Here is a 69,712-nt window from a genome sequence, read left to right as displayed (position 1 = left end):
CGCACCAACTACTATTGTCTATCGCCACTAAATTATTCGATTGTTTGTTTAATTAAGGATTAATTATCTTAATCACATGATTAATACGAAAACACAAACGTCAAACAATCTGAAATATATCTGATTCCTATACAAAATTAATTTTGGCTGCTTAGATTTTATGTTTGTGACTTGTGTGTGTGTGTGTGAGAGAGAGAGAGAGAGGGAGAGAGAGAGACTTGTGTTTTCTTATGGCAAATCTATATATCTATATATTATATAAAAGAGTATAACGACTACTTTTTTCCATAAAAAATTCTCTCTCCTCATTTTTTTTTTTTGATTCTTTTATAAAAATCGCCAACTTTGATTAATAAAAAATATTCAACATGGATGTTAAATTAAAGATAACGAAAAGATCTTTAATTTGATATAAAAATTATAAAAAATAAATTTAAAACGAATAAGTTATTATTATCAATTAAAGTTACAAAATTATTTTTTTTTCTCTCTCATCTTTTGTCTCTCCTTTCTCTTTTATAATTTCTTTTAATTATCAATAAAAACCAATTAATTGTTAATTGAAAATACAAAATTGAAAATTTATATATTTTCAAATTCGTGTTTTTTATTGAAATTATATCGTGGATAATTTAAATTTTTTATTTAGATTTATATTTATATTTAAATTATAGTATATATTTAATATGCATATTTATTTATTTAAAATATCGTTCAGTTTCGATATTGATCGTGCATCGCACGAGTGGGCGTGTGCTAGTAATTATACAATTAGCAATCATCTAACAATTAAACTATTTCATCCGTCCCACTCCAATGGACTCATTTTCCTTTTTGGATAAAAAAGTTGTACTTAATTGGTGTGTATCACACCACTTTACTACCACTTTCCTAATAAAAAGTAAATTTTCTTAATCTTCGTGTAAAAAAAAAATGAGCCTATTGAAGTGAGACGGAGGAGTAGTAATATTATGCAAAGGGTATATTGTCGTACTAATACGTATGCATGAATAGATTCTTAGTAAAAGCTAAACTATTGTTTTTAATTTGAATATTTGGCTTACGATATTTTGAGGCATCTATATAATATAATAAAAGAGGAGTTTTTTTTCCTCAAGTTTTTTCCTCTCTTATTCTCTCTCTTCTCCCACCAATTTTCACTATTTTTTTTATATTTTAATTATTTTCTAAAAATCATCAAATTTGGTTCATGAACAAAAATTCAATATGTATATTAAATTAATATAATATAAATTTTTTTAGAAATAAATTTAAAATAAATAAGTTATGAAAAATTTAAAATAATTTATTTTCTATCTCTTCATTAAAATTTTACAAATTTTTATTATATTTGTGCATGGAAATATTTATTTATTTATTTATTTATTTATTATGACGTATAATACTACATAATAATTGCCTAATGCTAATTTTTATTATCGAATAATTTTAAAATTTATTTCATAATTATAATTATCATCACACTTTATAGAAAGTTGAATATTTACATTTCCAAATTAAGGATTTTATTGAGTAATTGATGTGGATTATTAGATTTTATTTTTAAAATATATTTTGTATTTGTTTAATATTTATATTTATTTATTTATTTATTTAAATATGTCGTTTAATTTCGATATCTGTTGTGCAGAGCATGAATGAGCATAGTTTGATATGGATAATTAGATATAATTAATAAAATAATTCAATTCAATTAAATATTTGGTTCACAAGATTTAGCCATGGACTACATAGCCTATACTCTAATCATTCAAATAAATTACTCCCTATGTCTACAAAGATTGTGTGTTTATTACTATTTTCGTCCATCCACAAAGATTGTGTGTTTTCCTTTTTTAGAAATCTCATTTATACTGCAAACTCATTCACACTCAATATTTACAAAATATCCACACTTTATTTTTACAATTTGGTGGGCCCAATACTATCCTTTAACACTGAAATCACATCTTTCAACTTTTTTATTAAAACTCGTGTCTTCCACTCCACCGCACTCTTCGTGGACAAATGAAGTATTATTTATCATCTCAAAATTGAATTAATTGTTTAATCATCATCCAATTTATATGCCAAATTCTAAAAATGTCCTCACTAAAATTTTATTAAATTTTGTTTCTCCTCAATTTTTTGCATTATTCTAATACTTGTCTTCAAATATTTATTTTACATGTTAAACAAATTATTTGGAAGACCAAACCATCACTATGCTCTTGCCTTCCTTTCACTAACAGTTCTTTTTAGAATCACTTCTAATTATAGTGCAGTTTCGTTATTCAACATGAAACTAATAATAATAATAATAATAATAATAATAATAATAATAATAATAATAATAATAATAAGTACCAAATTCCCCCTATCGATGGCGTCTCTATCGCGTACAGGACCCTATAGTCAGGGTTAGAGTTGTTTACTATCTCAACGTGGCAAAATCGCATCAAATTCCCCCGCCACTTAACGGACATTAACACCGTTAGAATAAATAAAAAAAATTTAATCAAGGGTGGCCCCAGCTCTCTCTCTCTCTCTTTAAGTTACCTTAGTTCAGTTTTCCGACGAGGCCGCCACCATCTCTGGTTGTATCTGTTGCCGCTGCCGTTATTTTTGCCTGCTGCTGCCATCTCGTCGTTGTCCGCATCAAATTGCTTACTTCATTTTGAGTTTTACAGTATGGTTAGAGCCGTGAGACTGAGGAAAGAAGCCAGTCGAATTCCTCACACTATACTCTCACAGTAATTTTATCAAACACATTGAAGACGTTCAAGCGAAACGTTTTGTGTTCCTGCCCACAACAAATTATACGCTGGTAAGTTTTTGTATCAGTAATTTCGCGAATTTTGTGAAGTATAAGTACAGAAAATTTCAATCGGCTGCCCACAAATTCTTGATTCGTGATGGAATGCTTAAATTTTGCAAGGAGTGAATGCCTGATAGTTAAAATCATGTGTGGAATTGTAGTCAAGGGCTATTGGGATAAACTCTTGAAACCAAAGATAAGTGCACACAGAGAAATATTGCAGCGGAAATAAAAATGGATGGGAAGACACAAGGAGATACAAAAATTCTTCAAGTTATAAAATATATAACTTGAAGATGCCTCATGGCAAAAGACAAAATCGAGAATGAACAACTCACGTTCAATACCTTTACAAGACTCTAGGTATTTAACACATGACACTCTTACTAAAAAAATAAAACTCGGTTCAAGAGTAATACTCTGAAACCTTACAAAATAAAACAACGAGTGTTGACTCTGATGTTATCCTAACATACGGAATCACACTCGTGCACAATTGCCCTACATGGCTTGATTTCTCTCTGTAAGCTCTGGACAGATTGAGAGAACTTCCTCAGCTTTTATAGACAACTCCAATCTTGCTCTTCAAGGCTGAAAACGTGGTTGCAAGAAGTGGAGTAGTGGAGGTTAAGGTAATTTAGGGTTTTATCCATGATTTTAGGAACTAACTCCCTCAACCCCTTCTCTTCATTTCTCCATGTTTCCTATCTTGTAGGAACTGACTTTGACTTTATTTTAAGGCCTGCAAAAACGTGATGAAAGGCAAAACAAAATAATATTGGAGTTAAAAATTAACTCCAACAGAGTCGAAACAATCCCACACAACAAGCATTCGTTGCAATCTTATTGGACTATGATTTGTACTCTCACTAAACAGAAACATTCTATGGCTGCGAGAAAGAGATAAACTTCTCAAAATAACTACACTCTAAGGAAGAAGAGGACAACGACGACACGACGTCGGCGGCAGATGCCACCGGAGATGGTGGCGGCCTCGTCGAAAAATTGAACTAAGGTAACTTAAAGAGAGAGAGAGAGAGAGTTGGGGCCCACCTTGATTAAAAATAAAAATAAAAATTATTTATTCTAACGGTATTAACGTCCGTTAAGTGGCCGGAGGGAATTTGGTGCGATTTTGCCACGTTGAGGTAGTAAACAGTTCTAACCCTGACTATAGTGTCCTGTACGCGATAGGGACGCCATCGATAGGGGGAATTTGGTACTTAACCCTTATAATAATAATAATAATAATAATAATAATAATAATAATAATAATAATAATAATAATAATAATAATAATAATAATAATAATAATAATTTAATTATGCTCTCATGAACTTGCAAATTGAAGAAAAATATATTAAAAGGACAATCACTACAAGAAAAACACTTATAGATGACGGTTAATGACTGTCATGTATACCCTGTAATCAAATATAGTAATATAGTGTATAGTCCCTAACCTATTATATATGGCGGTTACAAACCATCATATATATAAGGTATAAATAATGGTTGTACAAGTATACTTGACGATGTATAATCGTCAAGTATAATATAATACATGACGTTACTAAAATAATATTTGACGGTTTTTGACCGTCATGTATAGCTGAAAACACGATGTTTTTGTAATTATATTTGACACATAGTAACTATCATGTATTTCGGCATTCATGACGTTTAAATTTATATACTTGACACATTAATTTGTAATATCATATATGTGGCTATACATTATGGTTTGTTATACTTGATACTTAATAGGGAAAAGGTGCAAATTGGCCCCCGAAGTGGTAGCCCCTATAACGTATAACCCCTCTTACTCACTGTGTATGCAATTAAACCCCTGAACTCCGAGAAAAGGGTGCAAATTCCCCCCTCTGACTAACGGTTGTTAACAACGTTAGGTCAGAGGGGGGAATTTGCACCCTTTTCTCGGAGTTCAGGGGTTTAGTTGCACACACAGTGACTAAAGGGGATTTTACGCTATAGGGGCTATTACTTCAGGGGCTAATCTGCACCTTTTCCCAATATTTTTTTAATCTTTATTATTAAAAATAATTACATTCACTATTAATCTTACAATCTTCACTTTTTATAATATTTATTTTCTACTCATCAAATACACAATTAATTTTTATTAAAATTCGTGTCACCCTCCTTTAGAAAGATGTTTGGGGGACGGAAGGAGTATCAGTACATTATAAGTACAATTCAAATATATATGAATATCGAATGATAATGATAGATTGAAACAAATAGGGACATATAAAAACGTTCAAATTAATGGTTGAAATACTCCATATAACCATCATTTTACTCAATATAGCCCCTTATTTTAAATAATATAAAAAATAATTATAAATTTACTATTTTATTCTCTAACTTATAACCTTAAAAATTTGAATATAAATGGATCATTCTATATAAACATTATAATAAATAATTTAGAATTTCAACGAGAAAAGGGAAATCGTTCCTTTATCTTTCTTCATGAACTTCTTATTCTTTAAGAAGATGCATTCCTCACTATTTTATCTGATGATCAACAATACTATTTTTAATTGCATTGTTACTCGAATTAGGCGAAGAATTTACTGATGTGATGACACAATTATGTTAATCCTTCAATACATATTACTCAAAATTTCCATTAGGCGTAATTTAACCTCTTCCGTCACGCGTTGCTGGTTAAATTCGTTGGATTCCGACGACGACATATTGAGATAGTAAAAAATCTGCTGCTGCTCTGTGTTATTCATAAATTCAACATTGTTCATCTTTATGCACCGGATATTCATAGCTTCCTGGTTTTGGCTTGGAATGCTAAGTTCAGTTCTCAAGTGAACTCCTTTTGGAAGTTAGGTGTTTTGTCGATTCTTTGGCGTATCTGGGAGGGGAGGAACCGAGCTATTTTCAATGATGAGAGTTTCGATCCAAGGGCTGTGATGAGCTTCGTTAAAGTGGCGTTTAAGGAGCTCGATGCGTCATCGTTTAAAATCGGTTCGGTTTCGAATTCTTGGCAGGATTATTTGATCACCCGTAGTCTTGGTGTTGTTTCTCGTGCGTCTCCGCCTCCGTTAATGATTGAGGTGTATTGGTGGCCTCCTGTTGGCCAGTGGATCAAGGTCAATACTGATGGTTCGGCTGCGGGTTCGCCAGGTGCTATTGCAGCTGGTGCGGTTTTTCGGGATAAGTTTGGCTGGGTCCGTGGTTGCTTTCACTTGAAAGGTGGTCGTGGTTATGCGTTTGAGGCTGAATTACATGCGGTTATTACTGCGATTGCGATTGCGATTGCTCATGCTCGGGGTTGGATGTTTCTTTGGATTGAGGCGGATTCGATGTATGTGGTAAATCTGTTAAGCTCTCGTGCCCGGGATGTTCCTTGGAGATTTGTGGCGTCTTGGAACCGCACGCTGCATCTTCTTACGGATATGCAGATTATGGTTTCTCACATTTACCGGGAAGGTAATGCTGCGGCTGATATTATGGCTAATCCTGATAGGTCGGAAGGATGGTGGCCTCATGCGATTGATGATGTCAGGAAGGCTGTTGCTTTGGATATGGCCACTCACAGTTTTGTTCGTGTTCGTGGTTGATGGCTGTGGGGGCTTGTTTTAGCTGCCTGATGGGATGGTTTTGGCTGTTGAGATAGGGCGTTTCCTGGCCTTTTTTCAGCTGCTGGGTGTGCTCGGCGCTGGGGTTTGGGGAGTCGGGTCCTGTTGGTTGCTCCGCGATGGCGTTTGGCTATCGGCGTTGAGAGTTTGGAGATGTGGTTGTCTCTGCGCGTTTCGCTAGTTTTCTTTGGCCTCTTTCAGCTCGTTCTTTCAGGTTAGTTGCGGTGTTTTCAGCTCGGTCTGTGCTTGTGCTTGTTTTGGGGTTGCAGAGCCGAATTGCCTAGGGACAATGGTTCGGCCGGAGTTTCTGAGGCAGTCCTTCCCGCTCTTCAACTACTCTGGGACGTTTGTTTTTGTTTTTTTATGAGTACTCTTTTTCCTCCTTAGAGGTTTTCCCTTGCGGGTTTTCTCTATGGAGGTTTTATCGAGGCTCGGCCCTTAGTCTGCTCTCTTTTGTGCTTTCAAGGGATCCTTTTTTGGCTGTTTTTTTTTCTCTTTCTCTTTTTAATATAACCTTATTAAATCAAATGAGCAGATGAAATTGCAGCAACCCCATTATAAACTTGCCTTCATAAAAACCTTCAGTCAAACCATTTGTAGCAAAGGCCATCGGTGGACCCATTGCACCCTTTCATAGTGATAGCATATGTCGTGTTTGTGTGCCAAGTTAGTGCAGATGCCCTGTTTCCGAATCGTTGTAGCCTGCGAGGCTTCAACCATTTTTTTAATTTTAAGCTCTATTATGTATTAAAACTTAATTTAAAGTTAGAGGAGCAAAATAGTAAATTTTTTAATATTTTTATTATTTTAAATATAAAGACTATGACGAGTAAAATGGTGGCTATGAATAGAAATGCCCCTAGCTAAATGAAATGTCCTATTAGTATTTAAGCCATTACAAAAGAAAAATGAGAAGTTATTATAGGTCCTCCCTAAATCCAATTGCGTTCTTCTATTTACCGAAATAAAATAGGCAAACAGTTGATGAAAAGGTGGATAAACATGAATTGGAAGAAGCAAAATAAAAAATAGACTACATTGATTCACAAAATGCAAGAATGAAAAGTCTTATGAGTGAGATGCTCAATAGAATATGGAATATTGAATCTGCATTAAAAACACGAGACAAGTTTTTTGTGTAAAAAGACAAGTTGAAGACGAAAATAATGAGGATGTGGTCTATATGTTGATAGTGCATACATATGATATGGAGAAGTTTGTGCTTGATGATATTGTCTTTTGAAAGCTTTTTTGAAATTTTATGATGTGTAATTGGTATTGCAGGTAGGATTTTCATTTGAAAGATGCTATATTTTGTAGAATATAGTTCTTTGGATATTCATTATGAATGTTGGTGATGTTGTAAAATGTTGGATCTTATTTGTAGATGTTGGATGGTTAATTAATATATCAATGTTTAAATGAGCATCTTCAATATGTGTAAATTATACATTTATTGATTTTTATAAATTTAAAAATAGGAAATAGGAAATACTATTATAAATTCTGGAAAGAGCATAGATGACAGCTCTTTAACCGTCATATATATGGTATCTAAATATGACGAAAGTTTGCCCAGACATGACAGTTTTCAAACTATAAATGACGGTGAAAAACCATCATATATTACACTCTCCGTCCCTCAAACATCTTCTTTTATTTCCATTTTGGTATGTCCTTAAAACATCTTCCTAACCTATTTTTTGAAACTATTCCATGCACTAACAATTACTCTTAATTACAATCTTCACTTTTTGTGGGACTCATTCTCCACTCATCAAATACGCAACTAACTTTTATTAAAACATGTGTCACCCTCTCTTAGAAAGATGTTCGAGGGATTGATTGAGTATATTTTAAAATGACGCGCGGTTAGAAAGTGTCAAATATATATATAAAAAATACTATCATGTATTCCATAATACACAACGATTATTAAGTAGGGAAAAGGTGCAGATTGACCCCCGAAGTAGTAGCCTCTATAGCGTATAACCCCTCTTACTCACTGTGTGTGCAATTAAACCCCTGAACTCCAAGAAAAGGGTGCAAATTCCCCCCTCTGACTAACGGCTGTTAACGACGTTAGGTCAGAGGGGGGAATTTGCACCCTTTTCTCGGAGTTCAGGGGTTTAGTTGCACACACAGTGACTAAGGGAGGTTTTACGCTACAGGGGCTACTACTTCAAGGGCTAATCTGCACATTTTCCTAAAAATATTTTGGGGACGATTCAAAATAGGAAGAGAAGAATGTGTTTGAGGGATGAAGGGAGTATTTAAATTCGAAAATAGAAATGACGGAAGCAAACATGATTTTGAAAAATCAAAAGTTGAGAGAAGAACATCCTTAGCTAGTTCCGACTGAATTTGGGTTTTGAATTAAGGGAAAAGTATCAAATAAGCCCCTGTCGTGGTAGCCCTTTTCACGTCTGGCCCCCTATAGTCGAAGGGCTATCAACTAAACCCCTGAACTAATTAAAATCGAATAATTTACCCCTCTGACCTAACGCCGTTAAGTGTCCGTTAACGTTTGGGTTTAATTGCACCCTCTACTTCAGGGGTGGATCTGCACCTTTTTTTTTGTTTTTTTTTTGTTTTTTTTTTTGTTTTTTTTTTTTTGTTTTTTTTTTTTTTTTTAATTTCAGCAACCCACCTCCGACATCAACTTAACCGCCCCCCGTACTCATAGGCTCCAACTTACACTTTGTCAGCTCGCACGCGCTCAATCTCTTGATCGTCGAGTGCTTACCGCCGACATGCAGCAGCATCACCAACTCCAGATGTGGACCTGGATCGAATCCTGCTTGGTCCAAATTCATATCCGTATTTTTTTACTTAGGTCAGGATCCGATCCAAATCCATTAGGTCCAAAAAAACGAGATTCATGTCCAGATCCATTAGATTCACAGGTTCTCGAGTCCTGACCCGAAAAAGAGAAAAAATAATGGATTCCGGTTAGGACTCGAGAACCTGTGAATCTAATGGATCTGGACATGAATCTCATTTTTTGGACCTAATGGATTTGGACCGGATCCTGACCTAAGTAAAAAAATACGGATATGGATTTGGACCAAGCAGGATTCGATCCAGGTCCACATCTGGAGTTGGTGATGCTGCTGCATGTCGGCGGTAAGCACTCGACGATCAAGAGATTGAGCGCGTGCGAGCTGACAAAGTGTAAGTTGGAGCCGATGAGTACGGGGCGGTTAAGTTGATGTCGGGGGTGGGTTGCTGAAATTATAAAAAAAATAAAAATAATAAAATAAGGTACAGATCCACCCCTGAAATAGTGGATGCAATTAAATCCAAACGTTAACGGACACTTAACGGCGTTAGGTCAGAGGGGGGAAATTATTCGATTTTAATTAGTTTAGGGGTTTAGTTGATACCCCTTCGACTATAGGGGGTCAGACGTGAAAAGGGCCACCACGACCGGAACTTATTTGATACTTTTCCCTTGAATTAATTGATATGGGCCTGACGCAAAAAGGAGCTACGTAACTGTTTCCATGTGATTGGTTGGATTAATTAATTCTAAATTGGGTAAATGAGTCGGATCTGATAGGGAGTAAAAAGCGGGTCCTACCACGTTGGATCCATTTAACATAACTGGATCGGATTAGATCCGCCGCAGATATTCCAAAACTCTACACATCGGATTCAATTTCCTTTTCGGAATCTCCCATGTGACATGCATCACACCTAACTAGCACAATTTTTATTTTTCCTATTCAAATTAAAATACACAACTTTGCCTTTTCCTTCCAAATTCAGAACTCATAATTTATTAAATTTGTTTGCTTACACACATATATTTTTTGAATTTTGATTATCGTTTAATTTGTCTTTACGTTCCTATTATTATATTTTGCATTTTTCATCTTCGGATAATTATTCATAATCGTCAAAACTCGTATATCAAAAAAATGAATAATTGTATATCTAGTTACATTGATGATAAGGGGTTAATAGAAAGTTTGAGAGTATTTTATCAAAAAGGTTCCGAATACGATATTTACTCCAAGATAAATTAAATTTATCTCCAAATAAAATACTAGGGGTATATAATTTAATTAGTTAAATATTTCGAGGTTTAGCCATGTAATCATCATATGTACAACCCTTAGATTTATCATTTATATAGAGACTGAGCTTCATATTGTTTTTTGAGTTTGAGCTTCATATTGTTGATCATGTGTAGTATTTTAGGCCTATTTATAAAAACTCAACCGTCAAATCTCATGTAATATACAATTAATTTAAAAATTCTTTGATGATTATACAATAATGATCCATTAAGAATTTGTCATAATTTTCACCATTTGCAGCGTACACAAATGTACTTTGATAAGATAAAATTAAAAGACTCTACTCTCCAAAGAGAGTGTTAATTACATTTAATGGCAAGTCTATGTTTATGGTAATTAAGCAAAATATTAAGTATTATTATGATATATATAATGTATGTTAATCATTATGGTAGTGTTGGGCAAAGTTTGGCCTGGTTTCATCTTTCATTATTGAACTGCATGCCCGGCCCCACATCCATTTCTTTTATTTAATTTACTATCTTTTTTTTTTTTTTACAATGCATAATGTTATATAAACTAGAAATGGGTCGAATAGGTTGGTCCATTAGCTAGAATCTTGAGAAGATGTTGGTGAGACAAGTATGTGTTAATTTTAAGTTGGACATACTTAACCGAAATCGCTCAATTAATGATTTAATGTCATTTATAGGCCTATCAAATGACAGTTTTAGGATTATTTGGTGCTTCTTTATTTATTCAAGAAAATACATATTTTGACTATATTTACAATTCTGCCATTTCTGTAGCTCTAGATTCTATGCATATAAGATCCGTGGAGGCCACCTACCACTACTTTGTAAATTTCTTTTTAGTAACGTACGTGGCTAATCCGCAATTGCGTATTAAATACATGCATTTTCTTTCTTATGAATTTACTATTTTTAGTCACATGGAGCAAAGTGTTGGTTTAATTATCGCAATTGCTCCACTAAAATCCACGTATACTTCTCATGCATAAATATACATTGCCGATCGCATTTAAGATAGAAAATTCTGCACTAATATCTTATTATAACAAAAACGCAAATAAGATACCCATACAGAATCATTATATATAAAAACATTTTTTTTTCCCCTCATCACATAATAAAACATGCATTAGGATTTTCGTCGGAGAAAAGCTGCGGCGCCGGCGGGATTCTTTCAACCACATAAATTGGCTGATAATTATGATACATCATTTTGTACATGCCTGGCTCCTCCATACTCTTGTCCTCCTCCTCCTCCTCCTCCGCCGCAGTGCCACCCTCTTCCTCCTTTTTGTCGCCCTCCTCTTTCTTCTCCTCCTCCGCCGGCTTTGCATCAGCCGGTTTCTCTTCGGGCTTGGGGCTCTCCTCCGGGGGCTTCTCCGGCTCGGGCTGCGGCACCACTTTGGCTTGCTTTTTAGTTCGCCGGTAGACGTAGTCCACGAGGCGGTCCGCGTCCATGGTGCCCGTCACCGTCACTTTGCCGGAGCTCAGCTCCGTCTCCGCCGTTCTAACTCCTGCACTTGTGTTTTGTTCCTTAACTATTAGGCCAAATTTAACTTTTCTAAACCCGAATTTACGATTATTGGACTTTTTTTTTTTTTTGAAAGCATATATTGGACTTTATTTTATGAATACATGCAATGATGACAAGTCTACCTTTCATTTTGAGTATCTTCTTCTTGAGTTGTTCCGCACAAGCCTCGCAATGCATGTTCACATTGAGTTCGATTGTAGCCAATCCACTAACCTGCACTCACCACGGAACATAATTAGTTGCATGCGCACAATATTTTATTATTACATCAAATTATTATAGGTATTTTCATACAAGGTTAACGGTATACAGTCACATTATACACGCGACACTATTAATAAAGTAAAACTATTTACTTCTGCAGACAAGGATCTATTTTTATTTTAATTTTTTAATCTTACGCCACCATAATTTTTTTAATTTTAACTGCCTTAAATTATTTTTTGCCGTTTGGGCTGTATACAAGTGATGGGGGGGCTGAAGCCCCCCAAGACCCAAACGATTCCTATGCATGAAAATTTTGGCCCCTCGTAAATTTAATTTTTCTAGTTCCGTGCATAAGCAAAAGCACCTGTGAAGCAACAATTTCCGGCATGGGTTGACCTTCAGCTTGGGGCAATGGTGATAATACTTTAGCTCTTCTCTTTGTCTTCTTCATGATTCTGCTGCACACCGCTTGAGGCTCAATCACTCCTTTTATCGTCACCTCATTCTTCGCCATGTCCATCGCCACTCCCTCAACTCCTGCAATTAATTCTTTAAATATTAGTATTGTTTTACAAAATGTAATTAATTTATAAAACTAATTGTTGAAAACAAGAGACCTCTAATCTTGAGAATAAAGCGCTCAATCTTCTTGGCACATCCCACACAATGCAAGTCCACAAACAGCACAAATGGCAATGGCGGCTTCGTCGCTTCCTCTTCTTCTTTCTTGGGCTCTTCTTCCTCTTTCTTCTCCTCTACATTTCCCTCAACCTTCGCCTCTTCCTTCTTCTCCTCGGCCTTCACTTCTTCTTCCTGTTAAAGTAGGGGAAAAAATTAATTGAGTTTACAGGCTATATTACATCAGAATCCATGCAACAAAAGACTAACCTGAACTTTGGCTTCTTCGCCCATTGTGACGATCACTAAATGTTTATTTTAATTAAATAAAAAGGATTAGCAGAATAGAGCGAGAGAGAGAGAGAGGAGGGAGAATTGGAGAGAATGAGGAGAAGAATTTATATGGGAAACAAAAACAAAAAAATGAGGGGCGGGATTTGTAAAGAAATGGACGGTGTGGATTGTAGTGCTTTAAAGTAGGTTGTGTGATGGCAAAGCACATGCGGAGTTACAAACCACACAAGGATACCTCTATTGTTTTTGTAATGTTTAGCTCATTAATTACTTCAAGAAAATATTGTTGGTAAATCTCGACAAATATAACTTGCACCATCCACATTAGCAATTTAGCATCATTAATCCTTTTTTTTTTTGATTCTAGTAAATTAGAATCAAATTTTTATTGACATAAACTATTTTACAAATTAAGCTTGATTTGTTCTTTTATTCATTCATTTGATGTTAAAGAAAAAAAGAACAAATTGAGCTAACGTATAATTTATAAAATTAATTACACCAATAACAATTCTAAGTTCGAATTTTGAAGGAAGCAAATTTTTTATTTTATTCGAGTGCATTAATTTTAATAGTAAATGCATTATTAATTATAATGATTCTCACGAAAAATACAATTCTCACTGTAACCACGTATTCTATATATATGATAAAAGTTGTGCATGTGTGATTTGGAATGGTGGAAGTTGGAAGGAAGGAGTGGCCTAGGTTTGTAGAAAGTTTGGTTTGTGTTCCCTATTGAAATCTCTTAATCACATACCTAAAAAAGGTTTACTGTAGCATCAATTAGGTAATTACAAGACTTTACAGTAAAGGGTCTAAATCCGATGTGTGGTGCATATATATACTTAACACATTTAATGTTAGGTATGAATATAGTCGATCTACTATTTTTCCATTTGGTAGATTTCGGTTATAATTTTCCATGCGGTGGCCCTAAGCGAGGGATACTTAAGACATTTTAGCATGAGATACATATTTATTTGGACGTTAATTAAATACTCCCTCCGTCCCCAAAATAGGAACTTATTTTGGGGACGGCACGAGTTTTAAGAAAAAAATGGTAAAGTGTATTGATAGTGAAAAAAAATATGTTATAATTAGTATTGGGAGTGGTGAAAATGTGAAAAAATGTTATAATTAGTATTGGGAGTGATGAAAAAGTGAAAAGTAAGAATAAATAAAGTATTATTAGTGTGGGGTAGTTGTCTAAAATGGAAAGAAAGAAAGAGGAACTTATTTGGGGGACGTCCTAAAAAGGAAAAAGATGAACTTATTTCAGGGACGGAGAGAATACTACATATTGGATGGATTACTTTGTATTAGCATTGAAAGCATATTTATTTTATAAAAAAATATTGAATATTTTAATTAGAAATATAAAACTAAGACACTAGTTTCCTAGAGGTTTATTTAGGGGTCTTTGGTTGAACTTATAAGTCCCTCAAAATAACTTATAATTTTTTATTTTTTTTTGGACTTGGGGGAGGAGGAGCGGTTTTATAAATAATTTAAAATCTTATAAGTTTTTGAAAAGTGTTTGATAAAATAAATTTTCAAACACACTACTAAAAAAACAACATTAACGATCGTAAAATCGATCACTAAAATAAAATTTCAGTTGTTAAAATGATTAACAACTGAATTAACGATCGATTTGAGGGGTCGTTATTTGAATGGACGTTTCGTCTTTTAATGATCGAATTTTCAATCGTTAATTTTAATGATCAATTAATTACTGAAAATTCGATCATTATATTTACCAGTTTTGATCTTAAATTTTCACCATTTACACTTTTTAATGACCAAAAATTCAATCGTAAAAACGATATATATATATATATATATTATATATATATATATTTAAAAGTCCTTTTCAATTGTAACAATCCGACTCGGCTTGTCCCACGAGTCTTCTAACGTATTTTGTCCTCAATATCACACGTCTCGATAAATTTTTCAATGTGTTACACATCATAAAACTTCTCTATGTGAGATATTTAAAGTCATAAATTTGTTTTATACATCCCTCATTTTCCTATGATAAATTTATCAATCAAATAGAATACACCCTTAGTTAGAAAAAACTACGTACTTTTATCAGCAAGTAATGAGTAGCTTTATATGAAGAACTTAAGTTAATAAAGCCGTTGGAGATAGCAATAGAAAACTGAGCTCATAAGCTGCTTCATGATCGGTTATAACTGAATCTTCCATGCACTTGCAGTAATACCCTCCAACAAACTGATATTGCATATAAGTCCCTCATTCATACCTAATTGCAATTTAGATGCATTTTTTATAATTCTCCACCTTGTCTGAATAGTAGTTCTTCTTCCGTTCCTCTTCAATCAAGCACCATTTCTATGGTAACATCAATATGCTCTCGTCAAGAGAGCCCATACCAATCAGTACACAACACTTCTTCTATTTTGCAACAGGTGAGCATATCGAAAGCATTCTCTTCAGTTGAGATCTTAATAACTTTTACAACACCCTTTTCATAAAATCCAACCTAACATCTATATGCTTGGATCGTTCATGAAAAACTTGATGTTTAACAAGATGAATGACACTTCGATCAGGGTCGTCCCTATGTCACATGGGGCCCTACGCGAGAATTTTAAAATAGGTTTCTATATATAGTGTAACAACTTTTTTTTCATGGTATCAATTAAGATAGTAGTATTAATTTGATATTTAGCAAAACATAAAAGCCACCAACTTTTAGTATAAATATAATTAGATGAATCCTTGTAAAAATATAATATATAATTCTTATTTTAAAACAAATACAATACGTCTTGCAATTTAAAGGTAAAAGTTTCTTACTTTTATCCAGTTCAATAACCATACTCTTTAAATTCATCAAACAATTAGATGAATCCTTGTAAAAATATAATATATAATTCAATTAATATATATATATATACATTAAAAAAATGGGCCCCAAAAAATTTGAGGCCCTAGGCAATAGCTTGTTGTGCCTATGCTTAGGTACGGGCTGACTTTGACTATCACACAAACTAGTAACTTATTCTTGCTCAATACCTAGCTCCGGCAACATTCGTTTTAACCACATCCCTTTCTTTAACAACCTCAATAGCGCTATATAGTCTGCTTTTGTGGTTGAAAGAGCAACTACAGATTGTAAAGTAGATTTCCAGCTTACTGTATATCCATACAAAGTAAACACAAAAACCTGATATAGACTTTCTTGTATCCAAACTTCCAACATAATCAAAATCAGTAAAACCCACTAGCACTTATCTGAATGTATAATCCCTCTCCTAAAAATAATTTCATAATCTTAAGTAGCTTTGAGATATCTTAAGATTTCCTTTCTTTTTCCTCATTTTCTACAAAAGAGAAGTTCATCATTTTACATTCCTTCTTTTCACTTCAAGGAGGGATACTATTATCACACTAAAAATGGAGTAATAATATTATCCCTCATGAAATGAAAAGAAAGAATAAAAAATGGTGAAATTCTCTTTTATAGAGAATGAGGGAAAAGAAAAAAGGCATTGTAAGGTATAAATATTTGTTTTCTCTGATTTTCTCATGATAAATTTATCAATAGAAAAGAACACACTCTAATGAGGTGATTTGTATGATGGAATGGAATGAGGGTGGAATTGGCTGAAAGTAGGAATGGAATGAAGATAGAAAATGAATAATAAACCTTAGGTGAATTGCTATACTTGGCAGGGGCGGGGCTGGGGAAACATAGGCCTTGTGCGAATTCTTAAATTTGGGCCCTCTATTCATAATTAAAAAAAATGTATTATAAAAATATTTGATTAAACAATATATTTTTTTTGTCAAATTATTTAACAAATATATAAAAAACTATGTCATTCACACTTTTAAAGAAATTTGCTCTACTTACAAGTTTTAAATAAATTACCTTGATAATCTTAGAATTGAAAAATCGTTGAAAGAAAAATATTTGATTAAACAATACTTTCTCTGTCCCACGAATTCACTTAATAAATAAAAAATTATGTCATTCACTAACAAAGTGTTGATCTACTTAAATTTTTTAAAGAAATTACCTTGCTGTTAATCTTTAGAAATGAAAAATCGCTAAAAGAAAAAAGAAGCTGAAAAAATAGTTTCAGAAAATAATAGTGTGCCTCGTGCTGCCATGATAAATAAATCGCAAAAATAATTAGAAATGAAAAATCGCTAAAGAAAAAAAGAAGCTGAAAAAAAAATCGCAAAAGCTTGCTACAAGTAGGTTTTGATCATAGATAAACAAAGTCCAGAAAATGGTCCTTCCTAACTGCACTACCTTACACAATTTAATAATTCTATAGGTTTTATGTAATATATACATAATATATATATATATATGGATCTATATTTTTGGGGCCCCTATTTTTTCGGGGCCCTGTGCGATCGACCACCTCGCACGCCCCCAGAACCGCCCTTGATACTTGGTATGTACAAGGAATGGAATTGTGGGTTCTCCAAAAAAAAAAAAAAGGAATGAAATATTGTGATTTTTTGTTTGATTTCATTCTTTCATTCTTATGATTGGTAGCTAGAAATAAAGTTTATGAATTAAATGAAATTACTTTATTTTACTTATTTCTTTTACATCATTTTAAAAGTATAAAAATTATAAATATAATTGAGTAGATAAATATTTTATTGATGTATATCATAAATAACATTTACAAAAATTTAAATTAAAATGCTAATTTTGTGGCTGAAAGTAGGAATGGAATGAAGATGGAAAATGAATAACAAACCTTAGGTGAATTGATATACTTGGTATGTACAAGGAATGGAATTGTGCGTTCTCCAAAAAAAAGGAATGAAATTGTGATTCTTTGTTTGATTTCATTCTTTCATTCTTATGATTGGTAGCTAGAAATAAAGTTTATGAATTGAATGAAATTACTTTATTTTACTTATTTCTTTTACATCATTTTAAAAGTATAAAAATTATAAATATAATTGAGTAGATAAATATTTTATTGATGTATATCATAAATAACATTTACAAAATTTTAAATTAAAATTCTAATTCTGTGGATGTAATATATAGTTCTATAGGATATACAATTTTTCCTAAAAATTAAAAAACTCGATTGTTGATAGATAGATTTAACTATTTGTAATTCTATTTATTTTTTTTCTTAACTTTATACTCGTCCCGTCCCACGAATCTTGATGCATATTCCTTTTAGGGTCATCCCACGAATATCTTGATGCATTTCTAAATATAGTAACAATTAGCTAAAAAATAAGGGTTCTTAATTACCTACTTTATCACTTTATTACCTACACACTTTTCTACTTTAGAGCATCCGCATTGGGACCTCCTTGATAGCCTCCTTGATAGCCTACTTGATAGTGTTTGTGTTATTGAGTAGGTAGTGCTGCATTGGGGTTCCTTGATAGCCTCCTTGATAATATTAGTTTTGATTTTATGTTTTTCATTTAAATTTTATTGCATAATTTAAATTGCATATTTAAATACTGGATTAAACATAAAATTTAAAAAACCTATTTAAAACATAAAAAAAATACATAAAAATTTAAAATACCTATTTAAAACATAAAAAAAAATACATAAAAAATTAAAAAACCTAAAACATCATTAAAATCACATAATTAAAAGCCTAGGATAGACCACGACGCTTGAGCACGTCGGCGACCATGGACGCGTGCAATGCACGTTGTGCGTCTGTCATGTTCGTCGTATCCGTGTTCAGGAGCTGCATATCGAGCTCCCTCTCCCGGATATCGTTCCTCCGCTGGTACTGGGCGGTGAATGCCCTCATTTGCGCATCGTTCCTATCCAACCTCTCCACAATTTCTGGTGGAGGATCCGAGCTCGTATGCGACGCTGCTGCCTTCCCTTTCCCTTTCTCCGCCGCCTTCGCCGCCTTGGCCACCGCCTTCGCCGCCTTGTTGCCAATGGGCCGAGCAGAAGAGATCTCCTCGCCCGACGCCGAGGTGGTGAAGCCGCCCTCTTCCGTTGTCTTTGTCCTCTTGGAGGCATGCACGTCTCCAAGGAGGTACATCGACTTAAACTTGGGATTGTTCCGGAGAACTCTCCACGCGTTCCAGAAATTGAAGGAGGCATTGGTTGGGCTTCTAGCCTTGAAGATGGTTTGGGCCTTTTCACGAATCATATCATCCGAATGACCGGACGGCCAATTGTTGCGCGTCTCCACCCAAACAGCTTCCCAGAGACGCACATCCGCGCTCACCCGGGACCAGTGGCCTTGAAGTTGCTTGATGCCGAGGTCGACGCCGAGGATGGGGTTCACACGTTCGCGGATCCGGCCCCAATATGACTCTCCCTTCTGATCCGTTCCACGGATCGAGTCGTTGGTCTCCTCCGCCCAAATTTGGACGATGAGATCCGTATGCTGTGGAAGGTAAGTATGACGGTAAACTTTTGGTTTGTCGTGCTTTATTTTGGTGGCCTTTTCCTTCCTCCGGCCGCCTTTTTTTGGTGGGGAGACACTCTGTTGAGCACTCACCGGTTCCTCCTCGGGCGGGCTCTCCTCCAAGTTGATTCCTCCCATATCGGGATGATAATCGGAGGAGAGATCAGGGCACCAATTTGGATCGTAGAAAGGGTTGTGTTGTCACACCCCAATTCTTGAAGGAATAAACTATAACTGGGGTACGACTAAAATCATATAAATGAACAAGGGAAGAACCTTGTGAAATTCAGATAATAGAATAAAAATGTTGGGCAATGCCCTTTGAATGAAGAAAGATAGAAATCAAGTGATACTAATCAATCAACAACATTCAAAGCCTTAGGATCACAAGTTCGGTTTCATGCTTCCGATAACCAACGTTAAATAACATCGAGCTAGAAGTTGAGAGTTTAAGCTCGATAAAAACATAATTCAGAATTTAACATAAAAGTCTTAAGTTGGAGAAACAAAAGACAAATAAAAGCTAGTGCAATAGCGGAAGACAAAATACGGAGTTGAACCCTAGCCTCAACTCTGCCCCGTCATCACCAGCCATTAACCTGAAAACATTTGAAAGAAATTTTGGGCTAAGTACTAATGTACTTAGTGGGCTGCAACTTTTAAAGCATTTCATAATCTGAAGAACAGTTTATCCAATCTTACTGACATGACATAGAAGGTTTTAAAGAGAAATAACTTCTATGCATGTTAAAACATTTTCATATATATATACTTAATTATTTTGCGCGCGTTTGCACACTCCATTCTGTTACTCGCTGTGATCCCGGACCTCTAGCCACCGACGGATCTCTGTCTCCCGCTGACTTGAACTGAGGGCGTAACCCAGTCAAGTATAATAAACCTCGGAAATTAATCCAGACAGGCCTATCATTTCTATGCTCCGGAACACATCCCGTCGAGCACCCTTATAACGCCTCTGGTTAGTGCCCGATGGAGATCAACCCACCGAGTCAGCTAACAAGTGTACACAATTCTCAAACAACGTGTTAGGTCATAAGAGAACCTCAATTGATTAACTGTACGAGCCTTAAACATGGTAGAGTGCACAAAAATATTTTATTGGATAAACAGTTTATATTACACGAATATTTAAGCTCAATAGCTAAATCATACATTTGAAAAATAAGCCCACCTGTCTAGGCAAAGCCTGTCGTTTAACTTTATTTCTGAATCGGAATAGCAGTGCTAATCCTCCTGATGCTCAAAGCCTACAAGAAATCTATTCTCAATAGGTCTCCTTGAATTCTAATCTTAAGTCATGGTGTAGTGCTTAATATTCTATGATTCACTTAGCCGGGTTTTCAAAATTTAATGAATAAATAATTGAAAACATTTCTTTTGAGTTAAGAACACCAACAATATTCTTACTCATATTTTTTTAATAATTGGAATTATAATAAAACCAATTAAATCATAAATATTCTTATTGCAAAATATAATGCAAATCATGTCATGCTTATCATATAATAAGTAATTACTTAAAATATGCACATAATAATAATAATATAATATTATTATGAAAATTATCCTTTAAATAAATTAATCAAACTAATAATAGTTCAATTAATTAAAAATAAGAAAGCCCAATTTAATTAATTGAAGGCAATTCAAAATCCTTAAATAAAATAAAGCCCAACAAATTTATTAATTAATAGCCCAACTGAAACAAAAATAAATAAAATCTCGGCCCAAATACTCATAAAAATCGGCCCATGACTCGAGCCCACTCTAATTAAAATCGGCCCACAACTCGAGCCCACTCTAATTAAAATCGGCCCACTACCAAGCCCATCACTCAAACCCAACCCCAAAGCCCAACCCCCACCAAGCCCTAGCCCACACTCCTTCCCCCCTTCTTCTCCCCCCCTTCAGCCGCTCACACACACACGCCTCTCTTGCCTCTCTCTTCTCTCCCTCTTCACGCCAAACCCGCCCCTTCTCTCCCCCGAATCTCCTCCGGCGGACAACGGCAGCCACCGCCGAATACGCCGCCACCCTTGACTCTCCTCTCCCTCAACTGCTCCATCTTGCCCTCGACTGCTCCATCTTGCCCGGCGACAAGCGCCGCCCGGAACTTCTCCCTCGTCTCCTGTCACTCCCGCCGCCGCAGCTACGCCGCCTGTTGCTACCCGACACCACCATCACCTTCTCCTTCTTCAGCCGACAGCGTGGCCGCCCTCGCTGCCCCGAGACAGAGAGCAGCGGTTGGTCGGACCGCCTGCCACCATCCCAGAGCCGGCGCTGCTGTTGCTGTACATCTTCTCCATCGCCGGCTGCCATCCCAGCCTCTCTCCGCCGCCGCGGCTCGGCCACCAACGAAGGACCACCCACCTCATCTCCCTCTGTACCCCCCTGTTCTCTCTCCTCCTTGGCAACGACGGAACGCCGCTGCCTCCCTCGGTCTCTCTCTCTCGACCTTCCGGCGACTGCAGCAGCGGTAAGCCGCCTCGCCGTTCTCCCTCACTGAACTCCGGCTGCCACGACCAGCAGCTGGTCGCCGCCGTCCACCCCAAGACTCACGCACACACATCACACCAAGTTTGTTTTTGGTTGAAATCGCAATAGTTCGTTAAAAAAAATATGAACTTTATGATCTGCCATTTTATATATATATATACAGATTGTATGCTTATGAATAAAGTTTGCATCTTTAGAAATTCTTGCAAAAGCTTATACATGTATGTTGGTTTATTGGATTGGCACAGATGGTATGCTTGAAATGTTTTGCTGTGTAAATCGTGAGGTTTATTTGTGGTTTCTGCTAAACCAATTTGGAGCTAGAGGCGTAATGTATAAACAGAGGTAGGCGAAAAAGTCAAGTGGTTACCTTGGCGAGGATTTCAGTTGGTATTTTGATTTCTGCTTGTTTGCTCAATACTTGATTTCTGGTGAAATGAGCTTGGGGCCGATGAAAATAATTTGGTGGATTAAGTGAGTGAAGGAGAACTTGGCTGATTTGTTAGGTGGAATTTGACAGCATAAAACAAAAGAAAGTGGAAAACAAAAGAGAGATTTGGCTGTCGGATTAGTAGGAGAAGGGGGTATGGTGGGAGGAAAGAAAGTGGAAAAAATTGAAAGTGGACGGCTAATGCAAAAGAAAGTGATTAGATAGGAGATGATTTAATAATCTGCATAATTACATGTATGTTAAAAATAATCATGATATAGGGTGGCTATTAGGAACATAAATAATATATCGGGACTGTAATAAATACTTCAGGGTTTGCTAAATAAATATTTCGTGAAGAATACTTGAATGCTAAATTAAATAAATATGCAATGCATATAAATTCAATAATTAAATTTACAAATATTTTTGTAAATCATTTTTGTTGGAATTACAAATAAATTCTTTTTCTTTATATCCGGCGTGAATCAACTTAATATCTAAGTTTTAAAAAAAAAAAAAAATTATTCTAAACTTAGCAAAAAGGAACGGGGTATTACATTCCTCCCTCCTTAAAAAAATTTCGTCCCCGAAATTACATACCTTGATAATCTAACTGGGGATACTTGACTTTCATTGAATCTTCAAGTTCCCATGTGGCCTCTTCCATCCCGTGATGGTTCCACCTCACTTTAACAAGAACGATGTTCTTGTTACGTAAAACTTGAACCTTGCGATCAAGTATCTGGACTGGTTTCTCTTCATAACTTAAGTCCTGGGCTAGGACCACTTCATCATGCTTAATCACATGTTTTGGATCAAACACATACTTTCTTAACTGAGAGACATGAAACACATTGTGTACGTCTCCAATACTGGGTGGCAATGCCAACCTATAGGCTACAGGGCCTATCTTATCTAGGATTTCAAAAGGTCCTATAAAACGGGGTCGTAACTTGCCCCTCTTTCCGAAACGTATAACTCCCTTTGAGGGAGAAACTTTGAGGAAAACTCGATCCCCAACATTGAATTCTAACTCCGATCGGCGTTTATCGGCGTAAGACTTTTGTCTATCTTGAGCTTCTTTAATTCTTTGCTTGATGTGGTCGACCTTCTCAACCATCTGTTGGACCAGTTCAGGACCTAACAACTTTCTCTCGCCCACTTCATCCCAGTAAAGTGGCGATCGACATTTTCGGCCATACAAAGCCTCATATGGAGCCATTCCAATTGTTGCTTGATAACTGTTGTTATAAGCAAATTCTACAAGAGGTAACAAATCCTCCCAACTTCCACCTTTGTCTGTGACAATCGTTCGCAGCATATCTTCTAGGATCTGAATCGTTCTTTCTGACTGCCCGTCAGTCTGAGGGTGGTACGCTGTGCTGAAATTTAGCTGAGTGCCCATTGCTTCTTGTAAACTTTTCCAGAAACGCGATGTGAATCTGGTGTCACGATCTGATGTGATAGATACAGGTACACCATGAAGGCGTATTATCTCTCTGACATATAACTTTGCAAGTTTCTCCAATCCAAAAGTCATTTGAATTGGTAGAAAGTGCGCTGACTTTGATAATCGGTCCACTATGACCCAAATAGCAGTGTTTCCACGTGCTGACCTCGGTAGGCTCACTACGAAGTCCATGTTAATGTGCTCCCACTTCCATTCAGGGATAGGTAGTGGTTGCAGCATTCCATACGGCCTCTGATGCACGGCCTTCACTTGTTGACAAGCGAGACATCGCTCTACAAACAACGCTACATCTCTTTTCATTCCTTTCCACCAGAAAATTTTCTTCAAATCCTGATACATCTTTGTGCTCCCTGGATGTGCAGTGTAAGGAGTATCATGAGCCTCGCTCATAATCTCGTTCTTTAATTCTTCTTTGTGTGGCACACACAATCTTTCACCAACCATAAGTGCATTATCCTTTGCTTCAGTGAATCCTTTCGTTTCATTTGTTCTTGCAGCGAGACGCATCTTCTCCAAGAACCAATCTTCTCTTTGTGCTTGCACAATTCTTTCTCTCAAATCAGGTTTAGCTATCAAAGCAGCAACACAACCCGATACTGTGTCTGGAGGATGAACAATTTCCAAACTGAGTGAGGCGAAGTCACGAATAAGTTCCTTCTGCTGGGTGATGAAATACCCTAGCTTAGCCTTCTTCTTTCGACTCAGTGCGTCAGCTACTACATTCGCTTTTCCTGGATGATAACTGATGGTGCAATCGTAATCCTTTACTAATTCGAGCCATCTTCGTTGTCTCATGTTCAAATCCTTTTGCTCGAAGAAGTATTTCAAACTCTTATGATCTGTAAAGATCTCACACTTTACTCCATAGAGGTAGTGTCTCCAAATCTTCAGCGCGTGCACGACGGCTGCTAGTTCTAAATCATGAGTCGGGTACTTCAGCTCATGGGGCTTCAATTGACGAGACGCGTATGCTATCACTTTCTGATTTTGCATCAACACGCAACCCAATCCTAGTTTCGAGGCATCAGTATACACCACGAATTCTTCATTCTCTTCTGGTATTGCTAACACTGGTGCAGTAGTCAGCCTAGTCTTAAGCTCCTTAAAACTTTGTTCGCACGCTTCAGACCAAACGTATTTAGTCCCCTTTTTCAAAAGCTGAGTCATTGGCCTAGCCAATTTCGAGAATCCTTCGATGAATCTTCTGTAGTAACCTGCTAGACCGAGGAAACTCCTGATCTCATTGACATTTGATGGTGCCTTCCATTCCTTGACTGCTTCGACCTTGGCGGGGTCTACTTTGATTCCTTCAGTCGACACGATGTGACCGAGAAACATTACTTCTCTCAACCAAAACTCGCATTTGCTGAATTTAGCAAACAATTTCTCATTACGCAGGGTTTTGAGTACGATGCGCAAGTGCTCCTCGTGTTGTTCTTCAGTCTTAGAGTAGATGAGAATGTCGTCAATAAACACTAAGACAAAACTATCGAGATATTGATGGAACACTCGGTTCATCAAATCCATGAAAATGGCTGGGGCATTCGTTAATCCAAAGGGCATCACTGTGAACTCGTAATGTCCGTAACGCGTTCGAAATGCTGTCTTTGGAATGTCTTCTCTTTTCATCTTGAGTTGATGGTAACCAGATCTTAGATCAATCTTGGAAAACACACCGGCTCCTTTCAACTGATCAAACAGGTCGTCTATCCTTGGAAGAGGATATCTATTCTTTATCGTGAGCTTGTTCAATTCTCTATAGTCGATACACATCCTTAGTGAACCATCTTTCTTCTTGACGAACAAGACCGGTGCTCCCCACGGTGATACGCTAGGTTGTATGAAACCTAGATCCAACAGTTCTTGTAGTTGCACTTTCAATTCTTGTAACTCCGGCGGAGCCATCCTGTATGGTGCCTTTGACACTGGTGCTGCCCCGGGTTCTAGATCAATCGTGAATTCTAGTTGTCTGTTCGGTGGCATACCGGGCAATTCTTCGGGAAAAACATCTTTGAATTCTCGCACCACTGGAACTTCTTCGATCGTTTTCTTTACTTCATGTTCTCCTGTCAAACTGACCAGAAAAGCCTGACATTCTCCCGTTCTCATTATCTTTGTGGCCTTCATCGCCGAAATCACTGGTACTCTTCCTCCCATTCTTATGCCATGAAAACTTGCCTTCTCCTTTCCAGCGGATTGGAAAGAGATCTTTCTCTCGCTACACAGTATCGTGGCACCGACTTGAGTAAGCCAGTCCATCCCTAGGATTATGTCAAACTCTATCATAGTGATGACATACAAATCTGCCTTAAATGTTTCAGCACCTATGTTCAGCTCTAAGTTCGAGATAATGTCCTTAGCAGCCAATCTTCCACCACTAGGGGTGCTAACTTCTAAAGTTGTCTCAGCCAATTGTGGAGTCAATTCTAATCTCTTACAAGCAGCATGTGAAATGAAAGAGTGGGACGCTCCCGTATCAAACAAAGCTATAATCGGCACGTCGAAAACATTAATCATACCTGCCAAGTTTCCTTGGTTTCCCGCTGCTTGTTTTTGGTTAAGGGCATAGGCCCTAGCATTCTGTGGCTGTCCCCGTTGTCCTCCAGGACCCTGATTTTGTCGCTGTTGATTTCTGGGGTTTTGCTGTTGAGGTGCTCCTCCGTTTTTCTTCGGACATACTGAAGCATAGTGCCCAGTTTCCCCACATCTATAGCATATATTCATTCCTTTCAGGCATTCCCCTGAATGAGGTCGCTGACACTTTGGGCAGAGTGGTCGTCCCATTGCTTGCGGCTGTTGGTTCTGACGCTGATTCTGATTTTGGTTAGCAACCCATGGTTTCTTCCCATTTCCATTTCCAGGGTTTCCTCCAGTTCCTTCGTTCCACTTTCTTTTTCCTTTACCACCATCTTGAGGTGGTACAAATCCAGACTGTCCCGGAGCTTTCCCTTTTTCCTTTGGTAGTAATGACTCAATGGTAAGAGCCCTGCTCAAAGTTTGTGCGTAGGTGAGACCTCCCTGGCTTGCTAGGGAGATTGATATCTCGTGGCGCAGTCCATTCCTGAATTTTTCTGCACGCTTCTCATCAGTGTCCACCAGCGTCGGAGCATATCTTGATAGCTGATTGAAGGCTCTATCGTACTCAGTAACTGTCCCAGCCCTCTGCTTCAGATTCCAGAACTCATTCTGCTTCTTCTGTCTATAGCATCCCGGTATGTATTTCTCATATAATTCAGTCTTGAAATCTTCCCAAGTGAAATTTTCCCACTGTTCCTCAGTCATTGTGCGCCTCACCGATTCCCACCAGAAGTCGGCTTCGTCCACCAGTTGGTAGGTTGCACAAGTTACTTTGTCTTCGTCATCGCAACGGATGTAGTTAAAGATACGCTCTATGGCCCTAACCCACTTTTCGGCGTCTGTTGGATCGCCCAGCCCGTCAAATGTTGGAGGTTTTTCCTTGCGAAACTTCTCTTCAGCAGTACGATTTGGTGCTACTTGTTGGATTGGCTCTTCAGGGATGAATCCCCTGCCGCGTCCTCGACCACGACCACGTCCTCGTCCCCTACCGCGTCTTCTTGGTGCGTCTTCCATTCTGATTTACGAACGAAAATAACACAAAAGTGAGACTTATTCTGCATGCATGCATACATATATACATACATAGATATACTTAAGGTATATTACTTCTATAGTGTAACCCTATGGAAGGCTAACTCTATGTGGAAACTGATCTATCTTGGTGGAATACTCAAGTGAATCCTTAATCTTATCTCATTTCTGCTACGTTATAACATATCTATGTTAAACGTTTCTATCTTACCAGTCCTTACTTAAATCGATCAAGCGGAGCTATCACGACTAACATTCCCAAGGCATTCTTGGGTGGTACTCAAACAGTTGTAAGAGTTCTTATTATTCTGATCGTATAGGCAGTGAACCTAAAACAATAACATAACTTTCTTATTCGTTCATTCTCTTTGAAACCTGAAACATGTGGACATTTAATGTCACATGAAACTTTTCTATTGCCGGAAAGATTCAAAGAATCTAACTCGACCATACATCTGGTATTCGTGAAAGGCTCGATAGTCCTAAACACGACTTTACTTCATCTTATCGTTAAGGGCTCGGGTTGTCCCAAACACGATACTTAGCTGGTTATATGAGTCGGAGACTCAAAATAACAATATGAAAGCGATTAGCAATTCATAACTTATAGCATATGGAAAGCGTTAAGCAATTCACATAGCATCATTTACTGAAGCGCGCACTTCTTGAAAACTCTAAAACATTTAATAACTTTGAAACTTTTAAATCGTACCTTTTTCTTGCGGCAGTGTGACGGCGAGCTGAGGTTCAAAAATTTTCTTAGAAGTCTAGAGGTACTATTCTAGACTCGACATTTAAAAACTTATGGTTATCAGAAACATGAAAGAAAACTCATGCTCTGATACCATTCTGTCACACCCCAATTCTTGAAGGAATAAACTATAACTGGGGTACGACTAAAATCATATAAATGAACAAGGGAAGAACCTTGTGAAATTCAGATAATAGAATAAAAATGTTGGGCAATGCCCTTTGAATGAAGAAAGATAGAAATCAAGTGATACTAATCAATCAACAACATTCAAAGCCTTAGGATCACAAGTTCGGTTTCATGCTTCCGATAACCAACGTTAAATAACATCGAGCTAGAAGTTGAGAGTTTAAGCTCGATAAAAACATAATTCAGAATTTAACATAAAAGTCTTAAGTTGGAGAAACAAAAGACAAATAAAAGCTAGTGCAATAGCGGAAGACAAAATACGGAGTTGAACCCTAGCCTCAGCTCTGCCCCGTCATCACCAGCCATTAACCTGAAAACATTTGAAAGAAATTTTGGGCTAAGTACTAATGTACTTAGTGGGCTGCAACTTTTAAAGCATTTCATAATCTGAAGAACAGTTTATCCAATCTTACTGACATGACATAGAAGGTTTTAAAGAGAAATAACTTCTATGCATGTTAAAACATTTTCATATATATATACTTAATTATTTTGCGCGCGTTTGCACACTCCATTCTGTTACTCGCTGTGATCCCGGACCTCTAGCCACCGACGGATCTCTGTCTCCCGCTGACTTGAACTGAGGGCGTAACCCAGTCAAGTATAATAAACCTCGGAAATTAATCCAGACAGGCCTATCATTTCTATGCTCCGGAACACATCCCGTCGAGCACCCTTATAACGCCTCTGGTTAGTGCCCGATGGAGATCAACCCACCGAGTCAGCTAACAAGTGTACACAATTCTCAAACAACGTGTTAGGTCATAAGAGAACCTCAATTGATTAACTGTACGAGCCTTAAACATGGTAGAGTGCACAAAAATATTTTATTGGATAAACAGTTTATATTACACGAATATTTAAGCTCAATAGCTAAATCATACATTTGAAAAATAAGCCCACCTGTCTAGGCAAAGCCTGTCGTTTAACTTTATTTCTGAATCGGAATAGCAGTGCTAATCCTCCTGATGCTCAAAGCCTACAAGAAATCTATTCTCAATAGGTCTCCTTGAATTCTAATCTTAAGTCATGGTGTAGTGCTTAATATTCTATGATTCACTTAGCCGGGTTTTCAAAATTTAATGAATAAATAATTGAAAACATTTCTTTTGAGTTAAGAACACCAACAATATTCTTACTCATATTTTTTTAATAATTGGAATTATAATAAAACCAATTAAATCATAAATATTCTTATTGCAAAATATAATGCAAATCATGTCATGCTTATCATATAATAAGTAATTACTTAAAATATGCACATAATAATAATAATATAATATTATTATGAAAATTATCCTTTAAATAAATTAATCAAACTAATAATAGTTCAATTAATTAAAAATAAGAAAGCCCAATTTAATTAATTGAAGGCAATTCAAAATCCTTAAATAAAATAAAGCCCAACAAATTTATTAATTAATAGCCCAACTGAAACAAAAATAAATAAAATCTCGGCCCAAATACTCATAAAAATCGGCCCATGACTCGAGCCCACTCTAATTAAAATCGGCCCACAACTCGAGCCCACTCTAATTAAAATCGGCCCACTACCAAGCCCATCACTCAAACCCAACCCCAAAGCCCAACCCCCACCAAGCCCTAGCCCACACTCCTTCCCCCCTTCTTCTCCCCCCCTTCAGCCGCTCACACACACACGCCTCTCTTGCCTCTCTCTTCTCTCCCTCTTCACGCCAAACCCGCCCCTTCTCTCCCCCGAATCTCCTCCGGCGGACAACGGCAGCCACCGCCGAATACGCCGCCACCCTTGACTCTCCTCTCCCTCAACTGCTCCATCTTGCCCTCGACTGCTCCATCTTGCCCGGCGACAAGCGCCGCCCGGAACTTCTCCCTCGTCTCCTGTCACTCCCGCCGCCGCAGCTACGCCGCCTGTTGCTACCCGACACCACCATCACCTTCTCCTTCTTCAGCCGACAGCGTGGCCGCCCTCGCTGCCCCGAGACAGAGAGCAGCGGTTGGTCGGACCGCCTGCCACCATCCCAGAGCCGGCGCTGCTGTTGCTGTACATCTTCTCCATCGCCGGCTGCCATCCCAGCCTCTCTCCGCCGCCGCGGCTCGGCCACCAACGAAGGACCACCCACCTCATCTCCCTCTGTACCCCCCTGTTCTCTCTCCTCCTTGGCAACGACGGAACGCCGCTGCCTCCCTCGGTCTCTCTCTCTCGACCTTCCGGCGACTGCAGCAGCGGTAAGCCGCCTCGCCGTTCTCCCTCACTGAACTCCGGCTGCCACGACCAGCAGCTGGTCGCCGCCGTCCACCCCAAGACTCACGCACACACATCACACCAAGTTTGTTTTTGGTTGAAATCGCAATAGTTCGTTAAAAAAAATATGAACTTTATGATCTGCCATTTTATATATATATATACAGATTGTATGCTTATGAATAAAGTTTGCATCTTTAGAAATTCTTGCAAAAGCTTATACATGTATGTTGGTTTATTGGATTGGCACAGATGGTATGCTTGAAATGTTTTGCTGTGTAAATCGTGAGGTTTATTTGTGGTTTCTGCTAAACCAATTTGGAGCTAGAGGCGTAATGTATAAACAGAGGTAGGCGAAAAAGTCAAGTGGTTACCTTGGCGAGGATTTCAGTTGGTATTTTGATTTCTGCTTGTTTGCTCAATACTTGATTTCTGGTGAAATGAGCTTGGGGCCGATGAAAATAATTTGGTGGATTAAGTGAGTGAAGGAGAACTTGGCTGATTTGTTAGGTGGAATTTGACAGCATAAAACAAAAGAAAGTGGAAAACAAAAGAGAGATTTGGCTGTCGGATTAGTAGGAGAAGGGGGTATGGTGGGAGGAAAGAAAGTGGAAAAAATTGAAAGTGGACGGCTAATGCAAAAGAAAGTGATTAGATAGGAGATGATTTAATAATCTGCATAATTACATGTATGCTAAAAATAATCATGATATAGGGTGGCTATTAGGAACATAAATAATATATCGGGACTGTAATAAATACTTCAGGGTTTGCTAAATAAATATTTCGTGAAGAATACTTGAATGCTAAATTAAATAAATATGCAATGCATATAAATTCAATAATTAAATTTACAAATATTTTTGTAAATCATTTTTGTTGGAATTACAAATAAATTCTTTTTCTTTATATCCGGCGTGAATCAACTTAATATCTAAGTTTTAAAAAAAAAAAAAATTATTCTAAACTTAGCAAAAAGGAACGGGGTATTACATGTGTGGATCCATGACGGAGAAAATTGTAGGAGAAGAAGAGGTGTGAAGAGAAGAAGGAAGAAGAAAGAAGGAGAATAGGTGTGGAGAAGAAGGAAGAAGATGGGTAGTTTTAAAGAAGAGAAGAAGGAGAAAAAAAAAAAAAAAAAATTCAAACGGTCGGTCAAAGGTGCGGAGACCGAGGCGCTGCAGTCAAAAAATATATATAAATTCGAATTTTCGAATTTTTCATATTTTTTTTTTAAATTGGGCGCGTGCATTGCACGCGCCATCTCCACCGGCCATTGAGGATACTCGATAACTCGAGGAGTCCTCGTCGCATCGCCCTCTTCGACGCAGATGGTCTCCTCGAGGACCTCCTCGAGTACCCGCGATGCGGGTGCTCTTATCACTTTTCTATTTTATTACCTATACACTTCTACTTTATCTTTTTTTTACTTTATTACCTACACACTTAAAACACTAATCTACAACTCCTTAATTCTCGTGCCGAAAACAAATGCATCAAGATTTGTGGGACGGATGGAGTAGAACTTACGTTTGAATTAATTAATACTTAATTATGTTACGACTAAATATTATTAAGGAGTCCATAAATTTAGCAAAAATTTCACATAGTATTATTTTTATATACATAGTTAAATAGTAGGCATATCAATTCTCATTTTAAAATAAATATATGGGGTTATGGCCAAAAAAATATGAATTTTGAAAAAAGTTGCAATTTTCACCTGAATTTTCAATTAAGCCTCAAAATATATGAATTTATATTTTTGTTGCAATTTTCACCTAAGTTTGACTTTCAACGAAATTAGAGCTTAATTGACAGTCGAAAATTCACCTGATGTTGATCTAACTTCTAATGATGATGAGTATTGAGAAGCTCGGAGGTCTAAGAAGGCAAAAATTAATATATTTGACTTAATTTCGATTGTCAATTAAGCTCTAATTTCGTTGAAAGTCAAACTTATGTGAAAATTACAACAAAAATATAAATTCATGTATTTTGGGGCTTAATTGAAAGTTGAGGTGAAAATTGCAACTTTTTTCAAAGTTCATGTATTTTTGGCCATAACCCCATAATAATAATAATAATAATAATAATAATAATAATAATAATAATAATAATAATAATAATAATAATAATAATAATAATAATAATAATAATAACAATAATGTTGTATGTTTCATACAAATATACATGTCGAAACTTAAATTAGAAGGATTAAGAATGGAATGAAATGGCGTATGTAGATGGAAGGACTGGTGATTCCCATGGATGTAGGAATGATGATTACTACAAAGAAAACATACCAAATAAGGAATGGAATCAAAGTATGAATCACCATTCCATTCCCATCTCGATCCATTCCATCATACCAATCACCTCCTAAGAGTTTTACACAACAAGAGAAGAAAAGAAGAGGGTTAGGAAATGCAGTATTCTTGATAGGCTTGTGAGTTGCAACTCCTTTTGTTTCTTGAGTGTTTGTTGTGTGTGATTGTATTCCTTCTTGAGTGATAGTATTAAAGATTTAGTTTCTCTTTTGTGGATATAGATCGAAGGATCAAACCACGTAAATCTCTTGTTCTTGTTCGAATCTTTTCTTTCCTTCCACAGGCCACAATCCCAACATGGATGTTAAAATACTAAAGCTAGAATATATTTGTTTTGGCCTTAATCATCAACCTTTTAATGTTGTTAGATGTTTAATTGACATGCATGGTTCTTTTTCAGAAAATAATAAAAATACAATACAATTTCTTTTACCAAATTTTAAGGGATGGTAGCATGCCCAAGAAAGGTGCTTATATCTCATTTCTTAGAAGATTAGGGTCCCAGCTTATTTATGCTACATATGTTAATTTATGGATGTCATATAATTTGATGGTGCGTGACAAGCAAACGCTCGTAGATGTGCAAATGCATATCGCACAAAAGAGCCAAGTCACCAAAAGAGCAAACAGGTGGTCCGAATCATCGTATCTCTTCGGTCCTTAACCGCCGTCATGTGCATTGTTTGGGTAAATAGGTGGTCCGAACAGTGGCTATCTTTGTGCATTAATTACTCATTCAATTCTTTATAGTTTTAAACAAGTAAATATACCAAATTAATCTACTCAACAATGTAGATTCCAAAAATACTTTTTAATTCCATTAATTACAAAGTAATTATGGCATTAAATAAGCTATTTATTCCAACAAATGATATATATGTTCGTTTCGAATCTTTTTTTTTTTTTTTGTAATTGAGAGGGACATATGTTTAGAAAAATAGTTTATTCTTTCTACAATTCATGGTTTGGTTAAACTTGGCTCTAGACCTACCTTCTCTTCTAAAAAAAGAAAAAAAGAAAAAGAAAAGGGGCTACCTACACTCAAACGAATGAATGTAACTATATATTGAAGTATAATTTCTTGATTAGAGCAAACACCCATTTCTTTGATAGGTTTGGAAGAAAAGGATGAGCCATCCATATTAAAAAGTGCCTTTTGATGGCACATTTTTCATAAGCAGATCAATTGGTGAATGCATTGGTAGCACTTAATTTTAGATCATTGGAAACTGGACTAGATATAAACTTGTGGGAATGCTAAAGTGAAGTGATTATGAATTGCGTGTAATTACCTATTTTCAATCACGATTAGTTTGTGTCACATGGGTGGTTTCCATATCATGCACATGCATCTTACAAGTAATTCGATTAAGAATATATTGGAAACTATGTATTTCCTAGAAAGGAAATATCCCTTATATATGCTCAAAAAGATGAAATAAAATGGCAAAACATCGTTTTCAATTAACGCTAATAAGATATGTAGATTTTGCTAATTAGTTGGTCAGTGGAGACTGTGTGGAGTGGTATGGACCATGATCAATAAAAGCTGGTGAAGAATATATTTAACTTTAATTTCCTAATATGATACATGTATGTATATATATATATATATTGGAAAGATAATGTTACTTATACTCCCTCCATCCACCAAAAATAGTCCTAGATAGGGACGGCAAGAGTTTTAATAAAAATTGTTTAGTTTATTGTAAGTGGAGAAAGGGTCTCACTTAAAAGGTAATGTTAATAATAATACTCCCTCCGTCCCATATGTATAGGCTGATTGTGATTTTCACAAGGATTAAGAAAAATCATTGGAAATGAAAATATATAAGTAGATTTCCTAGTATGCCCATATTTATTATTTAATGATATATTAAAGTGGGAGTAAATTAAAGAATTAAATAGGAATATAATAGTAAATGAGTGAAAAAACATTATTTTTTATGGAAATAAACCTATATAAATGGGACATTCAAAAAAGGAAAACAAGCCTATATATATGGGACGGAGGAAGTAATTTTTTTTTTTTGATCAGTAAAGGTAAAAATTCATTAATGAGGGAAAAACATGGCACCAGAAATGCCAGTTAAAACTACAAAACAAGTTTGAAACCCTTAGAGCATCAAGAGGTAAAAGGAATTCTCAACTCAACAATTTTGAACACCTCATTCCAACTCCAAAGACTCCCCTTAATTTGCATAACCATTCTATCAATATCCCAAACCTTATTCTGAAATCGGCTTTCGTTTCTGCTTTTCCAAAGCCACCAGATAGTGTCCACCCATAGCGCTAAAAGCAATCTCCTACTTTTCTTCTTTTTTCCTTCAGAGATGAAAGATATAAAGTGTTGGAGAATACCTCTAGGCCTTGCCGTTTTGATGTTGAGCCATTGTTGTATCTGGTTCCAAACCGCCTCTGCTTTCGGACAGTGTAAGAACAGGTGTTCCGCCGTCTCCTCACGCGACACACGAGCGTTACACCATCTCTCCTCGATGCCGATTTGAATGTTTCTTCTAAGCAAATTATCGCATGTTGCCAATCTATTCCTCAGGCATCTCCAAGCAATCACCTTGGCTTTATGCGACGTCGGTGCATCCCAAACTTTGGCCAACTCCAGAGGTTGGAATTGTTGCTCTCCTTTGGTCACCGCAAGGAGATCGTATGCCGACTTGATTGTGAATAATCCGTCCGTTGTCGCCGTCCATCTCCATCCATCGATTGTACCTGTGCATGGAACAGAATCAGCAACAATCCTCATCAGTTCCTCCACCATTAATTGTATTGTAAGTGGAGAATGAGCCCATTATGTGATAGAAAGTTTCTAAAAGTGAAAAGAGATTAATTTTTGTGGACGTCTCAAAATGGCAAAAATTGACTATTTTTTGTGGGGGGAGGGGTATATTAGACACACTTGGAAGAAAAAATAGAGATATTATATTATAATTGCAAGAGTAAAAAGACAGTATCATAATTACAAAGGAGTACTATGATAAATATTCCTTACCTACCTGAAGCCATCAAAATGAAATGCTCTTGACACCTAAGTGAGTAAGATTGTGGGTACCCTACGTGTGATATCCCTATGACCTACCTTACCAAACAGCAAGGGTATATATGGATATTAATGTTTGGTGTACCTATATATATAATAGCAAAATTACTCGTATAACCCTAATAATGAAGAATGTTTACTATATTTGCCCTATGCCCTTTATACCCGATTGACCTTCTAAATCTCACACATCAATATAAATGTATCATTCAAATAACATCTAAATCAACAATCAATAATCAATATAACTAATAGATGACAAAAATAAAACCAAATTTTATAGAAAACTTAAGTCAGTTTTTCAATATAACTAAAGACCACTTATTTAGAACGTAACATAAAGAGTATATTTATTGTGTGCATGTGTTGGTCTAGTGGTAGGTGATTAATACTCAAGGCCTGAGGTGCTGAGTCCATCGTCATGCGATTTTAAATTTCATTATTTACTTATCTAATTTATAAAAAAAAGAGAGTATATATTTACGTTTAAAAACCTTCTCTAATGGAGTATTTATATTCCTCTATAGTAAGTACCCTTGATTCGAGATAAGACCTCCATCTTTTCGTCTTACATCAAAATCAAGCTACACTTTGATCTAAAGACTCTGTCTCTCTCTCTCGCGTGGAAACGAGTCAGCAATGTTAGTAGCACCAAAAGTTTCCACCTCCAAAGTCCAAATTAAACAAAAGGTTTCTTTCTCAAATATGGGAAGTCCACGAAAAGATAGCATCAGCATGCAGTTGTGTCAAAAAGGGGTGCGGAAATTTGATTTTCAAGGACCATTCCATTTAATTGAAATTAATGATTCACATTTGTCGAGTTTTAAGTGAAAATTGTTGTCTTAATCAAGAATATATTGTAGATGAGAATGTAATTAAGTTCAACACATGTCATTGCAAGAACGCCGATCTCACACCTCTCTATACACATGCATATATACATTATTTGGTTTATGTTTGTGGCTATAAATGCAACTCTAATCTCAACCATCCATTTGTTTTCTTCTTCGACTCTTTCGTGCTACGAGTTTTCCTACATTAACCAATGTGTCTTTTGATAAATAAAGCACTTTTAGGTGTATTAAATAAGTGGATGTTAAGAAAAGAAGGGCTTTCTGTGTTTGTGTGTATTTTTTTATTCTGGTAATACCTGAATTGATATCTATGGTATGATGGATGACATATCTCTGAGTTTAACTTTGTTGAGTCAAATAATTAATAGTAACAATCAAATATTTGCCACTCAAATCATTTCAGCATTGCAAATTCATATGACATTATCTATTGCATACATAGATGAATGTCATGTGGCAAGGGTTCAAAATTGTCCAATATTAGGGTATATATTTTTCTTAAATAATGACCCTAAATTTTAAACTTTTAATATTGCCACGTCAATCATTCACAAATGCAATAGAACATTCGAATTGAGCTCCAATTAATTACTAATTATTTTATGAGCTTCTTAATGTATTTCATTATTGCTCTCGATTTTTGATTGACTTAGATGATGAATGATGGTAAGATAAGACCAACTATCTTTTAATTATTAGGTACTCCATTCGTGCTAATTTCTAGTAAGTATCTAATTGAGAGTGACACGGATTTTAATAAAGTGGTTGACTATATTGTGAGTGGAATAAAAATCTCATATTTTATGTGAATGTTAAAATAATTAAAGTGGAGTAAGAGTCTTACCTACTTTTATTATAACTAAAAAATGAATACAAAAATGTGGGACATTCAAAAATGAAAATATGAATACTAAAAGTTGGGATGGATGGAGTAATAATTTATTCTTATAATATGACAGGGGTCCAACAAAAACTATCTTACACGAGATTAATCACTGTAATTGAATAAGGAATTTAAATTGCTAGCAGCGGATTTAATTTAATTTTTTTTAAATAAGCAGCGGAGTGTAATGTTAGATATATAAAGGAATAGTTGTGAATTCATAGTATATTTACATTTCCTTTGGTTTTAAATGATGAAAATTGGAGCTCAATCAAGTTAACGTTTGTGCGCCATGCTTTCCAACCTGGACTTGTGGACTTTAGACAAAGACATGTGTCTCAAAAGTGAAAGTGTTCTGATTGTAGTTTGAATATTTGATCAAATAATAAAGCCTTAGTTATAGGTATTACGTTTCAAGCATTTTAAAAATATATATTTGAGCTGTATACATAATTTAAATTCATTGAATGTATGGAGGAAGCAAAGCATGGATCTCCATGTATTTTTCCTCTACTTGATGATGATGAGTGTTTCACAAGAAAAAAATGAGAAAATTCCTCTTAAAATAATAGCCTCAAATTAAGGAAGTTCTCGAGATGGACAACTTTCTTAATGCTTTACTCAGTGCACTCTATCTATTGGAGCCCAAAAAAATAAAGGAAATATTATTTTTTTTCCATATTAAATAAGTGTTTTATTTTGAAAATAGTAGCCACAAACTAGTCAAATAGGAAAAATTTTCATTTATTTAATTTATTTTTAAAAATAATACTCCCTCCATTCCCAAAATAAGTTCCTCTTTGAGGACGGCACGAGTTTTAAGGAAAAGTGGTAAAGTGTATTGATAATGGAGAAAAATATGTTATAGTAATTAGTATTGAGGGTGGTGAAAATGTGCAAAAGTGTTATAATTAGTATTGGGAGTGGTGAAAAAGTGAAAAGTAAGAATAAATAAAGTATTATTAGTGGTGGGGTAGTTGTCCAAAAATGGAAAGAAAGAAAGAGGAACTTATTTGGGGGACGTCCCAAAAAGGAAAAAGATGAACTTATTTCAGGGATGGAGGGAGTATTCATTTTATTGTATTGTTTTATATTGTAGCTGTTTTAAAAAAAATTATAATTTTTTATTTTTGTTTATTTAAAAGAAAAAAACTTACAATTTTTTTTCAAAAAAATCTAAATGTAGACAATACAATACAATACAACAACTAAATCCTTTTTTAGTATTTTAAAAATAAATTAAATAAATCAATTTTTTTCATATTTGCCTAGTTTGTGGCTAGGTAGAATATGATTACATACATTTATTATTTTTAAAATAGTGTTGTTCTGATAAATGACTATATTTCAAACTTTTATGCAAAAATGACTACAATCTCATATTTATCCTGCTTTAGTTTTCCAATACTATCCTGACTTTGCATCCTTTTCATATTTCCCATAATAATTAAAGATAATACAATAAATCTATGTAATAATTAAAGATAATACAATAAATCTATGCAGCCACATTGTGGCCACCCACAAACTAGTATAATAAGATAAATCTTGATTTATTTAATTTATTTTTTAAAATAAAAATAGGATTTAGTTATTTTATTATATTCTCTACATTGTACTTATTTTTTTAAATTTATTTTGCATTTTTTATTTTTAATTTATTTTTTAATAAAAATAAAAAAGTTACCAAAAAATTGCAAAAAAATAACTACAATGCAGAGAATATGATAAAATAACTAAATCTTATTTTTATTTTAAAAAATAAGTTAAATAATTTAAATTATTTTTTATTTAAATAAATTATGGGTGGCCACAATGTGGCTGTTTAGCATTACTCTAGATAATATTAGATTTTAGTAGATTTTCTCACTTTCATGATAATGCGTTTTTCGATGATTGTAAATATTTATTCAGGGACGTAAGGAGTATTTCACTATGCGCTGTCAAATTTTGTTAGGTTTTTTTGAGGGAAAAACACTAGTTTACCCAAATTTATACTAATGTGACTTTTTTTCAAATATTGCAATAATAAAAAGAATTTTATTTATTTATTTTATTTTTTCACAATACCGCCACTAATTGAAAAAATATAAAATCTGACCAATTTTTAATATTTTAGGACTATTTTGCCCTTAATTAGGGTGAATCGGATTCGAGTTTGTGCGCAGATTAGACACACATATGGTACTATTAGTGTCAAAAGTACCAACAGAAAAAAAAAATTAAAAAAATGGTACACTTGACACTATTAATGCCAATAGTGTCATACACGAATGGTACTAGTAACCATATTAGTGACAATAGTGTCATATACTTGTGCTGATACATTGTCTTGTCTTATATAAATGAGTACAATTATATGATCATTTTGTACACTTCCCCGTAGGGTTTAAATTTTCCATTTAGGGTGTTGCACAAATGGTAATTATGGTCATATTAGTGCCATATACTCTCTCTTATGGGCACTAATACCATTCGTGCATGGTATTATTGGCATTAATAGTGCCAAAAGTACCAATTTTCTTAGTTTTTTTTCTTTTTTTTTTCGGTTGGTATTTTTAGCACTAATAGTGTCATATGTGCCTAACCCGCAAGCAAACCCGAATCCGATCCGTCCTAATTTAGGGCAAAGCAGTCTTAAAACGTAAAAAATGATCAGATTTTGTGTTTTTCCAATTAGTGGTCAAATATTGTGTTTCCTTCTTCAAAATGGTTGTTTCAAACAATTTTCAATTGGAAATTAATTACAACTATTTTTCTATTTTAGTGATGAGGTGAGTATTTCGTTTATTCAATTGATTTCAGCTATTTTTACAAACTGAATTAACTAAATTTTCAAGATTTTGATATGCAAAAGTAAAACTAATAATTAATTCTCATACCAAACTTTAGATTTCCCTTTCAAACCGAATGGAAAACCGGTTTTCCAGTCCGTTTCTCCGGTTTTTCGCTCAGCCCTAACCAAACTTCCCAAAGGTTCCATCAGGAAACATGATTTACAAATTAGAAATGGCTGTGATTTCTGAGATAAATTTCTGCAACTGCCGCATGCACTGCTGCTCCGATGGGAAGGACGTCTTCGTCGAGGAAGAAATATGGCGAATGAGGAGAGTGCACGGCCCCTATCGCCTCGTTCCTGATCCCAATATTAAATATTTCTCCCGGGATTACCTCCTGATAGAAGGCAAAGTCCTCACCAGCCATCACCTTCTTCCCCTTCTTCACATTCTCCGCTCCCAGAAGGAGGCTCCCGACCCTCTCTACGTGCTCATGTAGTCCTTCGTCGTTGAAACAAGCTGGATACGGAGGGAACTTCTCTTCTTTCATGTCCACATGCGCTGTACATCTCAGTATACCAGCCTGTCCTTCAATAACCTATAACAAGCCTGGCTGCATAAGTAGTGTTATTTTGAACTAGAATCTAACATTTGATTACTTATGAGTTTAAGTCATTAATAAGGGCCTGATTTATGATAGTTTACATACATTTTTGTTCGTTTTGGTGTTCTATGATCCTTCAAAAATGCGAGGGGTAAAACGAGAAGTCGAGAAAAGAGCAGCAGCATACATCATAAATAATGATTCCTTTCAATCTAAATCAAGTGGCACACAACAGGTTAACTGATTTACATATTAATGAATCACTAGGGGGGTGTGTGTGTGTGTGTGCGTGTCTACACATACTCCGAATCAAGCATATTCGTTATAGACGATTAGATAACACAAGATTTGATTGACTGCAATGATTCTATATATTCAATAACCAACTTCTGTTTGAGATGATAAATCAGAGAATTGGGGGTACCTCTTTAACCCTCTGTTGGAGTCGGTGCAAGCCTTTGGTCGTAAGACTTCTGAGCGTACCCCCTAGTTCGACAGAGCTGGGAATGACATTTAATGCAGTCCCTGCTCGAACATACGTAATAGAAAGCACCTGCAAGTTTCACACCCAAATTTTAGTACGCTTGGTCTAAAGTGGAGGCTTTGTGTAAAATCCCCACCAAATAAATTGGCAATGCAAGGAATGAGCAGCGAAAATAGTCCTACTGCGACGTACTTGACTATGAAGGGGATCTACTTCTCTTGAGATGAGCTGTTGCAGTGCCAATATAGTATATGATGCAGCAACTACTGGATCGATGCTATGATGGGGTGCTGCACCGTGCCCGCCTTTTCCAACTATCTTCGCTTCGAAGAAGCTCACTGCAGCCAGAATTGGTCCTGGAACACTTGATATACTTCCTGTTGGGTTTGTAAAATCGACGTGCATACCAAATATCGCCTCTGCACCACCAAGAGCGCCTTCTTTTATCATATGGGAGGCGCCAGCGCCTCCCTCCTCACCAGGTTGAAATAGAAGCCTTACTGTTCCCTTAAACATCCAATGCAAGGCAAACACAAAAGAGAGATAAAATTAATGCTTCTAAATGGTAAAAAAAATGAAAAACGAGTATTGGTTTAAGCAATCATTAGCAGAGCAAAAATGCCTTCTATTCTTTACCCATTATTTCAACTTTGACTTTTACCCTTATGTTGCAACCTCACTTACCACCAACTAAGTTTTACAAATGCATGTTTGCTCTATGATCCAACATAATATTCTTATCTAAGACAACATTAGGCAGAAACCTTGAAGATTTCCAGAAAAAACATAAATCAATACAACCTAGGAGAAGAACTTGGATGAAGCATAAAACAGCAACCACTCTGATCAAATTCATCAAGAAAATCGACAAGAATTATTGCAATTAAATACAACCTTAAGCTTGTGTTTCCTTCGATGAAGCAACTTGGCAGCCCCAAGGAGCATAGTAGTATGAGCATCATGCCCACATCCATGCATCAAACCATCCAATTTGCTCTTGTGATCCCACTCCACTAGTTCCTATTCACACACGCACACACAAAATCCAATCAAAATAACAGCAAAAACATATACTGATGCAAAGGTAAAGCAATCATACCGAAAATAATAGATATATATGACATCACAAAGTAAAGCAATTATGAATCCATTCTACGATACCTAAACAAGAAATTTAACAAAAAAAAAAAAAAATCAAAGTTTCATTCACCACTAATTTCTCAATAAGTATTATGCAGAAATATATAAATCCCAAATCTCAAAACACTAACTTGGAGAGGGAGAGCATCCATATCAGCACGTAGAGCAACAACGGGGCGGGAACCCGACCCGATTTGAGCGACCAAGCCCGTTTTGGCAAATGGGTACTCATAAAAAATTCCGAGTTCATCGAGTTTGCTGCGAATTAAGGCACTAGTGTTGAATTCTTGAAATGCGAGCTCTGGGTTTTCGTGAATTTTCCTTCTAATTGAGACTAACCAATCTTTTTCCTGCTGGGCTGAGCTAAGAATCTCCTTTGCATATTCTTGATCAAAATTTGTTGATTCCGTTCGATAATTAGCTAAGTAAGTGAGCAGGAGTAGCAAAAAAGTTGAAAACTTGGAGTTTCGAAACATGATTTTCTTCGTCTAAAGACTAAGAGCAGGGAGAAGAATCCGGTTTTTTTTCACCGCATGATTGATTGATTGGAGAAGAATCCGTCTATAGACTAAGAGCAGGGATTTTTTTTTTTTTTTTTCTTTTTCGAACAAATAGTGTGTTCTTTTCTACTTTACATCCGTCATATTTTAATATATTCGTTTTGTTTTTTTAGGACGTTTTATTAGAATAAATTCTTTTTTTATTTTAAATTAAAAATATATATTTGATTAATATAAACACACCACTTTTCTTTTAAAAAATAAATTTTTAATCTATGTGTCCAAAAAGAGTGAGACTAACATAATAGGATGAAGGGGGTATTTTTTTGTTTGAGAGATTTTCTCGTCTTTTCTATTAAGATAAGTGAATAGGTGGTTAGCCTTTAATCCATGCTATATCAAAAAGTCATGATTTTAATTTTAAATTAATTTTAAAATTAAGTTGTAATTTAATAATTATAATAAAATTAAAAATTTATTTATAAATTATATTTTTCTTTTATTTATTTTTATTTTTTGTTTTATTTCTTTCTAAAATTGTAAAATTTGGTTAATTATAAAATGGTACTCCATGCATATCAAATTAAAGATCACAATAAGAGATTTAATTTGATATTTTATGTATATATTTAATTTAAAATATAAAAGTTACTATATATTTATTAAAAGTTTTTTAAAAAACATCTCTCTCATCTTTTTTTAAATAAATCTATTTTTCAATTCTTTTTCATTTTCATTTTTTAACTTTTTTTTTTTACCTTTACATAATACTATCAATTTTTATTATTTTGAATTTTTTTCTATTTTTTTATTTTTTCAATATTCAACTCAAATATATTCAGTTAAAATCATTTTGTATATTATATCTATAAATATGATAATTGAGTTGGTATCAATTTTATATAAATATAGAAATATAAAAATATTTTTCGTGTATTATACGGGATACAAATGCTAGTTAATAATAATGGTTAATATTTTATAGTCTAATTTATTTTAAAACGACATATAAATATTATTTCGTCGTGTGTGAACTATCTTGTATCAAGATTTGATAAATAGTATATACATAAACATAATCATCATGTAACTATTAAAATGTGTGAAACTTATCATGAGCTCTCCCTTCAATCATCAAGCTTCAAGAGAATTTTGATCCGGTGATCAATTTTGAATGATCTAGAAATCAGTCTTTGTTTGATCACATTCATAAAAAGCTAAATGTGTCCCGACTTGAATGAAATGAAGTTTTATTAGGAGCACCACAAAGAAAAAACGAGGAGGATAGAGGAGGAAAATCCAAGGAACCCTTAACCTTAAGAGCATAAGTCCAAATAAAGGGGTCATGCCTCATTATTTTTGTTTTTTTAATAAAAATTCAAAGGAGAAAACATTAACAAGAAAAAAAGTATCTATCTAAACCAAAAATCCACAACGATCACAAAAAAATAAAGATATTTTTTGAACTTCGGGCTAACCATCACCCGAAAAATATCAACAAAAGACTCGAACAAAACGCCACGCCAAAAGTAAAAGTGGAGGTAGAGTTTCGGACTAACCATCACCTCATCTCCAATTATTACTTTGGCCTAGCACCACAACCTGCTACAGCCGTGAACAAGCCGAAAGGGGCAAGAAAAGAAAAAAAACACAAAACAACCAAGACGAACACCCGACAATGCGAGATCCAAGGTTCAACGTACCGAACCTTGTAAAGAATCTGCTGAGCCGCCCAACTTTCATTGAATTTTTTTCTGAGATGTGGTTGCGAATTAAATTTCTTTGCAATTTGTTAGGAACAAAAACGATATTCACAATTGTAGAATCAAAAAATATACTAATATTAATATTTTAATAAAAACAAACACAATAAAAACAAAGGGGTGGTGGCGCAGTTGGCTAGCGCGTAGGTCTCATAGCTTCTGAGTAATCCTGAGGTCGAGAGTTCGAGCCTCTCTCACCCCATATAACTTTTTTTCAATCTTTATTTAAAGGTTCAAATTCTGCCACCTAATTACTTTATTATTTTATTCTCCTATTAATCCACTCATCAATTAATAAAAGTAAAGGTTCAAATTCTTCCACCTAATTACCAAATTCTGCCACCTAATTACTTTATTATTTTATTCCCCTATTAATTCACTCATCAATTAATAAAAGTAAAGGTTCAAATTATGCCACCTAATTACTTTATTATTTTATTCCCCTATTAATCCACTCATCAATTAATAAAAGTATCTTTATATTTTCGAAGTATCGTCTCTTTTTTTCTATATTTTATTATTTTATTCCCCTATTAATCCACTCATCCCCTATTAATCCACTCATTAATTAATAAAAGTATCTTTATATTTTCGAAGTATCGTCTCTTTTTTCTATATTTTTTTTACAGGCAACCACCCCATCCACTAGGCCATTCCAAGGAGACATTTTTTTAAGGGTTAATAGCAAAAAAATACACGAAGTTTGTCCGAATTTGCAAATTGCACATGACCTTCAAAATTGGCCTCAGAATACATGATCTTTTGATTTTATCTTGATTTGCACATGCGTTGACCATAACTTTAAGCCTAGTTGACGTGGCTGTCGGAAATTGCAGACGTGGATTAACCGTCGAGCAAGTAATACGACGTCGTTTCTTGAGTGAGTATAATTTTATTTTTTTTAAAAAAGAGGAAAATCTCGGTCTTCTTCTCCGTCTTTTCCAGACGTCGAGCACGACCGCCGTCTTTTCCAGACGCCGAGCACCACCGCCACCGCTGAGCACAGCGCGGTCTTCTTCTCCGTCACAGGCCATCGCTCGCTTTCTTTCCGCTGCCTCACCGTCGTCCTCCATCCTCCATCGCTCGCCTTTTCTTCGCTCATATGAATGTCGCCTCACCGCCATCTTCCATCTCCGCCCCTTTCCCTGAATCTCCATCCTCCATCCGCCACCATTCTCCATCTTCGCCGCACCGCACAGCGCGGCCTCGTCTCCAGCCGCCGCCTTCCACCAGCCACAATACAAACACCACACCACGACACAAACACCACACAACGCGACGACACGACACAAGCACTACACCATGCCACGAATTTCAGTAGTGAAGAGCCGACAATCCCCAATTTTGCAGAACCCCCAAATCCACAAATTCCCCACAATCCTCCTCCGCCTCCAACCTTCCAAAATCGAAGTCGAGCCGGATGAAATCGAAGGAGTGGTGAGGGAAAATCGGAGTCAAATGGGAAGAAATCCCCAGATCTGAAGCCACAATCCTCCTCTGCCTCCAACCTCCCAAAATCGGAGTCGAGCCGGATGAAATCGAAGGAGTGATGAGGAAAAATCGGAGTCAAATGGGAAGAAATCCCCAGATCTGAAGCCACAATCCTTCTCCCCATGCGCGTGGAGTTCATCAGCTTCGTCACCGGCGAGGCCTCCGACAAGTGCCACCAGGAGAAGCGGAAGACGTCCGCCGCGCCAGATGCTGGAGAAGAAGAGGACTAATTAGGCGATTCTCTCTCTCTCTCTCTCTCTCTCTCTTATGCCACATGTATAAAAAAATTACATTATTTTTAATTTTTATGCCACGCGTATTGCCACAGCATTAAAAATGCCACGCGTATTGCCACGTCGTTGCCGGTCAACTTTAATTATAGCCGGAATTCTCGCCGTCTGCAAATCACGATAAAATCAAAAGGTCATGTATTCTGAGGCCAATTTTGAAGGTCATGTGCAATTTGCAAATTCGGGCAAACTTCGTGTATTTTTTGGCTATTAACCCCTTTTTTTAATAAAACTGGTATCGTTCTCTCTTATATGTTGGAATATGACAAATTTTGCATTTGGCGTTTGCTTATGCAGTGAGTTGGAGATTGGGCGTGTTCACTGATTCATGTGTTGGAGGAGGAAGAAATCGAAATTATGTAGTATGTCCGACATCTTAGATGAATTTCCCCTCTTGCCCTTCCAATATTGCACACTTCGCTTTGCATTGCTAATATAATTACTTGGCTTCTCTTCAGAAATGATCCTCATTTCTTGAGGTGCAATTACATTTTTTATGCATCTTATTTATACACATTTGGCATGCATATTGGATTATATCAATCTATACTATATTAAAAAGGGAGTTTTCAATTTCAAATTAATTTCAAATCAATTTTAAAATTAAGAGGTAATTTTATAGTTAGAATAAAATTGAATGTTTATTTATAAGTTATGCATCTTTTTTTTTCTTCAACTTCTTATTTTTCGATTTTATTTCTTTTTTAAAATTGTTAAATTCGACAAAGTATAAAATATTTGATATGCATATCAAATTAAAGATCATGACAAGAGCTTTAATTTGATATGTCATGTAAATATTGAATTTAAAATATAAAAATTATATTTATTTAAAGATTAAAACTTAAGAAAATTCTCTCTCCTCACTCCTCTTTTTTTTTGAATAAATCTATTTTTTTCAATTATCTTTTAATTTCTATTGTTTTCTTTTTACACAATATCATTTTTTATTAATATGAATTATCCTTCATTATTTTTATACAATAATCAAATGATAATCAATTTTATATATAATAAAATATAAAAATATTTTTCATGCGCAAATGCTAGTCTTGATGTAAAAATGGGAAGATCCCAATTGGAATAATGTTGAAATTTCCATTTACAAAATTTACTTTTTACAAAAATCCTATGTCAGAGAACCAGAGTTCACATCAAACTGAGACAGAAGAATGTAGCCTCCATCATCCAAGAAAACATCTACAAGGAAAGCAGCATAAACACCTAGCAATCACAAAAAAACAACTGTATCCTGTAAATATCTATAAGAGTCACTACACAAATAAATAGGGCAAAAAAAGTAATCCCAGATTCTTGATATATGTTACAGAAACGATCACATAATGCTAAGCAATATACAAATCCATAGCATCCAGGCATAACATTTAGCTTTAAAACGACAAAATATCAGGCGCCGGTGTTAACCTATTGAACTAAAAATATATATAAGCACTCAAGTCCTATACAAAAAAGGGTTGATTACTTTCTAGTTAGTTTCATGTAGGAGGTTGAATATGCCCACACAGCAATAAGCATGACTATGAGACTCATGGCCATGAGTACCTTAGGCATGTATCTCAATGAAGAAACTGAAAGTGCACAACCGGAGCGCTGTGAAAGAGTGTCTTCAGATTTACTATATGGTGATTCGGCTTTAACCTCCGGGTATGTGGTTGTATCATTTGAGTTTCCATCGCAATTTGCATCAACAGAAGTTGAAGCCCCCGATTCATGAGCGGAGACACTAGCAGCCTTCTCATCATCCTGTAGTAACCAACGCTATGAAGGTTAGAAAACCAAAACTAAAGAAAGGTATTGATTGGAACAAAGGATTAGAGGAACATCTCACCTGGGCTGTGTCGCTTTCTTGCTCTATTTTAGAGTTAGTTTGCTCGTTAGGAAGGCCACATTGAACAGGTCCAACTTGTAATTTCATCTGCAGACGAAGTCTTCTTGGAGCAGTTCCATGTAATGCAGTGTTCTGCACAGTACTTTGATTAGGAATCTGGCGTTTCCTTATCACAATGCCAGTTCCGGAAGTTGTGTCTTCGACTGCAGGGCTATAGAGACCAGTGTTTTCAACATTTGACATGTGTCCGATGTAATTGCCAGAAGAGTCAGTTGTGAAATCATTTGGGAATTCAAAGAAGTTAGTTGCGTAAACCAAGTTCCCTTGGTCTAAACTGCTGCTAACATAAGAACTGTGGCCATCTTGATCAACGGCTGGCATTTCAGAAGAAACTTCACTCTGGAATGGAGACTCTTGCTTGATATTGTCCTCAAACGACTCAACTGGTAGCATAAACAGATCACCCTAGAGTAGAGATAATATTTGCAATCAGGTTTCTGGCAGGAAAGCAAATCCTATTACTTGTAGTCTAATTACTCGCTAACACAATGAAAGCAACATAAAAGCTTGCTTACCTGTCTCTGAGACACCTCTCCCTCCGATTCACTACATGAGTTGCTATCTTTTTCCAACCTGCTAATCTGCCCCTCAGGATCAACAAAAACAGAGTTCAAGAACTTTTCAATATCGTCAGCAGGATTGGTTCCATATTGGAATGGGATAGTTTGTTGATTATCACTGATATCATCATTAAAGTTTCCATAGAAGTACGGGTTTCCAAGCTCTGACTGCATCTGGGAATGCAATGGAGAAAACATTTTCCCATCTGTTGTCTGTTGCTCAGGGTAGCAAAATTCATTCAATAATTTCTCCAGCTCAGGGTTAGGCTGAGACAAGGAATTCAAGAACAAAAAGAAAGTTAGTTAAATACATTAGAACTGATGAAATTGTCAGGAAGCTGAGAGGACAATTATTTCACTCACAGGAATAGATTTAATGTCTAATACATTGTCCTCCATCTCATCAGCAATGCCGCTGTTGCTATGCCAATCAAGAGGTATTGGAGTGCTGTCTGCAGCTTTCTGAGTACTTAAAGTCTGATGGCTTTCGACACTAGAAGGTCGTGGTTCAACCATGCCACCTAAACTTGGACTAACTGGTTCTGATTGTTCATCTTCAACAGATCGAACTTCCGGAGGAGAAGCAATTATCTCTTCAACTTCATTGATGTTTGAAGATGCAGTGATATCATCTTGTTTCAGCTCAGCCTTTCTAAACAAACGGCAGAGTACATAGGCGCCCTAGCAAGAGAAATCACAACATCAGCAATTAAAAGAAAAAGGAGGAAATCAATGCATACAGTCACATTACTTGTGCAATACCACATATGCAACATACTCAATCAAATTAATGTCATAATACAGTTATATCCCTAGGCAAATCATAGTTAAGTGAAGGGGCTTCTTCGCATGTTCTTAAATTCCTTGTAGAATGGAACAACACTATACAACTAAAGCAGCTGACTTTCAAAATCAGTCAACAATCAATCTAGGAAATCTTCTAGACATATTTCTTTAGAGTCGAAACATGTGTATCTTTCAAACAGTTAACCAAGAACAGGAAAGAAAAGATGTTACTATAAGATATCCACAAACTAAACACGACAACTGAAAATATTGCTAACAGTCATAGAGAAAAACTATAGGGCATAAAATGAAGTCCTAACCTGACCAGGGTGGGTGCCATCCAGAGACTTATCAGTAGCACGATACTCGTGAATCACCCAGTTAGTCCTCTTTCCATCGGGTGCACGACCCATGTAGAAAACCAAAGTCTTCTTCATCCCGATCTTTACTCCCTTTCGGGTAGTTATATTCCTATCCTTACCAGTTGCCTTCCAGTAACCTTTCTCTGTAGCCCGGTTCAATCTCTGACCATTTTGGTATTTACGATCCTTAGGGCAGAAGAAGAACCACTCATTGTCAGTAGACTCTACCACAGATAAATCTGCAAGACGAAGAAACAAAATTTATGAACATCTCCAAGTTCAAAGACAAGTGTAGGCAACAGCCACTTATAATAGTAAACATCATCAGTAAACCATTCCCGGGTAATTACACATGAACAAACACTTCAAATTCATGAACCCGGGATGAATTAATCAATGTAATACATGAACAACCGGATTGAATTAATGTTGTCGTTCATGTGTTACATTGATTTGTTCATAGGTTCATGAATTTTGGGTGTCTCTCTCATAACCTATAAATCAGATAATTACTCAAGAAGTCTAATTTCCAGTAAAATCCTATCAATTACTACAAGGTACTGCATACATAACAGACAAGACATACCTCGTTAACTTTAAAGCAAAAAACTGTCCAAATTAAACGCGTTCGACAAACCCTAATCGAGCTCAGATCCACATAACCTTACCCACCCACAATCCTATTTTAACAAGCCAACAAAAAATCAACGCACAGTATCAAAGACCCGGACATAAAATTTACCCTTTCCAACAGCAACAGCAAAAATAAAGCAAAACCCCTTCAACAAAACTCGAAAAAATTAGAACACACTTACCAGGTAAATCCCAGGGCTCCCATTTACAAACATCAATTTCACGAATAACACTGACTTCCTTATCCCGCCTATTGATTTTGAGCCTCAAGTAGTGATCGATCAGCTCCTCGTCCGTCGGCCGGAATCTATATCCCACCGGTAAAGCCTTAACCGGAAGCACAGCCATTGACAGTAAACACTTTTGCTTTTTGGAAAAATAAAGGGTAAAAACAGAGAAGCGTGTTAAAGGTGAAGTAAATTTATAAGAGAAGAAGCTCTAACAAAAGAGGATGAGATTCAGGGAAAATTCAGTGGGGTTCGAGCTGAGGATCCGAGATTTTTTTAGAGAGAGAGAGAGAAGAAGAAAAGGAAAGAAATATAGTGAGAGAGAGTAGAGGAGGAATTTTCTGAGAAAGAGCAGTAGATGAGTGAGCGCGTTCAAATTCAGCGTATATACCGTGTGGTTACTGAAATGACCAATTTAGCCCTACCAAAACCAGAAGAGGTAAAAACCGCATTCTCATTTTCAAGAATAAGATATATTCTACTCAAAAAAAGAAAAGAGCAGATATATATGCATTATGAATTTATGATTTCTATTTAATTGTTATGCCCAGTTTTAGAAAGGATCAATCATCGCGGATAACATAATTTTTGCTTTTATTTTTCACTCGTTACATAACTTTCAAAATATTAACATCACTATAAAAATTTTATGATTATAATAATATTCTTAAATTTTTTGAGAGGTAATTAATACCATATCATTTCAACAATGAAATGATGTCGTTTTAGTAGATCATATAAATTTCAAGAAAAAATTAATGTTGCAAAAATTAAATAGTAGTATCATACTTGCAACAATTAAAAAATCGCGTTAAATTGTAATTTTGGATAGAAATAATTAGCCATTTAAAAAATAACATTGTGGTTAAGGTGAATATATTTTCCGTTAAATTTCTGCAAAATATAAATATAAATTAAAATCATTCTAATTATTTTTATTCTCATTTTACTATAAACGATGCCGTGAAAAATCTAATATTATCATATGCTAAAAAAGAATACAATATTATCAAAAATATCACATTTTTTATGTTAATTTTGCAACAAAAACATAAGTATGATCATATTTATCAAATTCATTAACCTACGTCATCTTTTAATCATACAAATATTCTCTCGTCACATTAGTAATATCCCAATAATTTTTGGCACATAAATTAAAAATATATATAATTAGTGTATAAAATAAATTGGTGAACGAGAATTTAAGTGATTGGTGTATAAAGTGAATTGCACCCATTGTCACTATCATTTTAAATAATTAATTTTTCTATTAAAAATAATACTTCATCTGTCCATCAAAAATAGTCCTAAAAGCGGATGGCACGAGTTTTAATGAAAATGATTATTTATTATAAGTGGAGAAAGGGTCTCACTTAAAATTATTATTAATAATAATAATTAATTGTATTGTGAGTGAAAAAATAGGTCCACCATGTGATAAATAAATTTCAAAAGTGAAAAAAGATTAATTTTTATGGATATTCTAAAATGACAAAAATTGACTATTTTTTGTGAATGGGAGGTATGAGATATTATTAATTGAATGTCCCAATATAATAATTGAGATATTAATAGTATTCATATTTTGGTTTAATGGAGGAGAATATATAAGTAAAATAGGGTCGAATGAAAAAAAGAAAATGAGAAAAACGGCTTGGGCACACAGAAACTTCAGTGGGGGTACATTGGGGAATTCGTCAAGTCGTAGCGAGGAAGCTAGAAGTTGGAGAGTAACATAGTCATACAACCAATGAGGAATCTCCACGTGTCAAGTCCTGTGGTTTTATTGGGGTCAGTTGTTTCATGTCCTTTTCAATTTTCAGTACATAAAGATAAAACAATCATTCAGGTGACCACATCCTGTGGACCCCTGCTTTTTTACTCTTTTTACCTTTTTTTTGCCCTTTTCCACTTTAACCGCCGTAATTAATATTTTAACAGATGATAAGAAGTATACTTCCTTCCTCATATAAAAGTAGTTCTAATTTATTTATAGACACCATTCCATAATATATTAGTATCTTTTTATATGAACTTATTTATCTATTCTACCATATAATGGGATCTCCTCCCATGCATAATATAATTAATTATTATTATTAATACTATATTTATGGTGAGATCATTTCTCCACTCATAACATACTTAATCACTTTTATTTAAATTCGTGTCACTTCCTTCTAGAATTATTTTTACATAATAGAAGGAGTAACTAAATATACCTGTAATTGCAACTGTTGTAGTTCTTCAATTCCTACATTTTTATGGTTGATTAAGTTCTGGAAATATGAATGCGGTTTATAGCTTATCATCAAGGCTATATTATAGTATCGTATAATTTTTAAGTTTTTTTTTCTAGTTGAGAAATTAGAGGATTGAGATTTATATCTTAATCTCTCACTTCTATAAATGAGAGGAATACTAGTAAGCTATGTGCTCATATTATAGTAACTTTGAGTTGAGTTATTCAAGTTGATTCCAACATATTATTTCGGTCGAAACTGATGTAGAGTATATGAACAATTATAAACAAAAAATAGTCAAACGTGTCTACTAACTTGTTCAAACTGATTAATTATAGATTTCTGTAATTATAAATAATGATGTTATTTATCTTTATTCCGAATAAAACATATGTATATCTAACTATTTGGCTTCATCACCTTATTTTTCTTGAAAGTGGGTGTTTTCACTTGAATATTTGATCTCGGAGCATAAAATATATACGGGTATTTCTATTCATAGCCTTCCTAGCTTTTACTTTTCATAGCCCCTTTCTAAAAATTATAATTAAAAAAAATAATAAATATATTATTTTACCCCTAATTTTTGCATTAAATTTATGATACATCATTATGATCTCATAGCCACCATATTCTCAAAACTATGAACTCTAAAATCTGGAAGAAGAAAAACTCCGAACTCGTAGCCATCAAATATAAAAACTACGAGCTCTAAAATCTGAAAGAAGAAAAATGCAGAATTCATTGAACAATGTTCATATTGCCTTAATATATTATTCCTCACAAAAAAAATATTCTAATAAGCAAAAAAAAAAAAATCACCGAAGCAGTAGAGATAAAGAGAGACGATGTTCACATTTTTTGTCTCAAAAGAATTTGAAACATATTAAGCACTACCCTGCAATTGGGCAATGCAATGTGAAAGCTATGAAAAAGGGGTGCACAAGTCAATGTCTTTCTGCCCAAGGCAAAAGGCCAACATATTTTAGTTTTAAGTTATTTATTTAATCGTATATATACAACTACAAAAATATTTTAGTGCTTAATCTCAAAAGATTGATTAGATCATTAGGTAAGCCGTTGACACCCAATTTGGTGGTGTCTCCAATCTTCCACTTTATAACATTTTTCATAAATTAAAAGGGTTATTGGCTGTGGTTACTCATTTTGAAGATAAAAAAATAAAAAATACTCATTATAAAAATTATTTATTTTAAATTCAAAAGGACAAAATTATTCTTACTTAAATAAATTCGAAATTTTATCTTATTCAAATCGAGAACTTTGCTCGATATGATCTACCAATGCACTAGTGATCGACGTGCTCGATCTTTACGAGTCAAATATTAATGGTAAATGCATTAGTGTTCGACACGCTTGACTACTACGAGTTGAGAAATCGAAAATTAGTGGTCGAGCTTTCTTAAAATGCACTAATAATGGATATACTCGACAACTGCAAATCATCAAATCGATTTCCCTTTCGGTGGATGTGGGTGAAACGGACCCGTGATACTGGACATAAGGTAAATCTAGTTATCTTGCCATTGTTTTAAGTCATTTCACATTTTTATTTGACCTTTTAATTGAAGGAATAAAGACATTGCGTTGTTTTATATTCTTTTTTCATTTTTTTTTTCAATCATTACACGACGTAGATATCATATTGATTAATATGCAAGTAATTTATTGATAGATTGGTCTTGTTATTTGAATATATTTAAGGCGATGTATGATATATGTATTCATATATTTAAAAAATACTCCATATTGTTACAATTACAATATCATGGCGTAGTTGCCAAAAGAGTAACTTGAAGAATATGATTGTAAATTCACAAATACTGGTATATGGCAAGACATATAGAGTTATATATAAATAAAATGAAAAAGAATATTGGCAAGATTCCCTCGATTTGAATAGGGTGGTCAAATTGTAGTAGAAAATCTGCAGCTTGCACTTTGGAAAAGATTTTGGGCGGTGAAGAGATTTATTAATAAAGTGCTTCTTACATAGCTTTTGCTTTTGCTTTTACTTTTTGGTGTGAGGTAAACGCGTTAGTGCTACGTAATTAGATTAGATCAATCAAACTACGACGGATTAATTGTAAACAAATTTTGACTCATTTTATGATTTTAACATAATTTTTGAATTATCTCATAATCAGCGCCGGCGGAGCTGAGCTCTTAAAATTAATTGAAGGGGAAGATTTACTTATATCTGTGTCCCTACTTTTTTCAATTTTTTATAGCAATATTTATATAATTTTGTAATTTTACACCTAATTAAAGGTAATTAAAAACAAAATGGTAGTTATAAATAAAATTCGAGAAAATTGAGGTGGGCAGCTTCACTGTGAATAATGACATTATTTTTCAATTTAATGTAAAATTAACATTTTTAACTTTTTTCTATAATTGAAGAGTTGACGTGGACAAGATATTCACGTAGGGGATAAATGTATGCGTTGAACGTGAAAATTTTGCATGCCACATCAAACTCTTTGTTGATGGAAGAATCAAAAGAGCTAATTTTGCAATAAATTGAAAGGCGACGAGATAATTGCAATTTGCAACTTCAAATGTCGCGTTCAAATTATAAAATTTGCACATTATTTGCCATCTAACCTAATAGATTTTTTTATATATAAAAAGTATGATATATCATATCATGAATTACAAAGGAACATATTAAAAATAATTTCAAATAATTCATCTGATAATCAAATTAGGTAAATTAACAGTAAGTCTATTTCCATTGATCAACTCATCGGAGAGAGAAGTTTTGCAAGAATTGAGAAGTCGTTGAGAAAAAAAGATAGTGCTGAAAATTACAATTAAATCAACAATAAAAAGAACTCTTACTCTTAAGCTTAGACCACGTATCCACATGTAGTGGACCAGTGAAACTACACTCCATACTTAGGTGGGAATTGGATCAAAGACTTCTTCGTTAAGGAGAGTCTTTGATGCCCATCAGCTTTGCCAATTGAATTAGACTTTATCCGTTAATTTCTAACTTCAAATAATTAACTTTCTTTTGAAAACTTGAATTACAAATATTTTACTAAAACTAATTAGAAAAACTTTCATAGTCGGTGTTACATGTTATGATTTGTAAGACGCGTCATAATACAAATTCAAAGATTACAACACACCAAGTGAAATTACAAATATATAATCCAATATGAGCATGAACTTATATGACTTGTGAATCTGTGATACACTTGTTATTTGAGTGATAGATGCCAATCCATTAGGTTAATTTTCTCTCTAGGAGAGTTGAATTATTCCATGAACTAATATTTTGTCATCTTCCTTCGTATTCCACTATGAATTTTTAATTGACATTCTCTAAAGTTTAAAGTAAGAAAATAGCAAAAAAAAATGAGACATATCTCCATCCCAAAAAATTAACTTTATATCTGTTGCGTGCTAACGTTCTTTTCATGTAACAAACTAATTGTCTTTACACCTTTTGCGAAAAGCTTTAATGCTAATTGCTAATATTGCAAGTTGTTGACAACCCCACTCACTTTTTAGAGGGTCTTGAAAATATCTCAAAAGATCAAATGATTGTTTAATTATCACTTTCGAAAAGAAATAATTTCAATTATAAATTATTGTATAAAAGAGAAGGCCTCATTACAAAATACAAAAAAATATATTACAAATATATTATATAGTATGAAAAGAGAGTGTTAATGACAGTAAATAATGGCACATTGAGGTAAGATAGGTTTAAGGCTGCAATCTCACTAAACTACAATCTGAGAGAGCTGTGTTTCCCTATTACGACAATCATCCATAGAGTAGTAAATTTTCTGGGGTATTCCTATCTACAAACGAAGTCGTAGGCGACGGGACGAGCGCGTACCGTGGTTGCATAAGCAGCTGGCGCCATATATGATGCCGGGCTTTGTAGCAGACCTCATCACAACCCTTCCCGGTTCGATTTGCTGAGGTTATTCCGGCAGAATGATTGTTCAGTCCGACAACCCTAGGCCTCGGAGATTTCTAGTTGGTCGTGGTCCTGCATGAGTCCGGTAACGAGCAACGGGTGTCATGAAGTGATCAGTCGAGGGCACGGCATTCTGACCGGTGAGAACACCACAGTGAGTCGAGCATGGTCTGAAAGAGAGTAGTCTTCCGGCCACATTCCTTTCTCTACCTCTGTGGGGAAGAGGACAGCGTTCTTGACGCTGAATCCAATCGCCTGCTCCGTGTCTGTGGCTAAAGAGTCCTCCTCATTCGCCTCGACTCCTTGCTCGAACCATGAGGCGTTCCATATCCTTTGCTGAAAAATCAATAGCAGTGTGAATAGTTGAAACAGACAAAAATGATGGGGCAAAAACTCAGCATACACATACTTTGATGGATCAAACAATTCTGAACTGGTTGAATCATGTAATCTCTCAAATACTCAATCCTATGCATCATAAATCCAATCTATAACTCAAAGCAAACGCGCTCTAAAAGGATGCAGAGCGATACCTTAAATTCTTTGTAGTCAACGACACCGTTTCCATCCATGTCGGTCTGCACCCACAGTCCCTGTATCTCCTCATTGCTCAATCCGTTACAATGGCCGATCAAATTAAGCTGTAAGGACACCCAAATAACACATTTCATTAGTCTTCCATGAAAAACACTCAGAGTAATATGTTATAACGAAAGAAATATCTACCTGTCGCAGTGCTTCGCAGAAGCCCGCATATGAGATGCAATCACCGTCGTTATCAGCCTTCAGAAACGCAAAGGCATCATCTTCTGTCAGTGAAGCTCGCCTAAGTTGATACTGCAACGAGAGATATCAAACCGTCAAACAACTTTAAATGTTATGAAGAAAAATAGGAAAATTCAAAATGGGGCTAGGGGTAGCCTAAACAAGAAAGTTGGGTTTTCTAAATTCCTATACACGAGCAAGAGCACATAAATCCAATGTCTAGGTTGGAAAAAGTTACACGTTCTCGAAATTTAGGTATCTCACCTTGAACATCCCCAACACCGCCTCGCTCCAACTAGCATTTAGCAATTTCCGGTATTTGTTGGGGTTGAGAAGCCATATAAAATCAACACCACAGATGTTGCCACGGTGGTTACGGTGGCTCACCCACTGCACGAAGGTGTGACACCAGACGTAAGAATTTCCCAACGACAAAATTCAAATACACAAGAAACAATTGGAACTTCAAAGTTCAAGCTAAAGGGAATTTACCTTGTGCGCGTCTGCATCAGTATACTGATGAGCAGTATCATATGATGATACGAATCCCTGAGATCTGAGAAATTTATAAATATGTCCTCTCTTACTGCCATTCCAATCACTGAAACACCCAAAGAAACAGCATAGAACATTCTTGAGTTTCGTCTCTTGTTAAGATGGAAATGAACAAAACAAAAGAGTGAGAGGAATATATACCCGCATAGTAAAATAGGCAAGGGCTTAAGTTTGTTTTCCTTTTGATATGATTCCACATATTGCAATATTTTGTAGACCTATCAGATGAAAACATCACAAATCATATTCCATAACTGGAAAAAAAAAACAACAAAATTGATCTGAAAAACACGACATTTATGGTATAGAGTTGAGCATACCTGACGCAATCGCTCCAAGCACATACTCGAATTATGTGGAAACAATAAATGTGTGTTCACTATGAGAAGTTCTTGACGAACATGACTGTTCAGATTTTGTGAAAAGGGCGCGTTCAGTTCAACATGCAATAACTGAGCAACACGGTCGCCAAAATCATTGAAAAGAAGCTCTCGGTGGTTGATGACCCTAAAATAGTCCTTATGCACGGCGGTCAGCAAACCTGAGAAATTCAAAGAAAGCAAATCTTCATATAGGAATCGGACATAAAAATCTGCGTCTTATAACTCAAGAGTAGAATATAATATGCAGCTTCTGAAAAATGAAATATAGATCATTCAAAAAGATGAAAGCATGAGCACGTATACATAAACTGCAAAAACCAAATAGATTTGTACATAGGAAAATGTTACTCCTGCGCCTAGTATTCAATCCGACTGATTTTTATCAAAAAAGGATTGAAAATCCATTCATCCATGATGAATTACACGAAGTTATAATTTGCTTTCTAAATGATTCTTCTAGCAAGATGTGAATACAAAAGGCATTCCAACGACATCCACTACCTTGTGATCCACATCTTGTTCCTGTTCTATCCCTATCAAAATCCCAAATACATCTGCAAAAATCAGATGCATTAGCCATACATACATCGCCAAAAGGAAAATTCTTGACATAACAAGAACAAAGAGCAATTCAAAGAAAATGCCACTATGCAAAGAGATGGCCGAATTCGACATATCTAGATAAAACAAGAAAGTGATATTAAAAAATTACACCATATTTCTGCTTTGATCAAACACATCCACAATTGCAGAGGCTATAAACACTAAATCAAAATGTTTCAAACCACGAAAAGGGATTGAAAATTGTACCATCTCCGCGATTATTTGTCCGAGCAAGCTTGAAATTGAGGTAACCAGCATCACCAAGCCTCTTATCATAGATGCTCACCAACTCCTCATTCCCAACCCAGAATTCCTGCACCAGATATGATCAAATTCACATCTTTAGATATGAAATCTATGGAAAACAGCTGCTAAAATAAATCAAACAAGGGATAAAAGCAAAACCTGAAGACAGATTATGGAAGATCTCTCACACAATAACCAATTCAAAATCCTCTGATTTCTATCCATCCAATGATCTTTAACATCACTTTCTCTGAAGCTGGGGTCCTGCCACACCACCCACAATCCACATTTTAAACAACACATCAAACAAAAACCAACCAAAAATACACAACAACATAGCAATTGCTGCAAAACACAACAACCTTAGTAAAGTAACAACTCATTTTCGAATAAAACATAGTCAAGAAAACAACTTTTTCCCAGAATCTACATAATTTGGCAACAATCAAGCCCTTTTCTCAAAACACACAACAGTATAGCAATTAATGCAAAAAACCAACAACCTTAGTAAGGCAATAGCTCTTTTTCGAAAATACATAATCAAGAAAGCAACTTTTTTCCAGAATCTACATAATTTGGCAACAAAAACCTTAGTAAAGCAATAGCTCGTTTTCGAACAAAAAAAAATCAAGAAAGCAACTTTTTTTTCCAGAACCAACATAATTTGGCGACAAAAATGAACCCCTTTTCTGGAATTCTTACCTCGTGATTGAGCCTTTTGTAAATAGGTGCGAGGATGTTGAAGGTCGTACAGGAAATGGAAGAGGGGTCCTTAATCGATGAAGCTATGGCGTAGCTGCCGATTCTTGACAATCTCCCGTTGTTTAAGGTTCTGTTCTTCCTCCCCATTTACACAAACAATGTGTGATTTTCACAAGAAATGTGTTTGTGTAATGATCGATGAAGGATGAACCGAAAACTGCAGGGGGAGAATTTCAAGAATCAAGAAAAAAGGACTGAAATTTTCCTTCCTTTTTTACGAGGAAAACAGAAGGATTTCTTGATTGTTTTTTGTAATCTTGGAAGGTTTGTATATATGGTGACGATTAACTCAACGAACGATGATAATCAGTCCAAACTCACAATGCAATGTATATATATCGGAGAGAGAGACAGAGAGAGACTGTGGAAGAGGAGAGAGAAGCGCTGTGTATTCTTTTTAATAATTAGTGGGTATAATTTTAGTCAAGTTGTAAATAACTGGATACTGAATATAAATAATTTTTTTGTATTATGAAATATGAATACTCCTGTGGTGACGGTTATTAAAAATAAGATAAATTTTAAATAAAATATTGTCGCGAGTGCGCCACCATTTTAATTTTTCATGTTGCCATTTGTTGTTACAAAGTCATACACACGACGCTACCACTCATTTAGAATCTTCACTTTCCATTTATTAATTCCATATTATCTTAAGAAGTGTCCTATTAAGAGAAAAGATTAAATCGAAATATGTATATATTATCAAAAATATCTAAATACATTTCGAAATGATTACAGATATTTTTTGACATTCAATGCAACAAAGGATTTTGGACACATGGCATCTAATAAAATCATAGTGTAATTTATGTGACGTGGAACGATAATAATATAAAGACATACTAGTACTATATAATATTCATATGTATATAATAACTGTTAAAATAAAATTAGTATTTTATTATATTATTACGATCTAGACAAACGATAGTATTTATACTATCGTAAATGTATTTTATAAAGTTTGTACAATATCACTCATTGTACTAAGTTGCGTTTGAGACAGTTGAAAATATACAATTTACATATTTTTAGCAGTTAACTTTGAAATTATCTTTATGCGATTATTATGGATATACTTAGCTTTGAAATTACAGATTTATTGAAGTATTATTAGACCACAATAGATCTTAACTTCATTTAGTGGATCGTTTACCCAAGGTGAGGTCCTCAACGTAGGTATTTTATCACCAAATTTGGTAATCATTTTTGGTGTGTCGTTCATTATTGCTTTTGATATATTCTGTAATATTATATTTGTATATGTACTTACTTTTTTTGTGTGCGAAATTTTATATGTTTGGATATGTGACAATTTCAATAACAATTAAAACTTTCACTTATTGAACAATTATGGCAAATATTCGTATATATAAATAATCATATATATATAATAGCTATGGTAGAATTATTTGTATATATAAATAATCATATATATAATAGCTATGGTAGAATTATTTGCTTATATTTATGCTCGATGTTTTTTGTTTGTGGATTGTAGGGCTTTGATTTGGATGATAATAAATTGATTTGAACCACTTTTATTGATTATGAATTTATTTTGTAAGGAACAAATAGATCGCAGTATGCTTCTTTCTACCTATTAATTTGAAAAGTCCATCCACTTAGGCCGCCACCCAAATATAATTTTTAATTTTATTTTGCTCTAGAGTATTTGAATTAATACCTGAAATTTTTATATTTTTTATAAATATATGGATTTTCTTTTTGATATAATTGAAAAGTCCATCCACTTAGGCCGCCACCCAAATATAAATTTTTATTTTTATTTTGCTCTAGAGTATTTGAATTAATAACTGAAAATTTTATATTTTTCATAAAAATATAATTGTAAGGCACTTTTTGATATTTTAGTATGGAACGTGACACGTCTCATAAGAGTGTACATTTTTTATTTTTGGACACTACTCCATCGTAAATTGCTTATTTTTAATCTCTATTTATCAACTTATTTAAAATTTTATCAAACATAGTCAACACAAATACTAATTTATTTTATTATATCTCGCTATCATAAAACTATAATAAAAGTAAATTTTTACTCCACCGTAACAATTACATTTATTAAAATCGATGCCACCAAAAATAAATTAAGAACACTCTTATAAAATAAAGAGAATATATACTAACAGATGTACTAAGTTGTGGTAATATCATATTATTAATTCCAAAGTAACTTAAATGTGTGATTTCAAAACAATTAACAATCTACATTAATTTGTAGATCGACAAACTAACGTCTTTATACTTAACACCTTTCTCATCAATTAATTTTGCCTTAATATCTAATACGCGCAAGCATTAATAATACAATAACGTGTTTCATTTAATAATTTCATTGATTTTTTTTTGTCACGCGAGTGTTCTTGGATAAGGATAAGCGTAGTCATTAAATGGAAAGTTTTGAGGTTTTATAGCTTAGATACATAATTATGTCTTTATTAAATATTTAAGATCATTGTCAACTTCCCTCAAAAAAAAAGAAAAAATATCATCGTCAACCATTTAATTTCCTAGCTAATTATCATGATCGTCCAGGGAATATTATCATATACTCCCTCCGTTTTTTTTTAAGTGTTCAATGGAAAAAAAGTACATAAATCAAGGAAGTTGGAGTATTACTTTTGTGCCCATATTTATTATTTTCAAAGTGTAATAAATTTATTCTCAAATTTTGAAATAGGACACTTAAAAAGGGGTAAAGTGGGAACTTTGTCATTTTTTATTCTCAAATTTTGAATTAGGACACTTAAAAAGGAACAATAAATTTATCTTAATAGGACACTTAAAAAAAACGGAGGGAGTAATCAATAACCTTATAAACTTGGTCACCATAAAAAAGTGGATAATGTCTATCCTAATACCCATATTAAATTACTAGCAAAAATTGTATTGACTTTTTGAATTTAACTCCCAAAATCATCCAGTCTAAGCTTGTTGCCTCGTTTGATGAAAATGAAAACGTATATATTCCTATTAAACAAATGTATTATTATTCTCAAGCATGGAATAGATTATTATTCTACTAAATAGAATATAGGATATTAATTGGAATATTGAAATTCAGTGATCATAATTAATTTGCTTTCTTTCTGCCGAAAGGTACCCCTTGAAATAAAATTATAAAAATAAAATAAATAATCGAAAGGTAAATAAAATAAGAATAATGATGAGGATGCATAACAGACACCCAAACACGGTCTTAGAGGGTTCCACACTGCACCGACGCAGCTCTAATTGGGGCCCAAAAAGCGGCCACAAGCAAACACTACATTCTACTTCCATTTCACTCAACGTTTTTAGACTTTTATTTTAATTAGAGGTCTCAAACTAGATAGGAACTGTATATTTAAAATGAATTTATAGCTTAACTTTATTACTCCCTCCGTCCGCCAAGATTATGTCACAATTACTATATCGGGCGTCCGCCAAGATTATGTCACTTTCCTTTTATGGCAATGGTCCCACCATCCTCTTTAATATTTTATCCTTACTAACACTCTTTATTTACAAAAAATCCACTCAAAATTCAATCTCAACCACTCATCTCATAAAGTGGTGGGACCTTTTCTCCACTACATCAAAATCATCACCAATTTTATTAAATCCCGTGCCCAAGCAAATTACCATAATCTTGGCGGACGGAGGGAGTATTATATATAGAATTACTCCCTCCGTCCCATGAATCTTGACACGTTTTCCTTTTTGGGCCGTCACACGAATCTTGACATGTTTTCTTTTTTGGTAATAATTATTACCTTCTCTCTCCTACTTTATCACATTTATTATATTCTCTCTCCTACTTTATCACTTTTATTACATTCTCTCTCCTACTTTATCACTTTTATTACATTCTCTCTCCTACTTTATCAATTTTATACTTTATTAATTACACACTTAAAACACTAATCTACAACTCCTTAATTCTCGTGCCGAACCCAAACGTGTCAAGACTCACGGGACGGAGGGAGTATATATTAGAGAGCTTAATTAAAAGATTAAAACTTTATTATTAAAGATTTTAAATTTGAATTTAATTAAAGTGGTGTTCGATTGTTGAAAGTGAATTTATCCAAAATTATTTAAAATTGTTAATTTGAGAATGATTTGTTATAGGAGTAGACCAAGATTCATAAGCCAAAATTATTCCTTCCTGGCATTAGTTCAAGATTGAATATCAGATCGTATCCATCTAATTAAATAAAATATCACAAAATTAATTTTATTTTATTTTTCATATCGGACAACCTTTTAAGTATATAACTTAGATTACTATCATTCTTGGATCTTTTGATTTTTTATTATTATTATTATTTTTTTGTAATTTGCAGGCTATAACATATAAGTGGAATTTATTTACCACGCATCTTGATAGTAATTGCGATTTTTCTTAGATTCTAAGTTATATACTTTTTGAGGGAATTCTAAGGTTATATTTTAGCTATAAAAGAACTATCAGAATCTTCTATTTGTCCTTTTTCTGACACGATCTGTACTATATCATAATTCAGTATTATGAATCAACGTGCTTTAATGATGGGATATTAGTTTAATTAGTTATTATAGTGGTTTAATGGTCCTAAGATAATAATTATGTTTGTTATTATCACATTTAAAACAAAGCTCTGATAATCTTATAGATTGACACGTTGTCGAGTTGGTGATTTGTGATTAAAATATCATTGGGATAAACTTTTGAAAATTTGCAACTTTTGAAGAAAAATCGAATCCAATAACAAATTGTTACGCAAATTAAACAAGAGCGAATATCAAAAAGCTGTCCGAGTCATCATTTCGCATATACTAATCTCGCTTGCTTTTTAAATTTTAGTAAATGCCATGTCATACAAATTAAATAATTTACATATACACACCGACATATTCATTGAATAGAAAGAATTCCAAATGAATAAAATGATAGTAGAAGCCTTGGCAAAAGCCCTAAGCTAGGTCCTATGGTTCCAAATGTAAAAAAAGTAATTTTGATTGTGTGTTGGTTAAGCGATAAGGGGTTAATGCCTGAAGCTAAAGGTTTTGAGTTTGAGTCTCGTGTGTTATGACCTTTTAATTGCTTTATTCAATATTATAAATTTATAAAATAAAAAAAGTAATTTCGATTATATTCGAACTTTTTCTTTACTAGTCCAATCTAGCTCTAATTAAAATTGGTCGACTGACTAGATTGAACTATTTTTTTAACTGTATTATCTATACATAAATAAATAATGTATAATATATTTAAAAGAGGTTACGGCGGAAAAATACCTAAAGTTTGCCAATTTTCTTATTTATATCATGACTCTTTTTTTTGTCATGAAATATATGAATTTAAGATTGATTATGAATCGTCTCACGATGGGTAATTTAATTCGTCCAAATTCAATTTGATATCGTAGTAAGAAATAGCAAGTCGTGGAACTATTCAGATTGAATTCAGGCAAAATTGTCCTATTTCACTCTATTATTGGTCTATAGCTTTGCTTAAACCCCTAATTAGTGGATTATTCAAATTGAATTTGGGTGAAATTATCTGCCGTGAGTAGGGCTGGTAAATCGGTGCCGGTTTTTCGATTAAAACTGTAATCGAACCGAAAAAACCGATTATCAGTTAATCGAAAACCGATTTTTCCCGGTTCGGTTCGATTATCGGTCAACACTCTCACAGTAAATCGGTTAACCGGTTAAACCGATTAATCAGTTTTGATTGCTTGGAAACAAGCCACGTGTGAGTCCCATTCAAGAAAAAAGTAATGATGTGATAAAATGGAAAATCACCACGGCAAATGCTCTTAGTCTATAAAGTGAGTTGATGGAGGATATTTAAGAATGATTTTAAGTGAGTTAATGTATAAAGTGAGGTAGACTTACTGTTAAATATTCCTTCCATCTACCAAATGAGTATATATTTGTGGGTGACACGAGTTTTAAGAAATTGATTAAATGTGTTTGAGTGGGATAAGGGCCTCATTTTTGTTGTGAGTGGTTTATGTGAGGTATACTTATCAAAAAAGGAAATTGATACTCATTTGGTGGATGAACCAAAAAGGAAATACTTCATTCGTCCACGATATCGTTTCCACTTTGTGGACGACACGTGTTTTAAAAAAATGATGGATAGTAGTTGATAATAGTGGGTATTGTTGTGAGAAGAGTTTGGATCCCACTATTGATGTGAGTGTGGAAATTTGTGGACTCTACTGCTATAACTAGAAGTGGAAACGATATTATGGACGGACTAAAATGGCGAAAGTCAAAACGATATTTTGGATGGAGAGAGTATATGAATACTCATTTGGTGGACGTAGGGAGTAACATTTTAAATTATTATGTTTTTACTAGAAAAGATATGAGACATTACTATTGAGACATCCTAACATAATAATTGAAACATTATTAATGGGACGAAGAGAGTAACATTTTAGGTAGAACACATCCTCAAACTTATATAGAATGAATTATGACAAACTATCACACTTTCGATCCGCCACCCGCTACGGCCTATAACGCCCAGGACAGACCATAGCACGGGACCGACTCTCATTATTTGTTATAACACTTTTAGGTAGGACTCATTCTCATAAACGAGAGCATCAAGGATCATAGTGTTTCGCACATTAATTTTCTCTCTGTGTGTGCGCTTATATACAATTGAGTCGACACATACATTGAAGGGTAAATTTTGGTTTGAGTAGACGTAGCAGTAATATTGGGTGCTGAGCTAAGTTTCGACCTAATTCATTTTTTGATGCTATCACATTCACCCACTTTAATATGTGTGCCCCATTACATTTTTGAGCATATGGTTTTCCGTTGCTCGATAAGTATCCTCCTCAAATGTACTTATCATTAACTATGCGTGGATATTAGAATTTGTGCGTGTATATATATACTCCTTTATTGCGAGGATAAGCATCTTCGAAGATTAGAGGTTACTGAAAATACTAGATGGAATTTAAGAGTGGAAGATGAGAGGTTATTCCAAATAGTGGATAGAATTTCAGAATGTAAAATAGGTAGGTATTTATTATTTTTTGTTTGAATTAGAATTAGAAAAAAAAAATATCTGAATATACTCAATTATGCAATCCGCGCGTAGGCGGGACCTCAACACCACACAACTATGAAAAAGCTACACCGCACGCAGGCGGGAATACAACATCATCACCTAAAAGTGAAAAAACGTAGCCGCACGCAGGCGAGATTCAAAGTAATTATTGTTATGATGAAAAATAACAATATGAAGAAAAGTGATGTTTGTCAAATTAACATTATTTTACTTCACGATAATTATTATTTTTACTCACGAGAACTTGGTTCTTCGTTTATTTGATAAAGTAATTATTGTCGTAGAAAAAAGTAATCATTGATATAAAAAAAATAATATTTTAAAAATCAAATAAAAAATAAAAAGCGTTGCCCCTGAATATTAAACCCGCGCATTACGAATGATAAGAGGGTTACTGTGAGTCTGAGTGATTTGTAGAAAAACGCATAAATATATATACACATTCCCGTGAGAATCGGTCTCATTTGAGATCGATCGACTCTTCTGATTACTAATAAGATTTTATAATTGATATTCGAAAATGTTTCGATCCAAATTTAACTATCCTGTCAATATTGAAAATATTATATATTTTTTGAAAAACGGACAAACTCTGATATTGAAAGTAATAGTACTCATATAATTATAACTTAATTTATGAGGTCGACCTTTTCGACTGATTGGCCAAAAGGAAATTGGCCATTTGATTTGAGTTATCAAAAATGTCTTTATATTGATTGAATGGTCAAATACAGGGAAGGCTGGTGCCTTAAGGTCACAACCAGCCGCATCATCCCCAATGAGAAGATACTTGTGTGGTCACAAGCTTATAAATTGTCTCTTTAAATTCGAAGTATGTATGTTGGAATCCTCCTAATGCCTTGTGTCCACTTTATTTTTCGAAAATGTAAGACAAAATTTGAAAATAACACAAAATAAAATCTAACACGACGCCAAAGGCAATGAAATATATGTATTAGATTAGATTTTAGGATTAATATTATCTTTTAGGAGTTGGTTTTTAGATGCGAAAATCTAGTTTTCTTGTCTTTTCCCTCCGACCTCTTGTTTCTTTCTCTGTTGGTGAGGGCCACCTTCTCTCTCCTTTTGTTGAGTGAGTTGTTGCACGTGTTTCGGATTTGGGCATCTCTGGTGCCGGCTCCTTTTTCTTATTTATACTATTGTTCTTTTCCCGATCAAAAAAAAAAATATTATCTTTTACCTCATCGTTTGAACGTTTTCTCAAAAATGTCCTATTCTAGGGTAATTACAAAATAATGCCCATCATTCTATTTTTTTTTTCTTATTTGTGACCCACAAAAATAATCCGACGATCGTTATTTGATGTATTCTGGTCAATTGTCATGCTGTTAATACTCATGTAATAATAATAAAAAAACAACAACAACAACAACATGAATTCCACATCTTTTAAAATGTTTTTTATTTCAGAATTTAACAAAAACGTTTCTTTCTTGACCCTATTCCCATTCCTCCTACCCCGCCCCCTGCCCACCGCCGTCTTCTTTGTCGCCCCGCTGCACAACTGTCATCTCTTCTGCCACCTCTCTTCCTAATTGCTCTTCGCTTTCCTCTTCCTCCTCATTTTCGCCCTCGCCGAAGCCATACACAACTTCATCGCCGAGAATAGAATCGGTGCCGAAAGCTTTGGCATCGTTTATAGAGGAAAGCTCCCCAATGGCCACGAGGTCGCGATTA

At 34.8% G+C, this 69,712-nt stretch overlaps 6 protein-coding genes and 1 non-coding gene across 8 annotated transcripts; 1 reads left to right on the top strand and 6 right to left on the bottom strand.

Annotated features, from left to right (window-relative positions):
• Positions 1 to 11,503: 11,503 nt before the first annotated feature.
• Positions 11,504 to 13,302, bottom strand: LOC131016158 (heavy metal-associated isoprenylated plant protein 9). The gene is made up of 5 exons (XM_057944772.1): positions 13,125 to 13,302; positions 12,854 to 13,049; positions 12,601 to 12,773; positions 12,152 to 12,242; positions 11,504 to 12,009 (listed from the first exon to the last, which is right to left on the bottom strand). Exons 1-5 carry the CDS (start codon positions 13,146 to 13,148, stop codon positions 11,606 to 11,608), a joined length of 888 nt encoding a protein of 295 aa, XP_057800755.1. The 5' UTR covers positions 13,149 to 13,302; the 3' UTR covers positions 11,504 to 11,605.
• Positions 13,303 to 22,741: 9,439 nt separating this feature from the next.
• On the bottom strand, positions 22,742 to 31,744 carry LOC131018891 (uncharacterized). The gene is made up of 5 exons (XM_057947585.1): positions 31,130 to 31,744; positions 29,435 to 29,510; positions 26,886 to 28,841; positions 25,830 to 26,468; positions 22,742 to 22,749 (listed from the first exon to the last, which is right to left on the bottom strand). Exons 3-5 carry the CDS (start codon positions 27,571 to 27,573, stop codon positions 22,742 to 22,744), a joined length of 1,335 nt encoding a protein of 444 aa, XP_057803568.1. The 5' UTR covers positions 27,574 to 28,841; positions 29,435 to 29,510; positions 31,130 to 31,744.
• Positions 31,745 to 35,210: 3,466 nt separating this feature from the next.
• On the bottom strand, positions 35,211 to 35,861 carry LOC131018890 (uncharacterized). The gene has a single exon (XM_057947584.1). The coding sequence runs from the start codon at positions 35,859 to 35,861 to the stop codon at positions 35,211 to 35,213; it is 651 nt and encodes a 216-aa protein (XP_057803567.1).
• A 4,873-nt stretch (positions 35,862 to 40,734) lies between these two features.
• On the bottom strand, positions 40,735 to 43,531 carry LOC131016157 (IAA-amino acid hydrolase ILR1-like 5). The gene is made up of 5 exons (XM_057944771.1): positions 43,014 to 43,531; positions 42,637 to 42,762; positions 41,935 to 42,249; positions 41,683 to 41,811; positions 40,735 to 41,252 (listed from the first exon to the last, which is right to left on the bottom strand). Exons 1-5 carry the CDS (start codon positions 43,356 to 43,358, stop codon positions 40,881 to 40,883), a joined length of 1,287 nt encoding a protein of 428 aa, XP_057800754.1. The 5' UTR covers positions 43,359 to 43,531; the 3' UTR covers positions 40,735 to 40,880.
• Positions 43,532 to 45,262: 1,731 nt separating this feature from the next.
• Positions 45,263 to 45,347, top strand: TRNAM-CAU (transfer RNA methionine (anticodon CAU)). The gene is given in 2 exon segments: positions 45,263 to 45,300; positions 45,312 to 45,347. It is a non-coding gene; the product is annotated as a tRNA-Met (tRNA).
• A 2,631-nt stretch (positions 45,348 to 47,978) lies between these two features.
• Positions 47,979 to 51,772, bottom strand: LOC131016156 (NAC domain-containing protein 91). 2 transcript variants are annotated; one of them, XM_057944769.1, is made up of 7 exons: positions 51,359 to 51,758; positions 50,502 to 50,782; positions 49,759 to 50,076; positions 49,351 to 49,662; positions 48,776 to 49,240; positions 48,490 to 48,690; positions 47,979 to 48,150 (listed from the first exon to the last, which is right to left on the bottom strand). In XM_057944769.1, the coding sequence occupies exons 1-7, from the start codon at positions 51,522 to 51,524 to the stop codon at positions 48,127 to 48,129; spliced, it is 1,767 nt and encodes a 588-aa protein (XP_057800752.1). In that variant the 5' UTR covers positions 51,525 to 51,758; the 3' UTR covers positions 47,979 to 48,126. The 2 variants fall into 2 exon arrangements, with proteins under 2 accessions (XP_057800752.1, XP_057800751.1); XM_057944768.1 differs by lacking the exon at positions 47,979 to 48,150 and having other exon boundaries at positions 48,214 to 48,690; positions 51,359 to 51,772.
• Positions 51,773 to 57,253: 5,481 nt separating this feature from the next.
• On the bottom strand, positions 57,254 to 61,351 carry LOC131016155 (uncharacterized calcium-binding protein At1g02270-like). Its single transcript, XM_057944767.1, has 10 exons — positions 60,865 to 61,351; positions 60,322 to 60,426; positions 60,124 to 60,229; positions 59,251 to 59,471; positions 59,072 to 59,148; positions 58,868 to 58,976; positions 58,640 to 58,765; positions 58,337 to 58,447; positions 58,144 to 58,251; positions 57,254 to 57,946 (listed from the first exon to the last, which is right to left on the bottom strand). Exons 1-10 carry the CDS (start codon positions 61,009 to 61,011, stop codon positions 57,713 to 57,715), a joined length of 1,344 nt encoding a protein of 447 aa, XP_057800750.1. The 5' UTR covers positions 61,012 to 61,351; the 3' UTR covers positions 57,254 to 57,712.
• Positions 61,352 to 69,712: the final 8,361 nt, after the last annotated feature.

This window comes from Salvia miltiorrhiza, chromosome 3 (genome assembly GCF_028751815.1).
Source record: "Salvia miltiorrhiza cultivar Shanhuang (shh) chromosome 3, IMPLAD_Smil_shh, whole genome shotgun sequence".
Lineage (NCBI taxonomy): Eukaryota > Viridiplantae > Streptophyta > Magnoliopsida > Lamiales > Lamiaceae > Salvia > Salvia miltiorrhiza.
Note: the sequence above shows the minus strand (reverse complement) of the source record. Positions and strands in the feature narration are given on the sequence as shown.

Excerpts from the sequence above, each read along its gene's own strand:
- LOC131018891 (XM_057947585.1), bottom strand. The coding sequence starts at position 27,573 with ATGGAAGACGCACCAAGAAGACGCGGTAGGGGACGAGGACGTGGTCGT. Across the intron at positions 26,469-26,885 it reads TGTACCACCTCAAGATGGTG|CTTTGTTTGATACGGGAGCG; the intron begins GTAAAGGAAAAA and ends TGCCGATTATAG.
- LOC131016156 (XM_057944768.1), bottom strand. The coding sequence starts at position 51,524 with ATGGCTGTGCTTCCGGTTAAGGCTTTACCGGTGGGATATAGATTCCGG. Across the intron at positions 49,241-49,350 it reads GAGAGGTGTCTCAGAGACAG|GGTGATCTGTTTATGCTACC; the intron begins GTAAGCAAGCTT and ends TCTCTACTCTAG. Across the intron at positions 48,691-48,775 it reads AAGAAAGCGACACAGCCCAG|GATGATGAGAAGGCTGCTAG; the intron begins GTGAGATGTTCC and ends TGGTTACTACAG.
- LOC131016155 (XM_057944767.1), bottom strand. The coding sequence starts at position 61,011 with ATGGGGAGGAAGAACAGAACCTTAAACAACGGGAGATTGTCAAGAATC. Across the intron at positions 58,448-58,639 it reads CGGTGTTGGGGATGTTCAAG|TATCAACTTAGGCGAGCTTC; the intron begins GTGAGATACCTA and ends CTCTCGTTGCAG. Across the intron at positions 58,252-58,336 it reads TCTGCGAAGCACTGCGACAG|CTTAATTTGATCGGCCATTG; the intron begins GTAGATATTTCT and ends GTGTCCTTACAG.
- LOC131016158 (XM_057944772.1), bottom strand. The coding sequence starts at position 13,148 with ATGGGCGAAGAAGCCAAAGTTCAG. Across the intron at positions 13,050-13,124 it reads GCGAAGAAGCCAAAGTTCAG|GAAGAAGAAGTGAAGGCCGA; the intron begins GTTAGTCTTTTG and ends CTACTTTAACAG. Across the intron at positions 12,243-12,600 it reads CGGAAATTGTTGCTTCACAG|GTTAGTGGATTGGCTACAAT; the intron begins GTGCTTTTGCTT and ends TGGTGAGTGCAG.
- LOC131016157 (XM_057944771.1), bottom strand. The coding sequence starts at position 43,358 with ATGTTTCGAAACTCCAAGTTTTCAACTTTTTTGCTACTCCTGCTCACT. Across the intron at positions 42,250-42,636 it reads GAAGGAAACACAAGCTTAAG|GGAACAGTAAGGCTTCTATT; the intron begins GTTGTATTTAAT and ends TGGATGTTTAAG. Across the intron at positions 41,253-41,682 it reads TCCAACAGAGGGTTAAAGAG|GTTATTGAAGGACAGGCTGG; the intron begins GTACCCCCAATT and ends GGCTTGTTATAG.
- LOC131018890 (XM_057947584.1), bottom strand. The coding sequence starts at position 35,861 with ATGGTGGAGGAACTGATGAGGATTGTTGCTGATTCTGTTCCATGCACA.